This window comes from Bemisia tabaci, chromosome 4, assembly GCF_918797505.1.
Source record: "Bemisia tabaci chromosome 4, PGI_BMITA_v3".
NCBI lineage: Eukaryota > Metazoa > Arthropoda > Insecta > Hemiptera > Aleyrodidae > Bemisia > Bemisia tabaci.
Window position 1 is genome coordinate 22,561,701 of NC_092796.1, and position 72,089 is coordinate 22,633,789.

Here is a 72,089-nt window from a genome sequence, read left to right on the forward strand (position 1 = left end):
CTTCAGTTCTCACATCTGAAGTACTTCAGATGTGAGAACCGAAGTTTTTCGGATGTGAAAACCGAAGTACTTAAGATGTAAGAACTGAAGTTTCAGGTGTGTGATCCGAACCTAAACAGCTAGACCTAAAGTGTTCAGATGCTCAATCCGAAAACTTCAGAGATCCATATGACCTAAACTTCGGGTCCCACGCACGAGGTTCTTTTCTCCGTGTGAAAATTATCCGAAAGGTTTTTCCTGCGTTTCTAGAAACTTTATTTAAGATGGAAGTATCGTCTTGGGGCAGAATTTCTCTTAACCTCTTAACCAGGGCGCTGATTTTCCACACTGCCGGAGCCACGAGCTGTAGGGGACCGAGACCGCGCGATGATCGGGGACCGGGGGGTCTCCGGGGGCGGGGGGAGGGGGGCGATAGGCGAACAATTACTCCAGGAGCCGTCAATTTCCCGGTTCGAAGGTAATAGCGTGGCGTCACGCGAAGTCGAAGCCGGGTCGGGGCCCCGGACAACTGCTTCCTCTTCACTCTGACAGCCATTTTGTTTCCTCTTCGTGTCGGTAAACCTACCAATTATAAAACTTTTTAATAGTTTTTCGAAACTTTTATCCTCTCCACTTGGCAGCCGAGGTGGCCAGGGCCGGGGTTTTATAAACAAGCCTCTTCCATCCACGGTCTATGGTCGCGGCTCACTTTGCCCCCCCCCCCCCTCCTCCCCACTCCTGAGTCCTGGCTCTGATTGTTTAAATTAACCATTGGCTAACCTCGCGCCTTGCCGCGCAACCGCCCCTTTCCAGGACCCGTCTCCGATCCTCGGGCCATCAATTAGAAAAAGTGCGCTCTCTTGGTCTCCTGGTTGGAATAATTGGACATCCTGTAGGTACAAGCACGTAACTATATTTTCGCGAGGGCTCTGAATCGTATCATAGTACGGTGTCACGGAGCTTCGCGGGAAAATTCAGGTACGCTACTTACTCCATTAGCGCTGTTGGATTGGGCCCACCGCCCATGGTTGGGTTCGTGGGCGCTCGGAGCAACTTCAATTGGCGTTGCTGCTCCACTTCGAAGCCTCTTAATCGGCGGCTTAGCCAGCTAGCACATACATTCTCCATTTCGACGCTCAAGTCTAACGGAAAATAGGACACGCAGTATGGATCAGTTCGGTAAATCTTGGAATCGTGTCTCCGAGGTATAGAGTTAAATATTCGGAAAAATTACCGACATTTGTCCAGGCAACAAGTTTCTATGTCCAGTTCGTTTGTCAGTTGATATGCACCAATAAAAGCTGTGCAAATACTCGGTTCATGGGCATATGTATTCACCCCAAAAACCTTACACCACTGTTAGGATCGTATCGACTCTTAAAAAGTATCATTGACACACAAAAAAACTAAAAGCTGGAAAAATGGAGTTCAGCAGTTTTTGCACGACGCAATCCAATTAACCTTTCTAAAAAAGGATAATTGACGACAAATCACAGAGTAAATGAACAAAAAGTTTGTATTCTGAGTATCATTTAGAAAGAGATCGATTTCATGATCGATTATTTAATGTAGAGGAAAAATTCATAATTCATTAAGTGTTATAAAACACTGGGGAAAAAACACATTGTATCTAGAGTCCAGACTCTAGAAAACATTGACAAGAAAAAATACTCTTGATTCATTTAGATTTTTGCTTAATTCAAAAGAAAATCCACTCAAATTAAGAGGCTTGGTTCTTGATTTAAGCAAAAATCCGATTGAATCAAGAGTATTTTTTCTTGTCGATGTTTTGTTTCTAAGAAAAATTTGCTCCCAAATTACAATTTGTAAGCAACAAAGAGTCAGCTTAAACTTTCTTTCCACCATAAGGATCCATGTAATTTCGAAACTTGAAACAAATATTTCTCAAAGTAGCAAAAACTGCACTTATGCGCCGTGTCCTCCAAACCCCTCACACGTAAAACCAAAGTAGCCTCTGTGCGCAATTACCTCATTACTGTTCGTTTATTTGTTGTTTGTTATTCTTACCTAGTCATGATACTATATTTCTTTAAAATGTGAATTGTCACTTATGCTTTGACTTATTTTTTTTTCTTTCAGAATAACATCATGAAGCAATACGTAATCGTTAGATTTACAGGTCAAGAAGGAGGGGGGATATAGATCCTCTCAACTGGCTTGACAAATCAGAGCAAAAAGTATGGTGGCAACCAAAAAATTACTCTAACAAGGTCACCGAGCTAATCAAGAAAGGGCAGCCAACGGACAAAAATTTTGTGGCATACTCAATCCATCTATGATCCAATCAAAGATACAGTAAGTTTTTTCAATTCGTTGTAAATTCCATCATCAATTTCTTCTAATTTTTCTTTTGGCTCTAAAATTTCCCCTTCCTTTAGCGACCTGATTTTAATTGAAAATTGTGGAAGTTTTGCCCCAAAACTCCAGCCAACCATCATGTTTAGTTTCATCGGCCATCAACATATTTCCTTCCAATCAGATGTGATAGGCTTCTATCGCCGCAAGCAACAAAAGAGTTAGGTACACCAGAACATGCGATGGAAATTAAATTATTTTCTATTCAGAATGCATTGAATTAGTACATTAATCTCTGTTTCAGATTATTTTACTAAAACAGAAAAGGCATTTATTCAAAAACAAGCAGAGTTTCTGAAAGCTGCAACCGATACCGATGACGACAGTTTAATTTTAAAAAGACATTCCGAGGCAAACTATGTCCAAGAGCCTCAAACCTTGCCAATATCCTCACCTTTTATTGACAACTCCCAACTCGGTGAGAATCTATTCTGCATTTCATTCCAACAATGTCTTCAGTTTAAAGAGCCTCGCCAAAAAGGGGTATTTTTTAGCACACTGAAGCACAGTAGAGTCTGAATTCTAGAGTGGACATTGAGCACAATCACATGATGTGTGGGAAATTGTAGAACGCCCATTGGACCAGAAAGTCATCGGATCCAGATGGATATTAACAGTTAAGCGTGATAGTGATGGAAATGTTGAGAGACTGAAAGCCCGCCTTGTTGCGCAAGGTTTTAAGAAGACCCTCAACATGAATTGGGAGGAAACGTTTAGCCCTGTGGTACGAAGAAGAACGCTAAGAGTACTGATTGCTATCAGCGTTGAAAACAACTGGAAAATTCATTCGTAGATGTCACAAGTGCATATCTCAACACCCCAATATCAACAGTGCTTTTTTCCAGTGAACATAATAAAGATGGTGCTTCGATCAGAAAAAAAGACTAAACACAGTTAAATACGGAATGATTAAAATACAACAAAACGTTTGGGATAATCTTAAAATTAATAGGCAATCTGGAAGCTACAATGGCCAAAATACAAATCTGGTGAAGCAGGACAACTTCCCGATCATAAATTCAAGCCGGCGGGGGTTCAGCACAGGTACGATATTAAGGGCACCTCCATCCTATCAGCAACAACCTTGCAGCCCGCTCCATGGAACCACTTGAAAATGCACCCTCCCTGGAGCATCTCCCCGCATTACTGAAAATACGAGAGCATAACTAACATCATTAACACACGCCCAGGCGCCGAAACAGAATCTGATGAGTGGCCGCGGCGTATAGGCAATATTTCTTGCGGCGGAGCACCAGCCCATGTATAATAGATAGACTCGCATAAACGCATGCACGCTCTGCGTGTTGCGTCCGCCGAGGAGGAAGGGGTAAAATATGACAGACACGTGTTGGTAGCCAAAGGGATGGTGGCGGTGGGGCTGGATCCGGATCCCTCCCATCGTCTGACCCCACCGCCCTGAGCCCTCATTGTATCAGGGCCCGGCTGATGACTTCATTACGGTGGTCGAATGGCGAATATGCCCTCGCTCCACCCGATCCCCCGTAATGGTATTCATTTTGCACGTGCCTGGAAAATTTAGAATAATTGGCGCCATTATTCCGTCCTCGGCGATAATTCGTGTCCTTCGCAACTGTGTCCTTCCAGCCTTTCGTTAAAAATTCATTATTGCTTATTTGCATGAGGGATGAGACGGCTTTTAGTTACCCTCGCGACCTCCTCCGGCATCAACATGGATTCGTGCGTCGTTCGTCAAAGTTCAAAACCTTGTATCGTCTTGTATTGCAACTTAAACAACGGATTCTCTCGTTCCTCTGGAATGTTTCCGAGGTGTTACGACACCCTGAAAAAGTATTGAACTATTTTACTTCAGAAGAATGGCCTAGAAACATGAAATAGTTTAATACAAAGTTTTTATCAATTTACAGACCAATGCATTTCAGCATGAACGCCATCTTCGACGTTACAAATTACAAAAAACAAAAAGTGTTAACAAATCACAGTGATAAAAATAAAAGTAGTCAATCGATCTATGTTTTTATTACAATTTGTATTTTCATAATTGTGTTTTGTAAATATTTTTTTTTTTTTTTTTTTTTTTTTTTTTTTTTTTTTTTTTTTTTTTTTTTGTAATTGTTACCCTGCGGATGGCGCTCATGCCGAAATGCATTGATATGTAAATTGATGAAAACTATGTACAACCATTTCATGAATCTAGGCTAATCTTGTTAAATAAAATTTAACAGATGTAATGATGCAGAGTCACAAAAAATTATTACAATATTATTGCTTAATTATTTTCTTTTAGGGAACCGTTTCAGATCCCGACTATACGGCTCTTAATTTTCATGGGAAATGATCCCCAGACTGGTAAAAATGCGAATTTTTACAAGAGGCATTGCATTGGTATTCAAAATTGCCCAAGTGCATACCCAAAAGTTTGTCTCCATATTTTTGTCTCTAGAGTAGCAGAAATCTTACTACCGTTAGGTAAGGCTGCTGAAAAATTGAAGTACCTGAAAACTAAACTTTAGCAAACCGCAGACAGAAACAGTTCTTAGTATGACTGATTGGCTTCGGGGATGAAAAGAAAATCCGGCACTTACGCTTCACTGGAAAAAAAGCACATTGTATCTAGAGTCCAGACTCTTAAAAACATCGACAAGAAAAAGTACTCTTGATTCAATCAGATCCAACTTCAATCAAGAACCAAACCTCTTAATTTAAGCGTATTTCGTTTTGATTCAAGGAAAAATCCGATTGGATCAAGAGTATTTTTTCTTGTCGATGTTTTCAAGAGTCTGGACTCTAGATCCAATGTGTTTTTTTTTTCCAGTATTCCGTTGAAATATACTACTGAACTCGTATTGTTGTTACATAAATGCTGATGGTAAAAATACAATTCATAATTCCTACACTGGAAAAAAAAACACATTGGGTCTAGAGTCCAGACTCTTAGAAACATCGACAAGAAAAAATACTCTTGATTCAATCAGAATCTGGCTTCAATTAACAACCAAGCCTCTTAATTCAAGCAGATTTCGTTTTGATTCAAGAAAAAATCCGATTGAATCAAGAGTATTTTTTCTTGGCAATGTTTTCGAGAGTCTGGAATCTAGATCAAATGTGTTTTTTCCCCCAGTATTCTGTTGACATATACTAGGGTAAAAGCAACCCCTTAAAATGAGCGAACATACTCTGCCAAAAACTCAGTTCCTTTCGGCTAATTGCAGCCCAATTTCGCTTTTCTGGCCGGATTTAAAGCTGCGCTAGGATGAAATTTTAAGGAGACACGGGTGACGCTCACTCCGAGCGGAGTGACCGGCGCTGCGTGGAGGCGATGCATTGTTCATGACGTCGGTTAAATTGTATTTTTGAAGTTGTAAAATGCTGTCCATTAGAATGATGCATGGGCCCGACGGGGGTCTAATTTGTCCGCAGCCGCCGCCGCGCTTGAGCTAATCACTCGAACTCTCCTCTTCCGGCGAGAACCGCCCAACTCCGCCGGGACCTCCGCGTCGCTTACGCGCTTTTCGCATAGCGCGCGGAACTGCCCGGAGTGCCCGGCGGCCCGGCCTGGCTTCACACTTAACTTTAGTTTTATGCAATTTATCAACTTCACGCTGATTTATCAGACTCGCAAAGCTCGGCCAAGCCCGCCCCGCCCTCGCCCGCCTCGACCGAGCAGGGCAGCCAACCAAGGCGCGCCTCGAGCTTTTATTTATCTTCTCCTCATAGCTCATATCTCCGGCTCCGTCTCGGAATCCATCGCTCATCCGTTTCCTTTTCGGTCTCCTCCACGAGAGATCAACATCGAATCCACTCCCAAGACCCCCATTCATTTGCCAATTTATCCGCCTTCGATTTTCTTCGGTCGCCCACTTTAGTATTAAATAGAGTACCTGTAGAGGAGGAATATTTCCATGTCTATTCTGCTCTCTGATTGGTTAATTAATTTCAGGCTCTGCGTTGTGCTCTTGGGGCCAGTGCAAACAAACCCGACCATGAGGATTACATATTAAGGAAGAATGGATGGTGGTTGGTGGTGCTAACTGAAATAGTGTAACTTTCGGCAAAAATTTCTATTCAAATTTATTCGGAACTTATTTCAGATTTCTTTAGGTTCGAGAAACACATATTTTTCCAAAACCGGAGGCAAAGCTACCATGACAGCCTTAAAACTCGCCGACCAATCAAAAACGTTACACACTTTTTCTGTAGTAAAAGGATTAGTCTCTCCATTGTTTTCTGCGCTAAATTCATCGCAAAATGTACCAAAATCAACAAAAAATTTAAGTAGAAACCTTTCCACAAAATTTTTGTTTCACTTCCTATATTAACCAAAAGTATCACAAGAACTCTGGCAGGATCGCTATCAGTGGCGGTTGGGTGTCGCATAGCGCACAGAAGCGCTATAAGAGCGACCTGTTAGTTAGTTATCACAACAACACAAATATTTTAACATGCCCTGTTGTACAAATAGACATGACTTTTTGCAAAGGAGTTCTCACCTCGAGTTAAAGGCGGTGCTCAAATCCAACTTTTGCAACTTTTCTCAATGTCAGTATTAAAATCATTTTCGGTAGGAAGTAGCAAGTATAACAGTTTTTGGACGTTTCTCTGCGATGGTCGTTAAGAACACCAGGATTTCAACGCAAGCCACTTATTCAAAGACATCACGCTAAACCGAAATGTGTGATACAACTATTTGAACTCTTGAGTCGCTCAAATTGTATCCATCGAGTTGAAGGCGCACTTTATTTCTAACTCCAGTTCCCAGTTATCCATGCGTAAATGCGAGGGCTGTGCTCAATTCTAACTTTTGCAACTTTTCTCAATGTCAATATCAAAATATTTTTCGGTAGGAAGTATCGAGTAACAGTTTTTGAACGTTTCGCTACGATGGGCGTTAGGAACACGAGGACTTCAACGCAAGTCACTTATTCCTAGATATCACGCTAAACCAAAATGCGTGATACAACTATTTGAACTCCTGAGTCGCTCAAATTGTATCCATCGAGTTGAAGGCGAACTTGATTTCTAACTCCAGTTTCCAGTTATCCATGCGTGAATGCGAGGGCTGTGCTCAATTCTAACTTTTGCAACTTGATGAAAACGCTTGTAGGTAAAAAAACACGTAGGTTAAAAGGGTTGTGGATAAATATCTGAAGGTTAAAAAGTCTTGGATGGAGACGCGTGGGTGAACAGTCCTTTGGGTGGAAAGACTGTGAGTGAGTAGTCTTGGCATCATTTCCTCGGGTAATTTTTGCCTCACACGTACAATTCAACGCATGTTTTCTCAAACATTATTTTAAGGACTTTAACCGAAGAGTCAATGAGTTTTGAACGTATTGGTGCTTTAAAAATGGGTTGAACCGAAGGATAGCTTTGAGCTGCCAACGGTCGTCAGTTTCAATGGTCATGATGGGAGAGAGCCCATTTCGATGGTGTGAAGACGGCTTAATAAACGATGACACATACAAATGCAGGCGACGCAAAAGCAGCTGAAATCTGCCGAAGTTAGGCCGGTGGCCGGTGATTACAGAGAACGAAGCGCAGGCGGCGCGGCGCCACAGTGCAAATCGAAAGTTCAAAGCGGGAGATTTTGGCGAGTGGCGGTAACCAGCGATGGGGTAGCGGTTAATATTGAGCAGCTAACCGCACCGGTTAAAGTGGGTGTTATGTAATCTGTGAAGCAAAGCTTGGCAAGTTGCATACGCTCGCCGGCGAAAGATAATGTTAGTGCGACCGCGTCGCAGCGCCGCCAAAACCGCGCAACCACCGCACAGAATCCCCAAGGATGAGCGGTTTTCCCTGAGTGCGAGATTCGCACAGCGTGGGCCGAATTTCACCTGTCACCGTCGCCCCCCTCCCGGTGCCCCGCGGATTTTAATTACCTAATTTCCCGTGGATTTTTGGGGGCGAAACGTAGGGCTTCGTTAATTAAAGTTTATAATCGTTTCGGTGACATTATTTGGGGCGGCGATTAAATTGTCATCGTTTGAGCCGGCTGATAGAGCGGTTTCCCGTGAAATAAAACTGCAGGATCGTTTATTGATCAAATGACAAAACAAAGTATTTGAAAGTGGTCCTTCCAACACAATTCATTGATCTGCTTAGTTTTTTCGAAAGCGCTCAACACTGTTGGGTAACGCTTGCAATAAAGGGGAATTAGAGAGGACTTATACCCCTCCTTTATTGCAACTTTAAGCGTGACACAAAAACACTGAAAAACAAAAAGAAAACAAAAGAGGACTTTATGAAAATAGGATTTTCATCAAATCATTTTTGAATGACCAATAAAGCTTCAGATCCCTCACTGGTAAAAAAAAAAAACCTCTTGGTTCAAGAGTGCAGTTTCTTGTCGCCGGATTTAAGAGTCTGGACTCTTGTTTCAAGCGGATTTTGAATTGAATCAATGCAAAATCCGCTTGAAACAAGGGTTCAAGACTCTTAAATCCGGCGACAAGAAACTGCACTCTTAAGTCAATGCACCGCGGCATTGGTCCAAGAGGTTTTTTTTACCAGTGCTTTACTTGTTCATTAATGAATGAATGTATGAATTAATTAATTAATTGATTCAATCCTTCGTTCATTTTATGAGTAACAGCTCATTGACCAACGGAAATGTTGACGTTTTCAGTACTGTAGTCTTTCTTACGAATACGCTTCAATTTTGTAATGTCCCTTTTCCCGCCGGCAAGGGAGCAATGTGTACGTTGCCGCAACGTTGCAAGGCAATATTTTTGATGATATTGCTTTGTAAAGGTAAAGCAGCAACGTTTAAGCAATGTTCCAGCAATGTTGCCTGACATTATATTTCAGACAATGTTTTCAAAACGTCTTTAGAAATGTTTCTGAAACATTATTAAAAAACGTTTTAATAAATATTTCTTAGATATATTGTGACAACGTTGTTAAACATTATATTTTACATACGTAAAAAAATTATATTTTTACAACATTTTTAAAAACCTTTAAAAAAATTGTCGAAAATATTACTGCTAACGTTTAATGAAACATTACACAATTATCACAATGTTGTTAATTTGAAAACGTTTTAAAAGTGTCTTTTGCAGCAGATGCACCCTAAGAATGTAGGTTCAAGAGCAATGTCGTTGGAGCGTTTTTAGAGAGGCATGAGAAATATTTTACCGCATGGTGCAAATACTTTCTTGTAACTTAGGAACAAAAAATTATTTTTATTGAAGTTGTGGCTTACATCCTCTTTCTTTTGAAAAAAATTAACCCGATATTACTTATTTGAGTTAGTTTGTGTAGATCTCCATAATAATGAAATAAAACTACACTGATCAGAACGCGTGTAGACTCATATGTATAATGCCCCCAGAGAGAAAAAAAGGAGGTGTTTGCAGTTCGAGCATCTTGGAATTGTTTTGATGACGTAGGTCGGCACGGCGACTTTTATCATCGATTTTCTTGGAAATGGTGTAGTTTATGGAAAAGATACATTCTACATAAAGTGTTTGAAATTACATCATACGTTCATTTAAGCAAAAAAATCAGACGTTATGGTCCGTTTTTCATACTTCGAATTCCGGATTTTGCTGACCAGATTGTACCGACCTACGTCACAGGGTGCACAATCCTCAAGATGCAAACACGTCCATTTTTTTCTCTATGTAATGCCGTACAGTCATTGTGCAGAATACGTAAAATAATATACCTACAAATGCAATGCTTGAAGTACACCCATAGTCCTGAAGGCGCTTCTCGGTGCGCCGCGCAGTTTCTTGCTACGCGCATTTGGCATCATCGGCGGTGCAGAAGGGAAGTCTTTATTCTACTGTGCCAAAGGAAAAACGCCGTAAGAACCTTCAGACTATGCAAAATTTCTTTCGATAAAATCCGAATTTTCGAGAGAACTCTTGGGTTTTTCTCCCACAATTTCTCAGAAATTTTTTTTCCAAATTGTATCTATAGTATCTGGACATTTCCAGGAGAAATAAGCTCATAACTTATCTCAAAATTAATATTTCAACAGGAGAAGTCTGCCAACGGAGATTCATACGGAGATTCTTCTTATTTGCGATGAGGGGATAACCTCACCATAAAATAAGGAAGCGAAATTCAGTATTATCGCTGACGAAGATATGTTTTCAGAGTTTATTTGAACTTATCATCTTTTTCGGAATGCATTGATAGAGATCAGATTTGAAACTCGCGCGCTAGGTTTCAAACGGTTTCAAACTGGACGCACCGCGCTCCCTCCAATTTTAACGGGTAACTGAAATCGTCCTGTGCAAGTGTATCCTTCCATGCCTGTTGCACTCCATTGCACTCCGCGCCGGTCCTGATTTCAGTGATTGTGTTTGTTACTGTTTTCAGTACAATGTATTTTAATTGTTTCAGATGCACTAAATTTCTTTTCAAAACAACTACCAGCGGCCAAACAAGAGCAATTATGTCGAGGGCCCTCAATTTTTGGCTTTTTGAATGTGATGAGGGTAACTCATGCCTTATTAAAGAGCATCTTCATGAATACGTCGGAAAATTTCGCCCTCGAAACTTTTCAGGAATAATTTGAGATCGCGCTCACTTTCTTTAAACTCCCTCGTGGATATTTCCTCATTGAAAAATGAAAGAGCGAAATTGTGTTCAATGAGCTCAATTAATCTTTGGTGAATTTAAAATGGTGTGAATTTTGCAAAAAGAAAACACATCGCTCATTCTGGAAATCATGTATCTGACTTAAGTTACCCTGTGGATAGAAGCCTCTACGGATGAGCTAGAAATAGTAGTTCTTTACTGTAGAATGAAGTCCAAAATAATGTAACGTAACTTCTACGTTATAGTGCACGTTGTGACGTACTACCAAGATTCCATAAGATTCTGTTGTTTAGTAACTTTTATACCTTGGATCATATGTAAAAACTAAAGGACTACAGCTCCCTACCGCTTTGGGCCTTAGTCGTTATGCGTTTCTCTTCTGATTTTGAATTATAGAATAAAATAGGTTGCTTCTAAATCGACAGTTTTTGTTAAAAAAAATATCGTTAACTTGAGTTTGTTTTAAAATGTGTCTCTTTTGCGTTTTTTGCTGTTTTTTCCCAATAATAAATCTGACTGGGCCTGAGAGGAGAAAGTGTTGCACACGAAAGACAAATGAGGAGAGTTTCTTAGGTAAAATTGCGGAAAACTCATGCTTGCATCACAGATATACATGTAAAATACAATTGAAAACTGAACCATTTTACTACAATTAATTACAACATTACTACAATTAATTGGAAGCCAACCCAGACCATACTTTAATCAAAAAACAATGTGCAAGAGGATGTTGATATTTTTGTAAAAAAATTTCTGAATATACAAACATCCCCTTGCACATTGCTTTTTGATTTAAGTATGGCCTGAGTTCGTTTGTCATTGTAGTGAAAATCGGCTAATAGCTCAGTATTTGATTTTATTTCATTATGAGTAGCTGAAAATTGAATAATTTCCCTATATATACACATTTCTTTGAAAAAGACACATTGCGTAAATATACGTTTATATTTATTGTGAATATAATTATCGTGGACTATATCACGCATTTGAAGTGCGTCGCGTACGCAGGCACCTTTTTTTATTGCCGGCAATCAGATTCCAAGTGCAAGAAAACCTATCGTAAATAAACGCCGTGAACGATTGCAAACCTTTATTGCATATGATTACAATTCTTATAATGTATGCGTTAATTTTTGCGTTTCCTCTAAACCAGGTGGTAAGAACCCGGACCGCTACATATTCCGACTCCCAAAAGCGCTTCGCGCCTCAAACATTTATTTCTAAAGATTTTTTATTCTGAAGTAAAAAGGATAAAACAAGGATATGACGATAATTCAAATCACACATGAAAAATATTGACAACAGGTTGCCTGATTGCATGATAGTTCCTTCTTTTAATGTTACGTGACAAGCAAAAATTCGAAGCATAAAATTGTACATATGATTTGCAATGATGATTCCATAAACTGTCTCACGGGTTAAAAATTTTACGCGAAAAAACTAAAAAACCGATCATCAATATAATATGATATGACTCAATACATGTCATAATACGACTAAACGGAGGTTTGCTCATTTTAAAGAATAAAAGTCATAGACTCCTCGTCGGAGAGAGCATCATTTGGGCTCCACCTACTAAAATTCTGATAAATAAATTTTTCTGCTATTTCACTTTTACCTCTACAATTTTTATTTAACAAGCATACATCAAAAAGTTTCCCTCCTTCAGTCGATTTTTTCGGCACCAAGGAGAGAAAATCGTGTTACTTCTTTTGTTAACTTTATCGGCCATACTTAATCAAATTTTGTAGATACTTTTTCTTACCGATTGTTCTAAAATTGTGGGTGCTTTTTACACTACGGCCGTTTTGAGCAACCGCTCATCGTCAGGTATTTAAAAAAAATTCTAAAAAGTAAAATTGTGATGCGTTTTCGCGATCGCGAGTAGTCGTTTGGTATCCGCGCCCGCGTTCGCGGTCACACATGACGAACACGAACAGTCACGTCACGAACGCGAACGCGGATACCGAACGACCACTCGCGATCGCGAAAACGCATCATAATTTTAGTTTTTAGAATTTTTTTAAACACCTGACGATGAGCGATTGCTCTAAACGGCCGTAGTGTAAAAAGTACCCACAATTTTGGAAAAATCGGTGAGAAAAAGTTTCTGCAAAATCTGAGAAAATTGTGTGATGATCAGTCAACCCACTAGTTTAACTAAGGTTTGCTATGATGATTTAAAGGAAATTTAAAAAATAATGAAAAAAAAAAACTGATATAAAAATTAGTCGGTTGCGTTTTGGACGAATTGCATTAACTCCGGTGGATCGATGACATACATCGCTACAATTCTGAGAAATACAAGCTGGGGGCATAAGTGGACATGCGTCGAGTAGTAGCGAGGGGCCCGAAGAGCAATCAGAATCCGTAGGTAAAAACAGCGGCGAAGCAAAGTAAAACAAGAGGGCAAATTTGAAACAATTAAAAGCGGAGAGGAAGAAAGCGGACAAGTGCGAAGAGTGAATAAGCGGGGGAGGAAGGGAGGGGGAGGCGGGGGCGATAATTAAGAGGAGGACGAGGGAAGTGCAGGACGCGGACTCGGCGCCCAGATTTGTGTGTGTATTATTTTTCATAAAACGTAAAAACGTAAGAGCGTCAGTGGGCACGGAGAAAGAGGTAGGGAGCTAATGATAGGAGGGGATTGAGAGTCAGCCCTCCTGTTTTCTTTTTAATAGGGACTGGATCGGGATCGGCGCAGTGGCGGGCGGGGGGCCGCGGGGGGCGAGGCGGGCGCGGCGCGGCGAGGGGAGAAAAAGGTTTTAGTTCACCGGTTGGCCACAAAACGCGGGCGGGTGGCCACGACATAAACCGCTGGGCGCGGATTTGAAGGGGAGGGTCGAGTCGCGCTCTCTCTCCCCCGTGCGCGGCCCGGCGCCCCTCTCTCTCGCCCAACCCCGGACCCGGCCCGCATTCATGAAAAAACTGCCCACAGTAGTAAAAGTAGGGAGGGCGCAAAGAATATTGACAAAAAGAAAAAAAAGAGAGAGGGGAAAAAATCGGGGAAAGAAGGAAAAAAAGACCGTTCCCAACTTTGATGTGCCAGTTTAGTTCCCGTCTCCGACTCCGTAGCCCACACGTTCCTCTTCGACACCTCTCGCTCCACTTCTTACGTTCTTGCGTCCTTACGTGCGCCCGACCTCAACTTCTCCGCTCGCACCGCAGCAGTGTTCTCCGCTCCCATAGTTCCGTATCAACCGCGGCTTACTTCTTTGCGTCTCCGTCGGTTCTGCGTCGCCTCTCTTCGGTTGTGTTCTCCACGTCTTCCTCTCGGCCTATGGATACGTCTGTTGGTGGCTGTTGAATGTGTTTTGTGTTGTTTCCGCGGTGCGTCGATGATCGAAGCTGATCGCCAATGCATTTGCCCCGGGATCGCTCCAAGTCGAAGGCTATGAACGGGGACCTCCTGGCGGGTCTCCACGAGGCCCTGCAGGAGTACCACGGCGAGCTCGTGCAGACCGGGAGCCCGGCCATCCTCTGCTCGGCGCTGCCCACCCACTGGCGCTCCAACAAGTCCTTGCCCATCTCCTTCAAGGTCATCGCCCTCGACGATGTCGCCGACGGCACCCTCGTCTCCATCCGCGCCGGCAACGACGAGAACTACTGCGCCGAGCTCCGCAACTGCACCGCCGTCATGAAGAATCAGGTGGCCAAATTCAACGACCTCCGATTCGTCGGCAGAAGTGGCCGAGGTGAGTCCCACACTTTCGCTCAACTTTCCCTGGACTCTCTTCTTCCGATCCGGTGGTCCCTAGAGATATCACTGTACTGCCATCCTCAGCGAAAGACATTGCACTATGTTTCAGTTCTTCGTGTAATGTGTTTGGAAACGGGGAAACTAAATCGTTGGTAAAGCTACAAAGCATCTACCTCGATCCCATGTTATAGCTCATGCTCACTTTTTAAAAAACATAAATTGCACGGTTTTAATGCAGGATTCCCCGGCTTTATTCTCGGAAAAGAAAGTGTTCCCCGAACTCTCTTCTTCCGATCCAGTGGTCCCTCGAGGAATCACTATACTGCCATCCTCAGCAAAAGGCATTGCACTACGTTTGAGTTCTTCGTGTAATGTGTTTTAAAACGGGGAAACTAAATCGTTGGTAAAACTACAAAGCATATACCTCGATCCCAAGTTGTAGCTCATGCTCACTTTTTAAAAAACATAAATTGCACCGTTTTAATGCAGAATTCCCCGGCTTTATTCTTGGAAAAGGAAGTGAGAATCATGGGAGATGTATTGTGATAGCTAAGATAAGTCCCGCGTCAAGCAAGTAAGTGTGACAAAATTCTAACTTTGCAGATCAAGATACGATGTTCTGCAGTATCACCTTCAAAAAGTTGTTTTGCGTTTGTAATTCAAAGGTGAATTCAGAAGCATGAAAGACTCAATGAGTGATGCTTGGGATGGCTGTATGGAGGGTAGTATCAAAACACATTATCCTAAATTTCCTGATAATACAGGTATATGTCTTGGTGTCCTTTATAACGCCAATGCCAATCGGAAGCTTTTGAAATGGAAAGCACACCAAAATTCACTCAGTGCGATATTTGGAGTAAGGAAAGTTTCGATATTTTGAGCTAAAAGGACGTTTAATTTGGCATACCAAAAGTGACCGGTTAAAAACTTTGAGATGGATATTTTCAGTACATTCATTGCGTACCGCATGAAATGTTACGGGAAAACAGGCGTTGTTGCACAGGAGCATCAAACTCGCGAATTAATTTATTTCAATCGAGCTTGGTAATGCGCAAAATCCAGCGAGGCGGCCACTGAAAAGCATCAATTTATATTTCGAGTACAATGATAATGAGAAAATGTGCACGTGCGGCGTTATTTGGTGCACTGGAAAAATCGCCGAAATATTGATGTAAATCTGGAATGCACGCAGTAAAATTGCTGTTAAATTTACCTTCATGAGAGAAAATGGGAAAGGAGGACGGTGCTTTACAAACTATCAGAATGTTACCACGAGAGACACGGCTACAAAAACCATAATATTTATACGGTATTTGTAACTTTTACCCCAGAAATGAGTTTTACTTTTAAACTGCTTGACAAAAACTGCGTTTATCAAGGTCTCTTGGATGAAATAACTTTATCAATACTTAACAAGTATGCGTATCTTCAGGTGTTGAATAAATGAGACCGAAAAATTGGGGCCGAGCCCTAATTAAATTCAAAATGCATCGAAACGATTGAAAGATCGACTGATTTTGTTAGGGGCAAACCTTCTTGCGCTAATACGTCTATTCATTTTTTGTGGGTTAAGACAAATTATTTTTATAAAAAAAGTATAATCTTCCAACAGATTGTACTCAATCCTTCCACAAGTTTTTCTTCGCGACTCCTTGAACGCAAACCACAGGGAAGTTACATCCGAACATGCAGAGTTGCAATACACATTTCTGTAATTTGAAACCGTTGACTTTTTCTACTATGTTCTTCACATTTGAGCAAATTTTTCAGCCTTCTCTCCATAAACTCTGTTAAATAAACAATAACATTGTTTATCTTGAAAATCCCCAGGCATTAGAATTTGGTTAACTTGATAAGGGCATCTATTTTCTTGTTAGCGCCGCGCCGTGTATGATTCTAAGGATGTTAATAGTTTTTATACTACAATTCATTCCCTATCGTTATTAAAGATCGGATAGCATTAATTCAACAAATTCTATTACCAATGACAACTTCGGGTTAAAATTTTTGCTGAAAATGGATGCTTCGATTGAGTTCCATGTTCAAACTAATTTTTTCTATTGACATTTTGACTCCCATGAAGGATTGATTTGATCGGCATTATTTCAATTAGGATTCGGGCTATGAATTAATTTTATCCTTTTACAAAAGCAATGTATAGATAAATATACATATATGTTTCGTGTCCATTCATTTTTCGTAATTAATATCTGACACTTTTTAGGTGATCTGTAGCGTGTGGTTTTATGGGCTGCTAGTATTCTTACAAAATGACCTGATCCAAAGAAACTCCATTATGGGTTGATGAGTCTTGTCCGTCAATATCACGCTATGAAATTTTTGTTACCTACAAATATCACAAAATCGACAAAGGTTTTTTATGTTTTTAAGTCATTTTCGGCACTCATAAAATTATACACTATTCGGATATCATTAAAATAAAAACCTCCTCAAATTTTTGAATAGAAAGACGTATAGATTGTCGAACTAGGTGGAAATTTAATGATGGTGAGACCAGAATGCGAGCTGTTGACAATATGGTTCGATGTATGAAAAATGCGGTGGGAGAGCTTATGGGTTTCAACCTTTGACTTTAACGCTGGAGAGAAAGAAAAGACCAATTTTGCAATTATTTTATCCAGTGACGAAGACAGCTATCGTTAGTTTTCTTATTAATTTTAGTCATGGATTTACTGTATCGTGAGAAGTTGATTCATTGTAAACTGGATAAAGTTGCGAAAATGAATGATACTGTTTTGCGGAGTGATAATTGCAATGGAAATCTGCCCGATATGATTTTTTGAAACGTCTCAAGGCTGAGTACTGTGTGTGAAGTTACCAAAATAACATCCCACAAAATATAATTAAAAACTTCGTTTTCCATAAATTTTAGCTGACACGAGGGCGTTAAAATTACCTGAATGAAAAAGCTGAACTAATAATTTTGGCTCAAGTGTTTGAAACTAATAATACTGTCTAAAAAAGTGTCAACCAATCAAGTAGAAACTTTATTTTCACGACTAAGGTAATGAGCCACTTATGCATCTTTTACGAAATCATAACCTACCCTATTTTTTTTGTACCTTAAAGTTTAGTATTTGACACTTGAAATATTCCGTGTTGTACAATTTCAAGAAAAATACTTGTGAAAAAGTTTCGTAAACTTGCCGTTCCGCAGAATACATTTGCTAATAATAGTGTTCAAGTTCATTCGACTGATTTAGTTGATAACAGACAATTTTTAAGATTCAAACTATAAAAGAATTCACAGATCTGGTGGGCTTTTCCCTGCGGGTTGGAAACGAATACTGAAAACACTCCTCATTTTTTAAGATCACTTGCTAATATTCTGTTACCAGTAAAATTTTCCTCTCCCCATCCATGGCATATGTTAACATCAGAAAATGAAACATTTTCTTAACAGTGGCAACGTTCAAACGATGTTGCAGGCTTACGATGAAAAATTACAAGATAACAAATTAGGTAATAATTTAGTTCAGGGTTCAATCTGAAACTTCTTGTTCCACTTTTTGACTGCTGGATAAAACCATCTAAGTGTTGTATCGTGCAGCAGAAGCAGCATGGGAAGAAAATTCATGAGGATTATTAACTGTATCTTATACCAAAAAGAGACACTGGCTCAAAATTGGTAAGGGTTCTTAAATTTTTCATGTCAAAGAACCTTCATGAAATCGATGTTGCGTTTTGAGTGACACGCTTTGAGCGTATAGATCATTAGTTTAGAGGTACCTTTTGGCTGCTGCAAAATTATTCTCCATTCGTCACTTTTGACTACAGCGATATGAGTCAAAATTAGTAAAACAGTATTTAAAAAGTGGAGGAACGTTTCAAATTTTTGACCTTGGAACTCTCTTCCTGGGTACCGCAGCAGACGAGAGAAGGAAAATTGAACGTTTAGGCATACCTACATTTACGTTAAAGTGCAAAATCTGAACATTGAAAGAATGAAATTTAAAGAATTACGGCCTTCACGCAAAATATGCAGATGCACATTTGACTTGAAATTTTTACATTTTTTAAAATAATTGATTTCTTTAATTGACAACGATCGAATATTGCATATTCCCTAAAAAATTTAAATAATTTCGATTTAGACGGTTTAACGTTGCACTCTACCCAGAAAGAAATTTCACTTTTATTTATTGTGTCGTAATAATGTTGAGGTCGAAACTTTTTTCGAGCTTAACCGAGAATCTCCTCCCATGGAGAATATATTGTCAAGTAAATTCATGTCAGATATTCCGTTAATATCCTTGCAGTAGATAGTTTTGTCATTATCACAGGTATTTCCTGTACTTTATAGCGCTTGGAGAAAAGAACACTTATCGTGAGCTCAAACTAGCTTATTTTTAAATAAAATTAACAGTCCACGATGAAGGAAAGTAGACGTAAGACTTACTAAAGCACGCGAATGGGATTTCTTTCAGGTGATTTCAGTGGGAAATGAAGGGGGCTGAAAAAGGTTGGTGTAGGGTTAATGGGACCGCCCCCACAATTAACAGGCCTTTAATCTGCGTTTGCCTAAGACGACGTCAAGGAGGTCGGAGGGGGCGCAAGGTGTTTCCTTGATGGGGTTATGTGTCGAGCTAATTAAGTTTAAAGTATTCTCTTCAGCCTCAGCCAGAGCACTTTTTCAGCCATCCCCTTTGCACCTCCTTCTCACCCCTCTGTCGTTCCCCCACCGGCTCTCTTCTTGCGCGGTTTTCTTTGAGAATTTTGTCTTTCCCTACGCCTTCATCAACATTTGTTTAATTATAGCTTTCGCTTTGTCATTTTGAGTCGGTCTTTAATGCTAATTTGCGTTGCCACGTCTATTGGTTTTAAGATGGAAGGTTTTGTAGGAGAAGTTGATAACGGGAATATAAGCACATCCTCATGATCCGATGAAAATGTTCGTAAGTAGAATAGAATCTGGGTAATGCTGTGAAAAATTTACGTATTTTTCACCGATGTATTACACGAAGTTGATGGCGTCTCAAGATGAGACTGCAGGTCATGATACTTCATCTCTGATATGTGCTTTAATATGCCGCACTGGAAAAAAAAAAAAAAAAAAAAAAAAAAAAAAAAAAAAACACATTGGATCTAGAGTCAAAATTCTTGAAAACATTGACAAGAAAAAGGATTCTTGATTCAATCAGATTTAGGCTTAAATCAAGAACCAAGCCTCTTAATTTGAGCGGATTTCCTTTTGATTTAAACTTAAATCTGATTGAATCGAGAGTCCTTTTTCTTGTCAAAGTTTTCAAGAGTTTGGACTCTAGATCCAATTTGTTGTTTTTTTTCCAGGGCGCATATTAAAACAAAATAAATCGTGTTGTAAAATCTGCTGGTGTCCATTTTTCCAGCTTCGAGTTTTTTTTATGTTAATGATACTTCCCACGATTTGTTACAATCATGAAATTGGTGCGAACACTAACTTCGAAATTAAAATAATCCGGAAACGAGTAGAAACACGAGCATCACTTTCATGGTCGCATCAAACTTCGCGAAACAGTATTAACCAATAAAAAAACTCAATGCTGGAAAAATGGGCAATAGTGGGTATCGCGCGACACGATTCAGATGCCTTTAAATCTTGATGGGTCCTCCCTTGTCGCAGCGATGGCAACCCCGTGATCGTCTGAACCCCGACAGGCTGCTTGTGTTAATTAGGTGTCTTTGATTTTGTAAGTGGTTAAAAATGACTCGGCGCTCCGAAAGCCACGTTGGTTTGCCGCACAGCGCTGAAAGATGAAGACGAACGAGTGTGTGGAGCTTAAATTGTTTTTCATCTTAAATCGAGACACGAGAATTTCGTGAAGAATTTATAGGAAATAATTATTAAGAAAGAGTCGACGGAATTCGTTGGTGTTGGCATTATGGGCTGGACAGCCTCTTGAGGCAGCGACCAATACTGTGCGATGGCAATTACAGTTAATGAGTGAAAAATCACTCAAATTGATGCATTTTTAGAGTCATATTGGTAATTCAAACCAATCGAATCAATTTTCAATAACGCAACGTAACGAAGCGTCGGACTCGAAATTAGTTGAGTATGCCTTATTCGGACATAATTCGCTATATGTGTAAGTGTACGTATTGAAAATACGCTTTTTAAACTGCTTTACCGTAATCCGAAAATCTCACGTTTTTCTTATTTTTTTCTGTTTCAGGAAAAAGTTTTTCTTTAAACATTGTGATAAGTTCTTCGCCATTCCAAATAGCATCGTACAATAAAGCAATTAAAGTTACGGTTGATGGACCTAGGGAGCCTCGCTCTAAATCAAGTGAGTATTCATCCATTCTTACGTCTCTCTTCTTTGTGATTCTTCTCCCATAGGAATGTGCAATTCGGCCATGGAAAATGAAGACTTGCACAATGGACCACGAGACAAGGCACGAATTCAAGCATTCTGATACATGTTTCTCAATCAGAATTTCACGTAGAACACAATTCGCGCAACGAAAATTACTGAAACTGACTCCTGAAGAAGATATTAACCTTTTTATTTCACATTGGTTACGCGGATTTTGAACTGCCCGCTCACAAGAAACTCAAAGCTCTACGTGAGTCAAAACGCGCACAACAACAGTTTCAGCAAGCCTCTCAAATCGAGCATTGTTCATTTCCCACCATGTGTTGTTCAAATGATAAGCAATTTGCTATAGCCGAGCCAAAGCGTCAACACTGTGGTTGCCAGATCTTCATATCGCAGAGACTGTCACGATAATATTCAACGCGCGATGTGAATCACGTAGAGCATTGAGTTTTATTGAGCGGGTGGTTTGAATTCACGCATCAGGAATCATTAAATATCTTCGTAAGGAGTTGATTTCGGTAGTTTTTGTTGTGCGCATCGTGTCCTACGTGAAATTTTGGTTAAAAAACATGTATCAGAATGCTTAAATTCGTACCTTGTCTAGTGGTCCATTATGAAGTTCACGCATTACGGACTATCTAACCCATGTTTGCTAGACATAATTATTTAGACTCGTTGATAGTTTACCTTAATTCCTTGATCGATAAACGATATTGCACTTTGGCTTAATTGCACTTTGGCTTAATCAAATGGAATAATTAATTCTAATACGAAATTGCATAATCTTAATCCAACGTTTTATTGTCTAGCGGAGAGGCAAACCTGGAAAAACAAAAAAAGCCATATCAATACAAACAAAAACGAATTCAAAGCGCGGGCTCCTTGGCATGTTCCGGAAGCAAAACACCACCAAAATCAAACTTTCAAGCCACGCGGTTTTAAAAGCTCTCTGATCCTGGGATGATCGTCTGGTGCGTTATCATGTGAAACTCCCACGGAGGCCGCAGGTCAGAGCCTGAGAAATTGAGGTGAAATGAAGAGCTAAAAATATCGACCATTTAATTAGAACGAAAGGCGGAAACAGGAAAGCTCCGGAAAGGGGGGGGGGCAGGTCGAGAAAAGCTGAAATTCGATCATAAAGACAAAGGTTAACAACTGGAGTGGTCCTGCACACAAAAGTATTTTTAGGCGTGTGGTGTGTGCTGAATAATTAGAAGAGATGGGGGAGGGGGAGGGGGAGGGGGAGGGAGGAGGAGAAAGAGAGGAAAGCGGGAGCGGATGGACCGAGGGTGGAAAAGTCGGGGCGAAATCAAAATGTAAAAAATCCGTCCAAACAGAGATAAAAAAAAAGAGTACTTATCGAGAGTAAATCTGTAGGTGTATATGTACATTTTTAACACGTGAAGAGGAAAAAGGTGGAAGTGTTGGGCACGATAATAAGACCGGGTCGCCATGGCAACGGGCAAGCACAAGCACAGTGGCCGTCCTCTGAATCCCGCGAACGCAGCGTCCGCTGATTACAGTTGGACCCGTTTAGGCTGAAAGGAACTAAGTGCATAGGGTTAGCGTGGAGGATAGTCGCTTATAGCACGAATGCGTCCAGTTAGCCGCTTTTGATAAAAACACTATTCAGATCCCATAGACTTTTACAGAGCTAATGTCGACCAAGGGTCGGGCGCGGCCACCCGCGATGGGGGGACGGGAGGACGGGGGGCCTCTTTAGACCCTCCGACGAATAATACAGCTTTTTATTCTCCCGGCTTAGTACGAACTTTTTACGGTATTTATTTTCTTTTTGCTCTTAATTAAAAATGAATCAGTCGGAAAATAAAAACTGCGTCCGCGTTTCGGATCCGTCCGCTGTGTTTGCCTACTCGAGTACCCCCTCGTCCCCCCCCCCCCCCCCGCTCGGACCTGACCCTCTTGAGCATCTTGCGAGCGGTGTTGGATCGCCATTCCGAAAGATTTAACGGACACAAAATAACGAGTGCCCCCACTTTCCCCGGCTAAAGCTCTCGCGCTAAATCCTCCAGATTCCGCCGATTAGCTCGGCCGCTTATATTGTGGAAGGGCTTGGTTTAAGGAGAGTTTAATTGGATGGGTTTAAACTGACGTTGCGTGCACATGCTGGGAAAGCCTATGACCACTCTTCTCTGAGCGCTCCGAAGAAAAAATAAAGTTCAGGGATAAAATAACATTTACAAGGCCTGACGCTTTCCGATGGCTAAAACTTATGAACGGCACATTCTTCCTGAATTTGTATGGCGTGGCAGGGTATCTCACGGTCAATTCTTCCCGATAAAATTTCATTACGATCGATATTTTAAGAGCAAAAACCACCGTCAACTCCCACGTGAGTACTTTTAGCCTCCGGTGTCAAACCCGTGATCAACTGAGTTTACGGCTTCTATGTATGAATCATTCTCCGTTGATACTGTGGGCGTAAGTAGAGGAGGAGGAGGATGGCTGAGTTTATTCTTTCTTTAAATTCTCTAACTTCCGTTGTAACCCACGAACAAAGAATTTATAGGTGTTGTCTGGTTTTATGGAATTCGCTCATTTTCTTCGCGTTCAGTTTGAAGACTTTCAAAGCTCGATTTCTGAAGCAGCACTTAAATATCATTTTAAGGTGCTTCAGTTATTTCATGTCAGGAGAGACAAAACAACGTACATGCAAAACAACTGGATGTAATACGATATAAGTACCATCATATGCATGCTTTTAAACGTCGAGGACGCACATCAAATAAATGTACACTGAAAAAAAAATCTCGGTCTATTTACTAAGAAAAGGGTAAAATTACCAAGAATTCTGGGTTCTATTTGATCGTAGTTTTTTCTTGGTAAAATTATTGAACTTTTTCGGTAATTTTACTGGACCTTGGTAAAAACGCCAATATTTTTTATCGACTGTGGTAGAATTACCGAGATAAAATGGCAAAGTTACCGGGAAGTGATTACCAATAAAAGTGGTATTCTTACCTGATAAAAACAGTAAAAATACCGGTTTTTAGGTAAGCTTACCAGTCTCTCTTGGTAAAATTACCAATAATTGGTAAAAAAAAAGTGTGATGGTAAAGGTACCAACGGACCTTGGTAAAAACGCTGAGAATTTTTTGTCAGTGTAAAGGTCAGAAATTTTTGCGGGAACTTGTCATGAGTGTCACTGTTCCTTTCGGTGACAAGGCAGTACGGTGTTCTTAAGGAATCGGAATATTGACAACGCTGGGCCCTAGGGCCATATCCACCCCGCGGTAGACATCCCGTGTTTACGCGGGCGAGGTCGGTTTGACGCTTGAGCCGTAAACAGGGCGCGCGGGGTCTCCGGCCGCGGGCCGACGCGTAAACAGTCGGATTTTCAAAAGCTCGGCCCGGTTCATCTTGGGTCGTCGCTGTCGTCAGACGCCGAATTCGGACTCCGGATCGGACCCCAACGTATATAGCGCCCCGCAACTCTATCGTGATGCTAAGAAAAAGCATGAGCCTTCAGACGTTGCATTGTTTCCTTCATTAAAAGCGAATTTACTTGGAAAATTTTGAATATTTTTCGTCGAATTTTTTACTCAATTTCTCACGCAATTTAACGTAAAATATCGGAAATTTTCAAGGGAAAAAATGCATACCTTCCTTCAAACATACGTGTTTTCATCCGGGTAAATTTGGCAAATATCGAATGTTCATGCGGCGTTTTTCCTGAGAACGGCAGAATTGGCGGCAGGCTGGCCACGCCGAGTAGAAGAGTTGCGACCCACACTAAGTCATCGACCAACATTGCCGGATTTCAACCGGCCTAAACCAAAAGGTGACTCAGAGATTAGGATGGTATTATGGGCATTTGTAGTTTTTCGTTAGGAGCAATTAGGCATTTGAATGCTCATACGCGGCATTTGGACGCGTTTAGTACGCAGAATCCAAGTCACAGCACCTATTTTAAATTTTAACTGAGCATTTTCATTTTTTTACGAGAGAACGTTAGGGCGGTTTTTGTTTAAAATTTTAAAAAATTAGCCTCGTACTTTGCAGAAAATTCACGGAGTTTGCAAAAAGATCTTTACGACCGTTTTCATGAAAAAAATAATAAATTGCACGATTAAATTTGGCAACATCGGATGTAGCTTGGTTCCTTTGAGCTTAACGCGGTCCATTTTTCCTTAGCACAGCAGAATGAAAACCAATCATCAAAGTTCTTCATCCACTCTCCGCTTTTGAATGGCAACAACGTCGTATGATATAACAATACGCGAGCATTAAAAAGTTATGCTCGAGCAGTGGAGGAGGGAAAGTTTGTTTACGTTTCGGAGATTCCATGGCCGGGTGTCGGCATTCCTTTGGAAATGCGTGGGATGTAAACACGCGTGTTTTACGGTTACAGTGCGCCGTTCAACACTTGTCTCAAACCATACCACCTCTTAAAATTATGACGGTTTTACGAGACCACCCACCCGCGACCCTGCGTGCTCCCCGGGATTTTTCACATTTTTGCGTTTTCGGAAGCTCGCAGCGACGTCGGAGGTGCGGCAATTACGACGTAAACTTCCCGTCAATCAAAATACCGAAACGCTGAATGCTCCGGTATTACCTAAATAATTGGCTAGCAGTTTGGCTACTGCCATTCCAACGGTAAAAGCGCCAGCTTGTACCTCAAATTACTATGAAACAAATTTCCTGTCACATCGTTAGAACTCGTGAGCGAAAGTTAGGCGTTAGTATTTCGGGAAAATATGTTTAGAAATTACTTTCCTCTCTTGTTCGTGGCATTTTTTAATTTTAATTGCATTAAATGATATTGATTCCTCGCAGAAGGTGAAATACGAATACAATGTCGGGAGACAGAAACATCGAAATGGGTTTGTTTTCTGGAGAGAGAATGCTTACACTGAAAAAAAAACACGCTGTATCTAGAGACCAGACTCTTAAAAACATCTACAAGAAAAAATACTGTTGACTCAATTAGATTTAGCTTAAATCAAGAACCAAGCCTCTTAATTTGAGCGGATTTCCTTTTTTAAGCTTAAATCTGATTGAATCAACGGTCTTTTTTCTTGCCAATATTTTCGAGAGTCTAGACTTTTTTCCAGTGTACGTTTTATTGAACTTAGAGCCTTATGAACTGAATTACTGCAGTCGCGACAACAAAAAACTAAAAATATATCGTTTGCAGGTCGGAAACCACTAAAGTAGTAAGTGAAAGAACCATCTTCGAAGGTTCAGACGGAAAGTAAAAGAGATTTCATTCACCTGTATTAATTTTACCAACATTTTGAAAAGTGGCGAAGCTCTAACAAAGTATCCAACATTTTTCTAGGGGAGAAAACTGTGCTCGAATAAGCTTTATCTCTCTTAAATGAGATTTTCAGTTTCATGCTGAATTTTAAAATGCGTCGGCGAAATCACTAACTCTATAAAAACGACTCGTGCGTCGTAGCGCTATCTGTTTTGTTGAATCAACTAGCTTTCGAGTACTTAAAAGGCGTCTTTAAATCAAAAGGAGCTGTGTCCACTGAGACCTGGCAAGTAAGACAAACGAACCCAACATAACATGGAGATAGAACGAAGGAAATGATGACGGCGCTGAGATACAACTATTCGTGCTTAACGGATGTCCGTGTTGCGTTTGCAAAATTGAAGGCGCGATTGCGTGAGGCGTGAACTCGCAACGCTCCGCTCGAAGCTGCATATGAGGTGCCGCTCGGATTTGGCCCTGAGACTCATGAAAAAACATGCACGACAGGGTCCAAGTTACGATTGAGGCAGTTCCTTTTGCATTAAATACGTCCAATTCTGAACGAAATTGTGCCATTAAAAATCTCTGTTTCGGATTCTTCCGTAAAATCACCTATCTTCGTGAGGAAAATAGGGGCAAATACACCGGAAAAGTCACTTGGATCTAGAGTTCAGACTCTTAAAAAATTGTACAAGACACAGTACTCTTGATTCCATCCGATTTTTGCTTGAATCGAGAGCCAAGCATCTTAATCGAAGCGGATTTCCTCTTATTCAAGCAAAAGTCCGATTGAATCAACGGTATTTTTCTCGTCAAATCCATTCTAAAGTTACAAAATTGACTCAATCAATCCGATTTTTTACCGAAATAAATCTGCATTATTTTCATCGAAAAGTCTGATTTTTGCATGAGATTAGAGGCACCTTTATTAAATTTCTTAGTTAGACATTCTGAAAATTCCCCTGGTAAAAATGCAATTTGCTCGGGAAAAGCTGGCAACATTAGAATGAAGTTACGTTCTTTCGTGAAAAAAAACGACGACATTTCTTTAAGAGTCTTGACTTCTGGATCCAAGATACTCTTTTTTCCAGTGTATTGTTTCTAAAATAAGCCCGAGTTAGTAATTCCTCTGCGCAAAATATATTTCCTTCGACATGGGCGCATATAGTGAATCGCGATCTCGAGGGGGTGAGTCTGAATGGCTCTCACCGCGAGTTCATTGGCGACCGAATTTCGGTCACCTCTTTTTCTCAGCTCCTTTGAGAGTCAGCCAAGCGACAACGACGTCGGGCACTGGGGTATGGAAATGATTTCGGGTTGACCAAAAAATACAAGTCAAAAGCTTGAGGTCGGCTCCCCTCAACCGGTTCCGACCCGGGGGGCTGGTGCCGGAGGTAAACCAAGGCGCTAAACATCATGGTGAGTGCTCCTCTCTTAAGGCCAAAACCGCAGAAGTCCAGTCGAAACCCGATAGACATAGGTGGTTTACACCTAGCCAACTCGCGGGGCTTTCTTTTAATGCGCAATGACAATTATTCAATTCGGCGATCGTTCCAAAGGGTTAGCATGTGTTCAAATCCCCCCTTTTGATTTATAAGACACGACTCGTCGCTCGCTGGCGAAAGGACGTAACTCCACTTCTGCGCGAACCGTAAATAGCGTGCGTTAGGACTCATCTTGATTTCCAGTTACGTCTTTTTGCCGGGCCGAGGTGGAACCACTCTTATTCAATGCCATTCAATTCAGCGCAAAGATGGATGCCCCAATGCGTAGTTGTCAGCTGATCTGATTTTACAACTTTATCTGGTTTGAGTATTGATGTAGCTCGTTAGTTTGTGCGCAATTAACGGCAACCGCCTCTGTTCGACTAGTGAATAAATCTTCTGCCATGAATTCATGCTCATCCGTCCGGCACTGTTGCAGTTGAGGGGATTTTTGTAGACGGGCGTATGTGCCCTGGGGATTCTTCATCACATATGTCTTTTTTTGAATGAGCAACGTGCAGTAACAGGGTAACCAGCCCCACCAGTGATATTAGCTTACGCGTCACAGAATTCAGCTGTGATTTGTATCGCCTCGCTTAAAATTTATGCAATTTTTAAGAGGCACGGAAACAGATTGTTTTTAAAATTTTCATCAGTATTTTTTAGATTGATAAGCTAACAAAAAAAAGTAACTGAAATAGTTGTGAAGCATCAAATCAGGTTTTGGGGGATTATTGAAAATAACGCTGGACATCATGAATTGGAATACTTCTTTTGATACAGTGAATGTAGCTGATATGTTTCGGAGATGGTTTTGGATAATGGTGCCTCTAACCAAATTGTTTGTTTGCTTTGTTTCAGATTTTCAATATTTACCTGGACAGCATCCAGGTTTTAGTCCTTTTTCAATGTTACCTAGTCAATGGTTAGATGCAGCTTACATGAGTTACTGGCCTGAATATTTTAGACAACCTTCATCTCAACAATTGTGCAAACTTGCTGCTTTATGTCCTAAAGGTGAGTCAATCATATAGATTTTTAGAGCTCCATCAAAATTTTTAATGTACATATTCATTGCAAAGATATTAAACTAAGGGTAGTACATTGAATGCGGGACAGCGTGATCAATTCCCAGAACAAGTGATGCAGTTAAATCACTGATCTGTGGAAAGAGTAAATTATCAACGTTGATTGGATAATCCTTCTTTGGATTATATCTTCCTTTTTGGGCTTGTCTTTTCATGAAATATCTTTGATTTCACCTATAGATAATAAATGATTGTGTAACGTAGCTAAATAATAATTAAGGATAAACAAATTCTAAAAAATAAAAAGTAGAGAGGTAAAAAGAAGTAAAAGGGATGAATACAAATAACTTATGGTATAAAAGATAAAAATCGAGTAAAAGTGCAATTATTGGTTAGCGTACCTCTTTTAAGTGTTTCTCGACTTCGAATTTGCAGTTTTTAATTTCCAAATCGTCATTTCAAACGATGGTTCATCTATTCAAATATTAAAAGAAGAGACTTTAACCATGCACTTAGGCAACTTTCAACTTTATCTTTTTCTTCCTTCTTTTTTCGTACAAAAATAAACCTTACACCTACCAAAATACGAAAGAGATAATTTCCCAGTCATCTCTTTTAATCTTTAATAATTATATCTTGATTCATTATTGCGAGGTAATTGTTAATTTTGATACAAAATGTTTTCATTCATCAAAAAAATAAAAAAAAAAAAAAATTAAACAAAAACTAATCTCCAACTACATCCATACTATCCTGCTGCATGATTCGACAGTGTCACTCATCCATTTTTCGAATGTGAGTGAACTGCGATGAGCGTATCATAAAAAAGTCGCTACGCTGTGCAAGTCACATATTCCATAGGCCATGCGCCGCCCAGGAAACTTGCGCTCATTATACTGCCAACGCCAGCACCGCAGTTCCAAGATGGGGAAGCTTGAGAAGAATCGAAACGGGGTGGGCCCATGACGATAACCCGCGGGACTCAGCATCTGCCCTGTTGTAAAAGCTCACTAAATTAACAATCCCCCTCACTGTCCGTATAAAAGGGATTTTTCACTCATGATCTTGCAACGTTGCTCAAACACACCACGCGACGGCAGGCCTCTAATCGCAAATTGAATAAAGCTCAACCAGCTTTGCCAAATCGTCTGGAGGGGCATTTGATCACACGAAAATGGTCGGTGCTGATAACTGAACTTTCTGTTCCTGTTCACAAAGCTCGCGAGCTTTCATTACTATGGTTACAGAATATTTCTATTGTGAGAACGTGATCTCGGTCCAGATCAATAGAAACGACGGTCCACAGGAAAAACGATTTATTTTTGATACTAGCAGAAACTTCTGTCATTGTCACAAATGAAGTTCGGAAGCTCTTAATGGAGTACGTTATCGGGACCAACTATTTTTTCAATTGAGCTTTAATGTGTCGGTAGTGGATAGGTAAATAAGAAATCCAGCACATTAGAGAACGACTCGATGGTCAATTTTAGTAAAGACCAGGCAGGAAGGCAACTGACGCCTTGTAGGTACTTTTGAATCCTTAATATAAAAAAGGAGGGAGCTTTTTCCGCACAAGTCAGTCACGTTGTTAAAATGTTTTGAAACAAATTATTGAACCACTTGCGACGAAATTTTCTTTTGGCGCACACAAGTTTCGAGCTAAGTGCGGCTCATCAAAGGCTCAAAATTCATCGCAAGTGAGTCAGTAATTTGTTTTAAAACATCTTAACTATTGAATCCTTGGATTGGAAACTAGGATGATGCACTAGAAAAAAACACATTGGATCTAGAGTCCAGACTCTTAAAAACATCGACAAGAAAAAAAACTCTTGATTCAATCGAATTTTTGCTTAAATCAAGATCCAAGCCTCTTAATTTAATCGGATTTCTTTTTGATTTAAGCTTAAATCTGATTGAATCAAGAGTTCTTTTTCTTGTCGATGTTTTCAAGAGTCTGGACTCTAGATCCAATGTGCTTTTTTTTCCAGTGTGGAATGAGTTAGGAGCGAAAATGTTTTCAATCTCACGGATCATGGTAGAAAGAATCGCGGTAATATTCGGCGATGTGGCAAGGAGGGGCGCCACCCCGGAGCGGGCGCGGTGGCGACGGCGGCGGATCCCGGCTCACCACGACGAGGCCAAGAATCCCCCAAAGTGAGGGCACCGTAGGGTTGACCGCCATCTTTACTCCCATTGTATGAGTCAGCACTAATTGGCACCCCTTGCTTTGCCGAGGGTAGCCACCCCTCCCGGCGGCGCGTCCCAACCCCTCGGCGGCGCGGCATTTATTCATACAGCCGGGAATCATGCTTCGTGCGAGCCCCTCGACTCGGAACTAGGTATCTAGGTGAAATGATACGCCGCGCCCGGAGCGGCAGGAACCGCGCAAAGGCTCCGGGGTTTCGATTGGAGATGCGCGGTTTTGCCCCGGCGAGGGTGCGCGTCTTGCATGAGTGCATCCCTGGCCGCGTAATGGCCTCGCTTCCATTTGCACTCCCGTTGGCGTCGGGGCGTGGAGACCCGGCCCGGCCCCTTTCCATCAGTCGCCGCGGATTACATTATACTTATTAAAATTCGAGCCGAGCCTTTGAGTGCCAACAAATTACGCGCCGAGGCCAGGCAACTTTTGAAAGCAGCTGGTCACGGATCAGGTGGAAACTTTCTTCCTTGCTCCGCCCTTGGTTTCGGCGAATGATGTGAGCTGTAGATTCTGCTCTGATGCACGTGCAGTAAAGCCTAGGGGATTTCGGCAGTTATCATTATCCCAGGGTCCTCTCTGCGAAAGCGCTTTTCTTTTGAAAGTCCCGAGTGGTTGAAATTATGAGTCGGACATATTTAAATTGCCCCTCGACGAAGTGACAGTTCTATTTGGAGCGCAATTCATTCAACCAATGTAAAGATCGTAGTGTTTTGCCAACACAAAACCTAAGAATCGGCAAGGAAACAGCATTTAAGATTTAAAACATTGCGCTTTATACGGCTAGAATCTGAATGTTTGTATCTGGTGTATTTTAGTTTTTGGAATGACGTATTATCGCCGAATTTAGTTTCGCGCAGAGTCTCTGGTGACTATTTAGCGACGGCGCGGCGCGTTGCCTGATGACGCCTCATGAAGACGCCTCGTTCCACTGTGAGAGTCGCAGTTACATTGATTTGACGGCTATGCGCAAAAATTCGCGATAGTACATATCAGTCTAAAAACCCTTAAAAGTTTCGTTGATTTACAGTAGTTTTTCAAATGCGAGTCTATGTCAAGAGCTCTTTAAAGTGTCATTGATCTACGGTCCAGAAAATCCAACACGAAAAAAGTACGATGAAATTAACTATAGCTGGGTGGTTCTGCAAAGCAAGAAAAAGAACCAGAATTTTGTGTTAATTTAGGAAGTAAAACTCGACGTAACACAAGCTGTTTGTTGACTTTGTTTGTGTCAGTTTTCCTGTGTCAAATCGACTAATCTTTGGGATAAGGGACCAATCTGTGTGTTGAAAATCTTTCACCTCGTTAAAAATAATCGCGCCTTCATGATCAAACCTGGATCACATTGGTGATAGTCCAGTGCGCTAAACATTCGGAGGTAGAGACCTTTGATTACGGGGTGGAAAACAAGAGAAAATAAGTTCGGCAGGACACTTCCGCCATGATCCGATGTCTCGGAGTACCTAATCTACGGTTTGAGTCGGTGTGTTGAGCAACCAAGTCCTTTAGATGGACCGACACACAAAAAAGGTAACTCAAAGTAACACAGAGTGACATTAAACACGGAATGTTTAACTGTGTGGCGCTAGCTACAAGTGTAGTTGCACTAGCCAGAGATATGGTTGATTCGAACAGAATTCTGGCTGACCCAACTATACACCTTTGGCTGGAACGGCTACACTTCTAGATGGCGCCATAATCAGCCCGGATTACAGCTGAAATTCCTTCTCTTTTTTCCGTGGAAATATCCTGCACCGAGAAGGTGTCATTCGTCACCCCCATGACGAGTTAGAGATCTCTCCCTTCTTGCCGATTCAGCCTTTCGATATTCCAGCATGACGCTTTCAGGACACACGAAGACGATCGAATGAACGATGCACTTGAAATCAATACCGAAACATTAGTGTTGAAGGATCCTCACTCTTGCTTCCCCCGACACTTGATTAAATTTCATCATGTATTTTCGGGGCTGGTGTCAAAACACAGGAGTGGAACGCGGAGTAGGCGCGGGGTCGTGTTTAGACGGGGTGCGTCAACAACTCGCTTGATTTGAATCCGCCACATGGAGAGGCGCGAGCGGCGAGGAGTTGATTGTCACAACACGGAAATATGAGTGGCACCCGACGAAGTGGTTCGCGAACGGAAAACACGCCGTTAAGACCGGGATCAGGGTGTTTGGCCCCGAAACACCGAAACGGGAGAATTAGGCCCGCGCGAGGGCAGGAGCCCCCGAGATAATCCGATTTTAAGAGCCCACCCTCGACAATGCGCCGCGCGGGAAGTTTCAATTGATCCGCGATCCACCCTCCAGGCCTCTGTCTTTTTCTATCAAAGTGTACCTTTTTAAATCTCCCGGCAGCCCTTCATCTTCAACCCCCCGTGTTTATCGTGACGTTTCAGCCCCGCTTCCCAACCTACCTCATTTATGCCCTCGCCCCCTCCTCTCCGCCCTCCCCTGCCGGGAGCGCGCGGATCAGCGTTTCCGCAAACTGGGCCCACCAAACCCAAATCTCTAGCTTTTAACAACTTCAATATTAACACATGCATAAATAACTCCACTCCGAGGGGTGGCTGTATCTCCCGCTTGCGCGCAACCTCCGCAGAGTCGCCGAATTTCGGGGGGTTAAACTTGGGACGCCTTCGTGTCGTGCGGCTCGACGGGTTTCGGAAGCGTTGACACTCGCTGGAAAGATAATTTTGAAAATGATCATGCCTGGATAAAACTAAGGGAGGAAATATTAATTTTGCAACTTTGACTTTTCGCATGGCAACCCCTGTGACATGGATCCTGGAGAATTTCGCAAAAATGTGACAACTTTTGGCGCGGGCAAAAGTGGGGGATCTGCTCACCACCGTTATCTCGATAAAAACATAAATTACAAAATTCAAATTAGGTGTTTCGCTTCATCGCTGTGCATTCAATTAAAACCGACGAAAAGGCGTTCATTGGATTCACTTAAAAGATCGTCCTTATGACATTTTGACGCATGGTTATTTTTGTTACGAGTTTTTGGCCTCCTCTCGGAAAAATCCGAAAGAATGTTAGCAGCATTTATAAGGTCTTCTATGCATTTCACAGAATTCTGGTTTAATTGTTCAACACTGGAAAAAAAAAACACATTGGATCTCGAGTCCAGACTCTTAAAAACATCGACAAGAAAAAGTACTCTTAATTCAATCAGAATCTAGCTTAAATCAAGAACCAAGCCTCTTAATTTAAGCGGATTTCGTTTTGATTCAAGCAAAAATCCGATTGAATCAAGAGTAATTTTTCTTATCAATGTTTTCAAGAGTCTGGACTCTAGATACCAAGTGTTTTTTTTTTTTTTCTTTTTTTTTTTTTTGTTGTTTTTTTTTAATTTCCAGTGTAATGTGTGAGCTTAGAGGCGGCGTCCAAAAATAATGTCATAAGACACTTTTTCCGATTGACGGACCTTATGACTTCGACCGATACATAGTAGGCACATTCTGGGCGTCTATAGACCTGTTTAACTCCGTCCTCTTTTCCCACCTCTTCATTTCCTTCTTCCTCTTTCCACCCACCTTCTAGCAGTTAACGGTGCCTGACCTCATTCACGGATGGTCCCGTACACAAAATCTTCACGCTCCCTGCGAAAGCTCAAATTTTCCTTAGAGACAGTTAACATCCAAAGACGTATAGACTAACAGGAAACCTCATTTGTGTTTCAGGCGGAGCGATGACAGCCGGTGCTCTGACGAACCCAGCGGACATGTACATGGCCCCGCACGGGTTCCTGGCGGGCGGCGGGTACCCGACGAGCCTCCTCCACTTCCCCTCGCACCCGGCCGACCTCATCAACAGGACGACGTTACCCCACCACAACCTCATGCTCAACAAATCCCCGCACGAGCTGGACAAGCTCTCGCGGCCGCTCTTGGGGCACTACCCCGACCTGAGCAAGACTTCGCCGCGGATCACGGAGCTGAGCGTGTCCCCGCACGACATCAGTCAGAGGCATCGCAGCGTCTCCCCCAAGACGGCGTCGGTCAGCGACGAGGACGCCGTCCGCAGCGAGGAGGACAGGTCGCAGAGTCCGCCCGGTGACCAGGTCAAGTCGGCCTTCCAGCAGGTCCGCGCGCTCAAGAAGTCGAGGAGTCCTCCCCCGATACCCTCCGGGTCGCCGCCGGCCAACACCACCGACACCCTCCTACCTTCCTCCGCCGGAAAAATCACCTCCAAAACGAATCATAGTAAAGTCTCCGTCTGGAGGCCCTATTAGTGTTTAACTTATTCCTCGTCTTGTCATGCATCAGTCACGCGCGTCGTAGAACCTCTGTCAACGCACACTTCAGCAGCCTGATTGTTGAAATTTTGTGTTCATCGGGTGGAAATGGATAACACATGTAAAATAGCGAAGCGCGATTGGTCGGCTATGTCTTATCGCTGCTTTGTCGATTGGAATGGACGACAAACTAAAGCACCTCTTGAGTTTCCGAAAGTATGTCGTCTATTCATATCGACAAAGCAGCGATAAGACAAAGCCGACCAATCTCGCTTCGCCATATAACCTATGTCATCCATGTTCACCCGACGAACACATATCCAAAAATCAGGCTGCTAATACAAGAACTAAACTTCCGTTCACATGGCACACAAAAATTTCCGGTTCACGTAACTGTAGTTCTTGGTCATAGTAATCGTGAACTGGCTCAGCTGAGCCAAGTCCGAGGTAAAATGATAAGTTCTGTTATGGCTAAGACTAACAACATTACTGGTCACATGAACCCAAGTTTGCTTTTTACAATGGCACAAAAACTTCGGTTACCTGAGCGGATTACTTTCCTGTGCCATATGGACTGATGTTTTGATATTGATTTCCATCGATTTTTCAATCAAAAATCACAAACAGGGCAAGCCTAGAGAGTATGGAAGGTACTACCTTCTATACTCTCTGGGCAAGCCCTACGCATCCATAACCTGCATTAATCGTTTCTTAATAAGCAGCATGTGTGACACAATTTGCGAAGTTATAGTGTTTAGCATGGTTCTTTTACATTGACCACAGCATCTATCGATGAATGAAATTTACACTAGTTACTCTACACGCTTCACTCATGAAATATGTTTAAGAAATGATGCTTTATAGGATGTTGAAAATGAAACCTGATACCATATTTTACGGCTGAGTTTTTCGTTAATGATAGACGTAGAAACTCAATGCTTAGGCAGATAATTGGGAAGTAACACTGATGAAGTTATCACAAGTTTAATATGTAAAAAATAATAATTATAGGGCTCCCTTGCACTTTTTATTTTATTAAAATTGAACGCGTTTAAATTTAATAAAATCGAACGCGTTTAAATTTAATAAAATCGAAAGTGCAAGTGAGCCCTATACATTAGTATTTTTTTTTAAGATGATTTGGCGTTTGGCTGAATTGTGAGATATTATCATAAAGACAAGATTCTGCGGCGTGCGGGACTGACCGATTCTCATTCTGGAGATTTTATGTGCAATTCTTTTTAAAAGAAACGTTACTTTGTGATCGTGTACAGTATAACCTTGTTTAGTTTAAAAATGTGTACATTTCTGAAGATTTCTTGGATTCTCTTTGTTTCTGTTTAATTTGGTTTCCTCCTATTTATTTTGGGTTGATCTCGATAATCTTTTCAGAGTTTTGAATGTAAAACTAAAGGTATGACTGAGAGAGGTTATTTATCCGGAAAAAGAGTGGAATAAAAGAAAAAGTTAAATTTCCAAGCCTTTGAGGGAACAATGTCAAGAAGGTTAGATTTTTCATCACTTCTTTTTTCCACTTTTGAAAATATACAAAAATAAAGAAATTGAAATAAATTGAAATACAACAAAAAAACTCTTAAAAGAAAGCTGGATTACAATGTTTTCAAAATACGTCATCTTCATCTAAAAAACAAAGGCCTTGAATGGCAATTAGTGTATGTTTTTCTACTAAAAAATAGTCAATTTTAAAGGAAAATGATCATGTGGATTCCATTGCTTTGCATGTTTTTAGTATTTTTTAAAGCAAAGAAGAAGTTGTAAAACTTTAAAAACATCATAGTCCAGCTGGTTTTCTTCCGTTGAATCGATTCATTTGAAGCTGTAATTTATTGTCATTCATTTAAGTTAGTCAATGTTTTAAAATTTTGTCCCCTTCATAAATTGCTTCATGTTCTGCCTCGGTTAATTTTCAACTACTCTCCGTAGCACCATTTCAAGGGATTATTTTCAATGTGAATATAATGTACACTGATTGTAAATAAATCGACAAAGTAGATCAAATTTTCATGAATGTAGTATCAAGACTTCATCATAACATCGTTGTCTTTGAAATTAAGAGGAATTCCCAACAGTGATCGATTTCTGCAACCTGCGTGGCTAATGCGTATGTATAAGAATTCTCCTATGGTCTCAAAAGTGTGCACAGGTAGTATTTTGAACTACGTTGATTTAAGGCGGTTAAACTTGTACATCATGAATTTTTTACTTTGTTTAGCGTAAAGTCTCTGCACCTGACATTCTTCTTACATTGTTCAAAGTAACATTCGATTGAAATAATTTTTCTGTGTTACCAAAGACAGAAGTACATCATGTAAAATGAAAACAATGAATTCTCACATTCTCTGATTGAAACGTAAATTTAGGCGAAGAATTTACAACACGCGTGGTGGCAATTCAAGACAATCGACTTAATTTTTCAATGAGGAACTATGATTTCCAGCTCATACATAAGATACATTTGCAGAGAAATTAATACCACGTAAAATTTTTCCAAAATTAGCCGGGAATGGTTGTTCTTCATTGCAAAATGTAGTTTAATTAGTGATGAACTGGATTAACGGTCGCTTAATCTTTCCTTTTAGAGTTGCCCTCTCCCGCCTTCGATGTTATTTCTGTAAAGAGTAAAACGATTCAAACGACTTTAATTCCAATAAAATGTCTACAATTTCCCTTCGTGAATGTCCTTGTTTATGTTTCAATCAAATAAAACGTTACGACTGATTCATACGATACCAAAAAATAAATTAAGTCAGTGGGGAATTTTGTCACCTCTCTCATCCTTTTGCGTGTAAATTTACTGTAAATTCCTTGTATAAAAGATAAAAAGACTCTGCAAAAATATGTAAATACTCACTCATCTATGTAATGCAGAAATTGTGTAGATTTCAGTTGTTCACTAATTTTATAAGCCATTGATGAAGCAATCATTGTTGAAATTTATTGAATCTTTTATAGTTTAAAATTCATGTCAAATTTATATTAAAGCAATTCAAAATTTGAAACATTGGCATCTTCAGTCATTCATCAACCAAATTTTTCTCCCCGTATCAAACTTTTTTTTCATTTATAAGTCGGTTAACGGTGAAGATATTGTTTTAAAAACTTTATCAAGTGTCCGGAATTACATGGAGTCCTTTCTAAACCATACCAAATTCCAAATAATTTCTCTTTCGAAAAAGTGAAACTTCTTTGCAAATCATGACTCATAAGTTATACAAAGTTTTGAATCTCCAAAACCCCGAAGTTCCCCGGAAATTAGAATCATAGGACTACTTGCAAAAATAAACTACTAGTTTAGACTCATTTCGGTGACAACGTATTGCGCCATTATATTCCCTGTTCTGATGGGTGCCTTCATGAATGAACATGTTCCTAATTGAAAAATGCAGTCACTTGTTTTAGCAATCTGATTAATGACAACAAAGGGACTGAGAGAGAAAGAAAAAATGCATTTTATTTTGTAGATATCTTTTTGATTTCAGTAACTACTTGCACTTCCATTGTCTCATTTTCCATGATAAAATATGGCTACCACTTTTATTTCCTTAAAAAAGGGGAATGATAGAGAACCAATATGCCACTGTTCATGACAGCGACAAAACTAAGTATCCGTCGATTTGAAATCATAGGGCGAAACTGAGCAATTTTGCGATGATGGAAAATTTGAAGTACATAAAATTTTCACAAGTTGATGCGGTAATGTAGCATCGCGTCGATGATATTGAACTCCATGCTCAGCTATACATGGACTACATTTTGCAATTTGGAACTATAAACTCTTGCCCGGTTTAAAAACAACGTATGTGCCATTAGTTTCCCTATGCACATAAGTGTTTTTCTAGAAGAGGCAGAATTTATAGTTCCAAACTGCAAAATGCAGTCTATATGTTCGGTTGCTCATCACGTCCAAGATCTTGGACTTCATGCTCACTTTAACTAGGGATGATTTTTTCGAAAATCGAAGTGAGCATAGCGTCCAAAATTGTGAGATGCAGGTATTCTCTGACAATACACGAGCAAGGGGTCCAATAATGTATGAGGACAATTTTTGTGAAATAAAGGCGAAAAAATGTGTCCTCGAAAAAAATTGTGCGTTGCTTAGGTTAGGTTAGGTAAGGTTAGCCCGCTCATGCGATTACACTAATCGAATGTGAAATCGGTCGCCGGGTCACCACCTCGCCTAATTACGTACTCTCTGCTGCTCTCCATGCTGGTAATATTATCTATGTCACTATCATGAAGAATAACTTGTTTCTACACAGCTAAGTTAAGTTGGTTCAAGTTAGATTAGATAAGATAGTTGTTACTCGCATAAACTATCACAAAGCGTCCATGAATTATTTAGAAAGTTCAAATTTTCATTTCTTGCAAAATTAACGCTTGGTTAAATGCGGCTGTCCTTAGTTATGCATGATTTTTATTGCTCCTGGGATGAACTCAGGAAATAAAGTTTCAGTAGGGGTCATCGAAGGCAAATTTTTAACCGGAAAAAGTGGGCAAAAAACGGAAGCTCATGGAAATGTAATCAATTAAAAAGTCTGATGGGACTCATGATTATAATATTTCATGGTATCGCTGACAAAACCATGGAGTGGGGTTTTTTCTCTTCTTTTTATACTCTGTAAGGCAATATAACAAAGCAGCACTGGACCTTAAATGTACCGTGAACATTTTTAAAGGATACTTTTGCCACCTACAAAATATCCTCGAAGAGAACTTTTTGCTTAACATCCATGTAAAAACGTCAATTGTGAAGAACGTTATCAAGCGGTGAACGTATGATAATATGATCACTCACCTGAGACTAGATGTCAGTGTCAACTCTCAAGATTCGTACTGAATCGATTACTCAATTTAAGCTAGAATATGATTAGGCAATGAGTGGTTTAAACAAACTTTATTAAAGCTTCTCCTTGGGTGGGAGGGGAGAATTTTTTTTGTAACACTTAAGTACTTGAAGTATTACTCAAACTTCATTTTATTTGAACTGCAAACATCAAAATATTCAAGACGAATGGCACTTTGAAGTTTACCGTAATTTTCAGACAAGCAAGTGGTGTCAACGACACATGACAAATTCTTGGAACGAAAAATTATTACGGTGCATAGGCGTTGGGTACACCTCCACGAAACAACTACTTTTTGCCCATTGAAAGGTACGTCAAAACAAATTATATGTATACATATGCAAGAGGAAGAGAGGTTAGGAATGGTAGCCCGAAACGTACACGACAAAAACATAAAAAATCAGTGGGGAAACAAGGCTAAAATCAATTGAAGTGGCTTTGATTTTAGCCTTGTTTCCCACTGATTTTTTGTGTTGTTGTTGTTGTACACATATGGCTGTATGGAACTTAACAACTCAGAGTATGAACTTGGAGTTTTACACGTCATCCCTCAACACGGAAATAATACAATATGCAGTCAATTTCTTTGGAGAACTGCGTAGCATTGGTGCCTCTCTGTTAACTCGGGTGAAATCACATAGCTTTTCGCATTTTTTGAAAAAGCTTGATAATGGGTTGCTATGAATTTAACGCGAACTAATATTCGGTCACTAGCAACAGACCTTGAGCCGACGAACTGAACACGCGACATGGAAGAGTAAAACCTGGAGGAGTCGACCATTGGCCGCATTCTTTCGGAATACCAGGCGCATATCTCCCATCCACGAATCTTTTTCATCGGAGCCCGGTGACAATTTTTTTCCAGCATCCAATTGCAAAGTTTCAATCATCGTTCATTTGCAATCGTCCATATTCTTCGCCGGGGCGCGCTCCAGTCGTAATGAAGGACCGCCCCGCAACAATCGTCCGCGAAATTCATTTCCTCTTCAAAGGCCCGGCAAAGCTTTGGGGAGATGCAGATCGGCCGCCAAAGAAGAAAAAAATCCGCGGATATATTTGGGGGGATGAAAAGCAATCGTTCAAACAAGGGCTGCAAATAAAATAAAATAAAAAAAAAAATCGGTCGGAATTGCGATGCGCTTGTTGACAAAGCCAGGAAATTAACTAGGAAAAAAATAAATAAACGGGAGGAAAAATCGTAGGATTTTGTGCCATAAATATCGCCAAAAAGTAACAAGCGACGCAATAATTGAATCGTTGCAACGAATCGCGTGGACAGGGCCGCCGAAGAAAGGGACAGATGTTTTGTCGTCCGCGGATCGAGGGACGGTAGCGGCCAGGGAGCAGGGACGCGGAGCGTGGTGCAGCGGCGAATAAGGGAAAGGGATCTATTCACAAAGGGCCCACTGACGCGCTTAATACGATGAAATGTACTGCTTTACCTCCGGCTTCGATACCTCGCATCAATCTCAGTCCGGCGTCGATACTTCAAACATTTGTAAATTGCTCAGCTCTCCTCCAAGTCTCGTCCTCATTTGTCTTGTCCAGCCTCGATTTTGTTTTTGTTGTTTCGTCATTAACCCTACCTTCGGCCGGCTCATCAACCTCCCTGCCCACCCGCCATACGCTGCGTGAATTTACTATATAAAAGCCTTGTGTCTGCATGTCGCAATCTCTATATGTATGCACATAAAATGGAGGCAAAATTTGACGCAGCGTGAATTAAATGTAAGAGGAAGACACGACCTTGCCGAAGAAAGGTTGAAAAATGTGACCCTAGACGGTTTGCCCCAAATATTGAGTTTTTTCAATCGAGGAATGAAAAACACTGCGGGCCGATTATTGAAATTGATAGACAAAGCGATAGACAAAGAAGGCATACGGAGTATGGAGCGATCCCATTGGTTGAAACTGGTGGTCTTAACAGACTAAGAGGGAAAATGATAGAGTAACTGTTGGGTCTCTTGTCGGTTGCCGTTAGTTAATCTATTACCTACCTCCTTTGTCCATTGCAAACACCCGCTTTCACTAATAGGATCCGGATCCCTTCATATCCCTTTTATATTTTTTGTCTATAGCTTTGTCTATCGATTTGAATAATCGGCCGGCTGGAATGTATACAGCCAACTCTCATCAGAGTAGTGAGCCACTGGCGATTAAGTAACATAGGACCGGTAAACAGACCAAAAGAGAGGTTCCTGAGATGTGCTCTTAGTTGGATTTCGTAATTTATTTGGTGTTCCTTTATCATAAAAAATGGGACACCCTAGTGTACATGGAAGTACCGTTATGTGACAGTGAATTAAATCATCAGGAATCTCGATACAATTGATTGCGTTAATAAATTGAAAGGAGTCGATAACGTGAAATTCTGATTTTCAAATATATGAAAAAATCACTGCGTATTACTTGCAGAGGCAAGAATTTCAAAAACGGTGGAACAGTGCTGAAGTGAGGTAACTGATTTTCAACAATGTTTACAAACTGCTCGGGTTCGTTGACCATGATATATTATATGAGAAATATTGGACCAACAACAAAGATATTAATGCCATTTTTCACCGCGTCATGCATCGATGTAACGGATAAATTTATTTTTGAGCACACCAAGAAGGACTTAATGCTATACATTCGCCCTCGTGTCAATCTCTTGCACCAGACTCTCCTGCTAGCACAAATGGCAATGACCCTAACGAAAACACGCAATCTAACAGTCGCCGGCAATTCGCAAGCCAAGGGTGAATAGTTAGAAAATCATAAAATTCAGAAATTAAGGAACAAGATTAGAGAACTGATTATTTTGCCTTGAATTTGAATAGACACTTTTTCCTGCACAAAAATGGTAGTAACACACACTGAAGAGGGCGCAAGGTGAAATCCGTTGTCTGATTGTTAGTCAGGTCTAGATCAGACAGGCAACTAAACTAACTCCATGACAAAGCGTAGAGTATCGCAAAAAAAGAAGGCGCTCCAAGCCGAGATCATGATTTTGGAGGCTCCTTGATTACTCCTTGAGGCGCAATGTGCGCATTATGGAAAACGTTTTTCAAATTATCTTCTCACATCCGGGGGCAGTTTCCAGTCACCTAATCGGAAAACTAGCAATCACGACTCGCGGCAACTTGTTGTCAACGACATCTGACATTTTTAAACAGCCTACTAAGTATTAAAATGCTAAGGCTATCTACACTAAAAGCAGATTTTCGTGGTGATCGACGAAGCCTCAACATGTTGAGAAAATTAGGTCCGAGGACTAGTTTCGGGCAACGCCATTACACCCTCGCCGGCTCATATCCGATTCTAGCAGGACCTCCATCGCGGCGAGGTTACTCTGTCAGCTATCCGTGATGATTTGAAACGGTTCGTCAATCTTAATAAAACGTCCAAATGATCCAAAATCTCTCGCTCTTCACTTTACAACTTTGGAGTTTAAAATTGCCTCTCCTATTTTATTTCTTGGAATAAAAACAAGCAAACTTGAAGTATAGCTTGAATAGTACCTAGAATATTCTGCCAAATATTACAATACTATTATGGGAAGAAAAACGATTCCTCTTTGAAAGAATGGTCGGGGTTGGAGGAAAGGAGAACCTGCCGACCTGTTTTCAAAAAAACCTGCGGCGCGGGAACAAACTCGAATAATTCAGGAATGAAAGCATCGAATGAAACGAAATCCGAGATTGATACCCGATGGAGAGCGGGTGTCATCGGGTCATCGCTCGAAACGCAGTGTGACGCGATGGAAGGAATAACAAATCAGACTGAAAACAAAGCCGAAAAAGATTTGTCAATAAAATCCGGCTACTCAAAGCGCGCCACTGCATTAGCGCGAGGCACAGATTGAGCTGTTGGCGGAATATGATGAATGGTTTGTTAATATCTTAACACCCCATTGTTGTGTGTAAACCCCTCGTGAAAAATAGGGATCCCGGCGGCCGGAGGGTGGAAGCAGAGCTCAGGGTGAGGGGGGAGGGTTCGGAGCCAGGAACGAGGGTGCACGCTGCCGCCATGAGCAAAAACCGCGTAAGCGGATCGAAAGTACTCGATTTATTAGCTGTTTCTACCCCCGATGAGCTACGGTGTACGTAATGACGTAACATACTAACAATGCCACATCTGTGTGCTTATGTGCTAGTTGAACTTCATTCACTCATCGACGGGACACGTCTGGAATTGCTGTTGTTTTGACCCCTGTTGCCTGTTCTCCCGCACTAAGGAAACATAAGCCCCTAGATGGGACCGAATTTTTCTCGATTAAAAATTAATTTTTTGAAGAAGTTAAGAATCATCTCCCGTGGATTTTATCAGAGAATTTGATATGCAATTTAATCTACTGAAAATTGAAAATCGCGAGCCAGAATACTCGTAATTATCTTCGGAGTTGGGTGGTTAATCTGGAAACGTTTGGCAACATTTGAATGCACAAATGACGTTTCTCTTTAGGACGGCGGTGTTACGGCTCCCAGCCGCTGCCACCGCACGCCGCGCCGCCGCTGCTACAGCCCCGAGCCTCAAATTATTAGTTTTATTATTTTCCCGATAAAGAGCTGCAACATCTTGCCGGCAGATTTAGATAAATAAGTGCAGCACTCCTTCTTTGCATCCCCTCTGTCGATCCGCCCTGTGCGCCTCGACGAATTGATTTTTCTTGCCTTGTTTTCGGCGTCGCCTCGAGGAATACGTCACTTGCGCTTTTTGACTTCGTGGGAGTTCCGACAAACGTCGAGGGTTTTGTACTTGGACGAGTGATTGTTTGGAAATTTTACGGCACCATAATCCATTGCTTCCGTCTGAATCAGCTCCAAAAGTCAATGAAAGCTTTTGTCGCAGTCTAGAAGTGCGTAAACTTATTTAGCGTGGACTCACAGAGAGAAATAACACAACAGTTTGGTTGATATGGGAGGGAAAAAACAAAATAACCATAGCCTTCGGTAAACAATTACAAAAGCAAATGCCACCTTAGTTTTTAGCGAAGGAGTTTAATAAAAGAGTGGTGAACGCCAACGTCACAATCGAAGGAATGCACTATGCCAGTCTCTTCATTGTTTTCTGCGCAGGATTCACCGCAAACTCCACCAAATTCAACACAAAATTTGTGTTGCTTTGTGTTTCACTTCCTACACTAACCAAAACTAACACGAGAACACATGTATTTTTTATCAGTATGCGGCCATGATGGAGATGCAGATCCGTCGCAATCGATTTCCATGTAGGATGTTGATTTCTCTCTTTTTTCTACATGTTGAAACCAGAGCACCTTCGAACAGCTTTAGCGACAGGTGATCATTTTTGTTGCATTAAATAGTAAATACACCCCAAAACTCAAGTTTCAGTCCCAAATTTCAGTCAGTTGCTTTTTGTTAATTGCTGGGTCGGATACTGAAATTTGTTGTAATTTAATGGAGGAAGAGGACACTTTTCACTTTATTGCAAAATGTCCGATATTGTCGCCTTTCAGACGCTTGTATTGGAAAAAGGAAAGGCTGGATGAACAAGAGTTTTTTAGAGTTATTTAAAAAGGAGAATTTAAGAAAGCTGGCATTCTATTGCAAATATGCGTGGGATTATCGTTACAGGCTGGTGCAAGAATTTAATTATTAAAGCGGTTAAGAGCACTTGTATACATTAAATGAAATCTTTTTAGAAATAATTTTAGAAACATTTTTAAGTATTGTATTTTCAGAGAAATTTAAAAAAAAGTGTGTTTTTATTGAAAACTAGCTTTTAAAAGGGAGGAAATTTTATTGAAAACTATTTTAATAGAAGGAGGTATTAAAGATGGAAATTTAATTAAGAACATAACCTCACCCAGACGGTGGTCCTTCCACCAAGGGATTAGCCATCAGGAATTTACATGTAACTTAATATTTAAGAATTTTTTAATACATTTTTTTTCTTTTGTTTTTTAAATTTTTTTGTTTATTATTATTCATTACTGAAATTTGTGAAAAATCCAAACGGTTAGTTTAATCAATGTCTGCAGACCTCATTTCTGCAATCTCCAATGGAAGATTTAAGCCATCGAAACACATTATGCTAGGTTTGAGCATGACAGGGTCGACTAGAAACAGGAAAGTTGTCAACATTCTTAATCGCTACGGTCATTGTTTGAGCTACTCGGCTTTAAAGGAATTAGAAACTGAACTTTGCTATTCTGATGTTACTCTAAGTGATTCATTTTTATCCCCTCCTGCGTTAAAGAAGGCGGATAATTTGGCAACCGGTGTTGCATTTGACAATTTTGATCGGTACGTCGAAACGAAGAATGTCGAGAGACACTCTGCATGACACTGTTGGTCTTGCTTATCAAATTAATCCCCCGGTAAGTGATACGATTAGCATTTCTGCACAATCTTCTGATAAAATCATCTCCTCGATGCCACCTGGGAAAAGACGTAGGATGTTTCAAAATGATGGACAAGTAATTGAGCCATACAGAAAAAAACCTAAGTTCAAGGGAACATTAACATCTGTAGAGGACCCAAGAAGATTGATCATCCCCGCATCTTAATGCTTTATGCCGCGATTTCGATTGGATGTTATCTAAAGCTATGGGAAAAAAAGTTGCGTAATGAATTATTTTAAGTATTTTTTCTTTTCAGAATTTCATTCCGTCGATTTACTTCATGACATCTTAAAGTATGTGCTTTAATGGTTTTTAAGTCTTTCGTTAATGTACATAAAACAATTTCTGTTTATGGACTGAATAAGAAGATTTAAGCCTATAATTATGGATTAATTGAAGCAAAAAATAAACCAGGTCCGGAAACCAAGGCAAGGCCTCTAAAAAAATATCGGTCAAAAAGGTGCACAGATGTACTGTCCTGGTAGGTATTTGCCCCTTATAATAGGAGATATGATTACTGAAGATTGCCTTTACGAAAAAGGGCAGTTTCTCACCGAAAATAAGCATTGGAATGAATCACCAATTACTAGTTGAAAGTTTCCGAACATTAATTAAAAACTTTTGTTTATTTATTTATTTATTTATTTATTTTTTTTTTTTTTGGAAAGTTACTTTTTTGGATAAAGATTTGTTTTAATAAGGTACTTTACCTTACAAATTAGATGAGGCTTAAAGCTCACCGCATTAACGTACTTGAAACCACTTTATTGCAACGGGGAAGAGTGGGTATAGGATGTATCGATTTCAATTGGAAGCCTCTCTCCTACACAGACGAAATTATCAGTAATCTCATAAGATAATAAGAGAAAAATCGCATTCTGGCTTTCTACAGAGTGAGAATAAGAAAGAGGAGATAATACGTATCTAAATATTCTTCAATCGCTCTTGATTCGGCTCAGTGTAAGCCGGGGAGGAATAATGTTCCTTTAAATCCGGTAAATTGTCTTCGAGTGAAAAAAAAAGTCTCGACGGGGGATAAAAAAAGTTAACATCTGCCACCCCTCATAATTCAACAAATTGGTACTTTTCAGGAGCGACCCTCTACCTCAGGAAGAGCATCAACGCTAAAATGGTACACTGTAAACGACCAACAAGGTTTCCCGACGACATCAGCGCTATTATCCCGGTCGTAAGAGGACGTAATCCTCAATCTCCGGGAAAGATTTTTAAATGGCGGTGAAACAAGCTGGATACATTTGCGGCTTGTGTAAATCTTTTTTGTCCGTAGCTCGTGCTGCTACCACCGCCGCAGGCTTGATTTTTTCGACCGCGTTAAAATACACCGGGAAGGCTGTGTAAACTTTGTAATCCTGTAAGCAGGATTTGTTGAAAATGGGACTCTTCTACCTACATGAGGCCTCATAGGTCTGATAATTTTACCTAATTTTTCATGGCCTTTCACGCGGTAACTGATGTACCTCAATCTGAGAACTTTAAAGGACACCCATTATTTACGTCAAGCTAAAAAACGAAATTTAGAAACATCGCCTTCTTCACCGTCAATTTACTTTTTACCCTCTCTTCCACTCGTCACTTTCTTTTTGGACGTAGAAATGTTCGGAAAAATTCATACTTCATGACGGAATTTATATGGACAAATGCCGAGAAATAAAAATAGAAAACATATTCTAAGTATTACTTCAAACGCTGTAATACTTCATAAACAAAAGAGTAATGAAATGCATTGCGGCGGCATGCATGATTTATGGTGAATGCAGTTCAAAATTGAGAACAAAGTGAGGAAAAACCCTTTCACCCATGACGTCACTCAGTGTTGGCCTCCTCATCAACCTTGTCACGCGAACTTAGACCCCTCCTCTTAAAATTCGTACTGCGCAATGGAAAAGCGAACCACATGATGCTTTTGAAGAAAATGTGTAAACCTTGGAGCGTCGGTAGAAACGTATTGTCTTTAGCTAACAGGGGTGTATGCAAAATCGACAAAAATTCCCCCCTCATGGATTTTAACCAAATTTCAGTATGTCATTCCTCACTATGGAATACGCCTTTTCCCAAAATTTCAAGGCCTGAAACGAATTTCTCTCCGCGTAGAAGCATTGCCAAGTTGAAAACCGTCGAGTTCCATATCTTCTGAACAAAAAGAGATATTGAGGTGCGGTTTAGGCTAATATTCTCCAAAAATTGCATTCTTTTGATAAGTGTACTCAAGTTGATCGTTTAGGTAATTTAAGATTGCAATGCTGCCATTTTTCACACTTTCTTAAGGGTCAATTTTTTTTTCAAACATGTAAACAGACGACGAAGAAAGTCATACTCAAACGATGGCGATGGGCTCAAAAGTGAAGGAAGCATCCTCGGTGACAGTGGGATGGACGTGAATGCAAACGTATCAGCGGGGGATGAAGCAGAGAAAAAAGTTAAGTTATCGTTGAAAATCACTCTTCGAAGTCACTCTAAGTGTATTTTTAATTGTAAACATAGTGAAATCCTAACAGGTATCAAAAAAGAAGTTAGAATTGAAATGCTCGTAAAGCATAAACTGGTAATCCCCGAGAAATGTTGTAGTTGTGCGTGTCATTTAGTCGACGGAACTTTCGATGACGAATTTATCTGTTCGTTTCTGGAAGATTGCAGTGATACTTCTTTCGCTGGCTCAGAAATTGACGCAATCATCAATTTATTATTAGCTGACCGCGAAAAAATTGTTTCCCGTGAAACGAGTTGCCAAATTAAGTCTAGAAAAGACTATTTTATAACTTTATCCGACGCAAATCTGCAGGTATGGACTGGTTTGGAAAGAAATCAATTCAATGAAATGTGCGGGTATTTAAAGCATGGTGAAAAAGATAGTTCTGCGCTCGGAATGTACTTGATGCATATGCATGTATGCCGGTCTCTCGCAAAAACGTATTGGTGCCATTTTAGATGTACACCAAGGTACAGTTAGTCGCTCCACTGCCGATACTAGAACTTCACTCACACAAAATTTTGTCCCGATTAATGTAGGCCATTTCTCTCGTGACAAGATTATAGAGGAAACCTCGGAATCATCCAAAATTCTCAACTCCATTCAAGACGGGTCGTCTACAGTCATTACAATTTGGGATGGAACTTATTTGTTTATTAATAAAAGTATAAACTTTAGATTTCAACGCAGCACGTACAGTGGGCACAAGAAGCGAAATTATCTGAAACCTATGGTTGTCGCAACATCTAATGGATATTATAGTGGATATTTTTGGGCCGGACAAATTGTGGGCGGGGAGCGTGTCTGACGCCGACATCATGAAAGCCATTATGAAGGAAACTTCTTTCGAAAATTTTTTCTTACCTAAAGACGTCTTCATTTCAGATAGAGGCTTTGAAAGGATCAAGCCCGAACTGGAATCAAAAGAATTTGTTGTCTCAATCCCATGCCTGCAGAGGGACAACGGGACAACCGTCAACTAACGACAGAGGATGCTAACAAATCTCGTATTTGTACAAGGCAGCGATGGGTTATAGAGGCAGTTAATAGTAGCCTCAAACGTTTTAAACATCTTAAAAACGTCGTTACTGCAGAGGCAATTCCACATCTCTACACTGATTTACGCATTGCTGCCTCTATGCACAATGCTTTTTTTGCTCGACATTACAGCGACGGTGACGACAAATCAATTGCGTTGAGAATGCTAGCAAATGTAAACTCTCCGAACATCATGCAAGGAATCGTCGCGATTTGCGCTTAAATCTTTCTGTGTTATTTTAAATTGTGTTGCGCGGTTTGCTCTGCACATTCTGGTGACCGAACTATGAGTTGCCATGCCGCAAATGAGGAAGGCTGAGTTTTCAGCCGAAACGTTTTGGTAGTATTTTACGTGAAAATTAGCCTTGTCACCCGCTGTGTAATTTGTTTTATTAAATGCTTTCTCTAGAGGTCACTGCTAAGCCTGGCAACAGAGGAAAGAATCCTCAAGTGGGTGAATGCAGTTAGCAACCGGAGGGGTCTCCAGTATGTCTCGTAATGAAAACAACCTGAAATAATTCTCCGAGCTAAATTAAAAGGAAAGTTTAATGAATAGGGCAGAAAAAAAGCGAATTCTTCACGTCACCGCGCGAGTCTTGGGCCGCGAGGGCGGGGGAGCGGGAGGGGGTTGTGGGTGATTTCCGCTCCGTCTAAGGAGACACCTGTTGCGCCGCCACTAATAAGGGTCTTTTCTTCGGGGGCGGAGTCGCGCTGGGAAAGCTCTCAAAGCCGGGAGCTTCGTCGAGTTTGCTTAAAAATTACTCCCAAGCTCCGCGTTCGCCCATCTCTCGCTTCCGTTTGTGTTCGGTTACATCTCTCCCCCGACTCGTCGAGTTCACTCGCCGAAGTTGGGCTGATCTCTGTTCATCGTGGAATCGACAGTCTAACCTTTAAATTAAAACGTCCTGAAGGTGAGATGGTAAGAAGGGTACACGTAAAAGAAGTATCACAACCCCAAAACTATACTCCTAGCTGATTTTGGCGCCGGGTATTAGAGTAGTTGCACAAATCAGACGTATGGTTAAGTCAGCTGAAAATGTGGTTGGATCAACTATACCTCTGGCTAAAGTAACTACTCTTGCATCTGGCGCCAAAATCAGCCAGAAGTAATGCGTGTATAGTTGGGAATATGATCCCTTTTTTCAGTGTAAGGAGTAAAAACTCATAGATCGACGCCTACGGAACATCACCGCGTAACTGACAATGGACCACTAGACACGATACGACGACGACGACGGTCGTAGACTCGGGGTTCCTCTATTTCAGGGGATGTCAAAATTTTAGCGTAATGGAACTGTACCGTGTATCAGGATTTTCAATGATTTTCTGTCTCTTGGTTTGAACGGATCGCCATTTTGAATTATTGTCTGTCTATTGGTTTGAACAGATCGCCATCTAGCAACCCTCCGTCTGCCTATGTTCGTGAAAGTGTAACTTACTGCGACGTCTTTGAATTTCTGAGAATTTTTGTTTCTTTAAAACCTTAATTGAATTTAACATGTCTTCGACATGACCGGCATGGGGCCTATCCCCCCATGGGGCATGGGACGGTCACGATGGACGTAGAACACGATGCGCACATCAAAAATTACCGAAATTAACACCTTACGAAGATATTTAATGATTCTTGATGCATGAATTCAAACCACCCGCTCATGAAAACTCAATGGTCTACGTGATTCACATCGCGCGCCAAACGTTATCATGACAGTCTCAGCGATAGAAAAATTTGGCAACCTCAATCTTGACGCTTTGGCTCAGCTATAGCAAATTGCTAATGGTTTAGACAATACATGGTGGGAAATGAACATTGCTTGATTGAGAAGATTGCTGAAACCGTTTTAGTTCACGATTTGACTCACGTAGAGCTTTGAGTTTCTTGTGAGCGGGCAGTTCAAATTCCTCGTAACCAATGTGAAATAAAAACGTTAATATCTTCGTTAGGAGTTGGTTTCAGTCATTTTCGTTGCGCGAATCGTGTTCTGCGTGAAATTTTGGTTAAGGAAACATCTATCAGAATCCTTTAATTTGTACCTCGTCTAGTGGTCCATTCCTGAAATGGTTAGGAAATTTTGGGCCTCAAGAGAACAAGCTACCCTGATTTGTATGATCCTGGCGATCCTTAAAGGCTGAAGATCAGAAACATGTGTAACACAAAAGTAAATAAACAGAAAGTCAGCCTTATTGTTTGAGAAGATTGCTGGAAAATTTTGATGGATACGTATTGTTTGTTGAAGTTAGGAGTACTAGATAGAACTCACGTACACAACTTATTTCCTCGCTTTCATGCTTCAGATTTTAAAAATTAAGTTTCCTATCTTTTTTCAGCAGTCAGGAATACAAGAGTCATGGATGAGGCGCAACAAGCGTTAAGAGTACGTATTTTCTCCTATTCAAATCATTTTCCCTTTTCGATTCCTGATTTGATCGTCGAAGTGAAAATTAAGTTTTGATGTTATGAAAAGTATTAAAGAATTTGAAGGTGTCATTACTTCAATGCATCGGAGAATAAAAAAAAGCTTTGCGGAGAGTGTTCATGGTGGGGTGTTGGTAAGGATGTGTTTAGTGTTTCTTAAATCGGTATTTTGAGTCATACCTGCACGCATATCTCCATACCACAAGCGGAAAAAAATAGGTCTTTCAATCGAATTCACAGTAGTTGAAATAGACAAAACTTGAATATGCCTCTCTCATTCGACCGTTTACAAACATCAGTCGCTTCAAGATTTTCACCACGCGCGCCCTAAACTAAAAAAAAACCCTTTCTGAAGATGTTTATCATTGTATTTATTTTATTGGGGTCACATAGGAGATTATTGTGACATTGCTACAAATAGTCAAAACTGATGAGAAAAAAGAAGCAAAGGGAAGTTTTCCTCTTTATTCCACCCCGGACCTTGACTCTCCGTCCATTAGGAGACGAAGGCTACCCAGCTAAATTAAAGACCCCGTGACTGGAGTGGAAACTGGATGCAGGTCCGGAGTTTTGACATGGCATGGGAGAGGGACCCGCAAAGGGAGGCTAAATGAGCAGCGGAGCGGGCTGGTGCGGCATGGCGGCGGCGGCGACCAGCGTAAAATGGCGATCGCATCGGGTCAGGATCTGGACATCACAAATATGGGCCGAAGGAGAGCCAGGCGCTGGCAAATAAAAGAGAGCGACGGACTAAGTGACTTCCTGGCGTTTCCTATGAAGAACAAATAGACGGACTCGGCGCTAATTAGATTCAGGCAAATGTTTGAGGAGCGAAAACCCATGCATAAATACAGACAAAAAATAATAATAAAAAAAAAGAGATGGCACTGGAGATGAGAAATTCCCGCACGCTGGAGTGTATGTAATCATCTAATCCCGTTTGCCTTTGGCCAGCCAGCTACTGGTTCATTACCCGGCGGAAGTCAGACCCAGGCTTATAATTCGCTCTCTGTGTCCATCTCCGTGCCGGTGCCCCCCCCCCCTTTCCGCCCCTCCCGCGCACCGCCCTCCCCTTCGCGCCCCTATACCCCGCGCACTCTATCGGCTGTTCAATTAGGCAAATGAGTCTGGGCCAGCAATAAAGCTCTGTGTTGACCCTTTGCGTATTCTCTCTTAGCACCTTTCTCTATCCCGAATTTGACCCTTTAGCCAAATGTAATATTCCCGGCGAAAACTTTCCAACTTGAGCGCTGCCTCGTAAATTTCCGGCCATGAAAAATGTCGCAGATTCTTTTTTCCCCGCTCCTCTTTTTCGCGCTCTCTCTCTCTCGCTCTCTTTGCCTCTCCTTTAATTTGTTTAATTCTATTAAGGCTAGCCCCTATCTCCCTTTCGGTTGAAAAGCCCGTCCGTGTGATAAGATAAAAGACAAACTGACAATGCAATTATCCAACTTTAATGCCCCGATACTGCATTTTGATTCTAAAATCATCAGCTAGCGGGCCTCTCCTCTCTCGCTCCTGCTAACGCGATTAATAGCTTCCTAGCAGCTATTGCTCGAGGATGTCGCTGTAAAAATTGCGCCCACTTCCCTTCCGCGACAAATTAGATTGTCACTTTTCCAGAGTTACCCTTAACTAATTCATTTCCGATAACATCAGTCGCGATCAACGCTACTAAAGGCACGTCTGTTCAAAATGTCTCTAGGCAGAATAGCGAAAAAAGGAACAACACTATTTTTGCTGCTTTGCTTAGGAACACGCACGAAATTTGACTGGCCGAAGAGGCGTAAAATATCATGATAATCGAGTAAGGCGGAATAGATTTTCAGGTTGCCTGATGGAGAGGGGGGAACAACGCTTCCCACAAGAAAACAGTAATTTTTTCCCAACGCAAGCTTGAGTATTACTTAACAGCTGCACCCGTGCGAAAGAATCTCAAGTAGCTGTTGGCTCATCATAAAAATTATATTCGTACACTTGATCTATAGAATAGCCTAATCACAATCACCTAATTGATCCATCACAATTGCTCTTCGAAGAAATGTGCCGTTTTTATGCAACACCAGTTATGATCATAATCAGGAAGGCAACTGCATACGCGTCTCAAGTTCCATCATCAATGCAACACAGCCCTCATGATCCTCTGCTTTCAAGATTCTGCGTAATGACGATTCCAGTTTCATACTGAATTTTAACGAATGTTGACAAAATTACCAACACTCTGTCTAAACGACTTGTACATTAAACAGCAATCTGTTTGCAGGTTTTGTTATTTTCCTCTCTTTATCACAAACTAAATCACTTGCTCGTCTAAAAAGTTTAGCTTGTTTCGCTGACTCATATATTTTTTTGTTTCGTAGAGTTCTGTAAATATCGATGAAGGTGGAGAGATATTGAGTTCGAGTTTAGTTAACGACTGCATTCATCCCGAAGAACATTCCGCACAGGTACCTTAAACGCTATTATACCATATTTTTCTTCTAGTTTTTCATTGCACCTAATTTTTAAATGAATTTTAATTTGAGTGAAAATGAGGCTCAAATGGGTCAGAATTCTCCTCCGATTTTGAAAAGCGTCGAACCGACATCGACCCAAGACGGATTGCGGTTTCTTTCACCGCTCCAAATGCAGGTCAAATCACCGACACAAAACCGTCCCTCCGTCCCAAATTAGGAAAGATACGTTAAATGCAATAAAACCACGAATTTCACACAATTCAATATTTCCAAACAAACGAGGGGACGCTTTGACAGGGACCCAAACATAATGCCACGAGGCTGCCCAAGGTTAAAGGCAGAGAAAACACAGAGAGGCAAAAGAAAATCAATCAGGTCAGTTTCCTGATTGTTTCCGAGCATATTATTTACAACCACGGCTCTTCGAGCGCTTTATAAGCACCGGCGTGACTAAACGTTGCTCTCCTTCAAACCTCAAATCGCCCGAATGCATTTAAACCCGAAAATTGTGTCCGTCTCGGGACAAAGTCAGTCGGTACTTTCTCTGACCATAAAACTCGGTTTTGAGGTCTGGTTTTTCATTTTCTCCGCGATAGGGATAGAGACAAAGACGGATTTTCAGGAGAAAGCAATGATGCCAATCGTCTTCGGATCGGACTCAATTCAACACCATGCGCCTTGCTACTTCGGGGAGAAATTGAATCAATCACTGATCATCTTGCATCAAGAACATTCGCTCCTTTGGTGCAAGGAGTACATTAAGTCATACAGAAAATGATGCTTGTCGTGGACCATGGATGCCTGTTAAAATTCCAAAACAAAACTCTGGACGACATTACTCTTGAAGGTACTTACATCATGATATTTTATCTATTATCACCATAACTCAATCAGCTTAATTTAACTAACAAGAATTGAAATCTGTGAATTGCAATGTCTAAACCCTAGTTGAAGAGAGGAGTTAGTGACAGGAACATCAACTTTCTCATCTATTTGGTGCATTACCACTCGTTTCAGTTTCTACTATACAAAAAGCGCAATTAAACTTCGGGGAGAAATTGAATCAATCACTGATCATCTTGCATCAAGAATATTTGCTCCTTTGCTGCAAGGAGTACATTAAGTCAATGTCAAAGTTTTCAATAAACACACATCTTTTATAAATTGGTGATAATTTTCATTGTGGCACTTAAGCGCACGTTACGTCCTGATTGCAAAATTGCTTAGTTCGTGAACTGGGCAGCCAGATCGTGGACTGGCTGGTCTAGAGTTTGAAAATCACGCCAACATCATTAATTTTACCTGAAAGCCAACGAAAGATCGCCACTGACCGATTTCTGACGAATTTTCTGTGACATGTTTAATATAACCGAGGTATCAAAATGAAAACCACATGGCAATGGGCATGGGCATGTTACAAATTTTGCGGGAGCAAGAATAAGAGTTTTTTCCATCAGTAAATGTCTCAAAAATTACGATGAGCACATTGGCAAAGTTCGTAATGCACTCTTAACTCCACAATCTGCGTAAGAAATTTAATTTTTTTTTTAGCTTCCCGCGTCAAAACTGATACTACGGCACAGGTTAACATTTGGTTAGAGGTCTTTGCTCCAGCAAAAGTTTGCAAAATGCCCATTTATAAAAATTAGCAGGTTACGTAAATGAAGATCATATATCATTTTTTTCATTTTGACTTGGGGGTTTTTAATGAAAATATAGAAGAGCTTCAACAAACTCAGTATCCGAGTACACAAAAATGATCAATAGAAATTAGTTTCATCGAGGAAGAGATAGATGAACCCGACAGAAGGATTTCTCGGGAAAAATATCCATGAAATGTGGTTCAGAAATTATTTCGAAAGTTAGGCATCAGAAAAGCCATAAACGCCTGAAAGTTGACCAATCACAGACCGGAACTTCTTTTAAAAGTTAAAGGATTGAGGTGGCAATAGCTTCTCAGCATAGGAACTCTGTTACTCGGGTGCTACGACTATAACAACTCTCAAGCATTTCTGGCGAGGTTTGAGAAGTGAGAGTGCCTTAAATTCTGAACATGCAACACGCAAAACCACGGAACATGAATAATTGCATAGAGGCACTATAGTCAACCCAGTCTAGCTCTCGGCGATCATCGAAAACTGGACTGGACGAGGGTAATAATTCCGTCAATACTTCAAGTTTGCAACAGCGGTGAATGTCGGTTTATTAGCCGGGGCATCGGACACCCTGACTGAGGAAAAACCGTTTCACCTCACCCCTCTTTCGACCCTTCCTCTTTCCATCTTGGAGGTCGGGGGTCCCAAGTCTCTGACCCGTATAAGTTCATTATTTTAAAATACAAACGAGGCGAAAACTTCAGCAGAAGCCGCTGTAAAAGTGGTGGGATTTTTTTCCTCCTCCTTTCACACCCTCGCTTTCCGCCGAGGTTGAAAAATATATCGGCTTGTGCTCAGCAGTGGATCTAGGAATTTTCCTGTCCCTTGCGACCCCTTCCCTTCAACGTATCTCCGATGCGATTCAGATGCTGAGCCATTTATACGAGTACTGCCGCTTCTGCTCTTGAATATTAGTTCAGACCCACAGATATTGAGGAGCTTTCCGGAAAAAGGGCACATAACAAAAAATAGCGTTTGAGAGAAATGCATTTTAAGTTTCCATCATTAATTTCTGGCCATTGATGGTACCTTTCATCGCATTTTGGACTCCCGATTTCGAACGGAAGTCACTTTCGGTGACCATGAAGTAATGACCAAAACTTCAAATGCATTTCTCTCAAACGCAATTTTTTGCCATGTGCCCTTTTTCCGGAAAGCTCCTCAATTGCGTGAAACAGTTCTATCTAAATGCGACGGGGCACCGCTCCTGGAAACGAAAGCAGGAGTCTAATCAAGTGCAAGAATTGTTGATACGTTAGCTTCCTTATTTCATGGTTATACTAATATTGAGTTTTCATTACCTCCCACCAGTGAACGGTGGTGGCAAAATCCGTCCGTGGATCAGCCACCGGTCGTGACGTCAGCGCCTACTCGTCGCTTTGAGAACCCAATAATAAGTAAGGTCATTCTACCCCTGATGTAGACAAACATCAATATATCAAACAAACTTGATTAAACGAAGGTTTTTACCTTAAAATTATACATTAATTTTTTTTAAAATCAAAAAGTATAATAAATTATGTTCTTGAAGGTGTTACGAGGCCTTTAAAATGCTTTTCAAAGATACTTATCCACAATTTCAACACTCCCTCCTCTCCTGAATTGACAGGATTTTACCTAAAAAACGGTCATATTTCAATATATTTTTCGTTCATTTGCCGTCATTTGGTAAAGTTAAAGAAATTACCAATAACATGAAAATGTCAAAGGTAAGTAGCAGAAGACGTAAAAGGATTCCCCCCCCCCCCCCGAAATTCCACTGACACGTGCATAGTGTTCTGCACTGGGATAGAAAGATAATGAAACGAAATTCCACCCGATTAGCCGTGTTGATTTCCGGAGGACCAGATTACATGGAGGGAAAATTATTGGGTGTACCAAAAATTGCACATAGCACTGGATTGAACCAAGGTAGCCGTAAGTACCATCGTGCTTTTAGAAAAATAGAATGCTTGTGACAATATTGACGGTTTGTCGTTCGACACAACTGCGGCAAATTCTGGTTGGAAAAACGGCGCTTGCGTTAAAATTGAAGAGTTTCTCCTGAGAAAACTTTTCTATCTTGCTTGTAGACATCATTATTTGAAACGAATAGTGTGCAGCATGGCAATCACTTTTTGGGCATACTTCAAGTCCGGACAACCCATTGTCTAAAGAGTTTCCGCAAAAACGGGACTCGATCGATGGAGGCCACGTAAAAACTCTTCAAATGAAGAATCGAAAAATGGTGTCACTACGCGACTATGATAGTCTTTTCTTAAAATCGCCTTTAAATAAAGATGCGTCGAGGACTTTTTTCAGAGACGATTATCGGGAAGTAGCTGAAATTACAATAACATTGTTAGGTGGAACTCCTCCTCGAGGTATTCATTTTTTAAAACCCGGAGCGTATCATCATGCCAGATGGATGAGATAAATTTTCTATGCATAAAAAAGTTAAATGTTTAGTGAGCAAGTTGGTTACGATATAGATGGAGCTCTTAATAAAACTTAAAAAATGAGTTATTTTAATGCACTTATTCACGTCAAGCATCCGGTTAACCGCATCACACGGTGCTGATGCACCCATCAACGATCTTTGTCTTTTTACCGAACTCAGAGATTACAGTGATGTGAAGTGTCAAATGACTGCCGCAGTGTCCACTTGATTTGTAGGTTTTGGTTGTAAGTCACGTGAACGTATCCGAATTATTATCATTATCATAGTCATTTCGTAGTACCACTGAAAGTCCGACAAAAATTTCCGGAAAAGTACATTTGTTGATCATTTGCCGATAAACCGGACGCGAGTTATTATCGTTTTTACTTTAATTTGGAGAGAAGATTGCCGAACTTTGACAGAGAAATCGGATGCAGACTTACTAATTATTACGGAAACACTGACGCAAGCATGAGAGAGCAATGTCATCATAATTGGAAAAGATACAGGTTTACTGGTATTAGCAATATTTTATTTGACCCGGTATCCATACAAAACGTACTGAGTACAACAGTTTGCACTGATTCCTACCTCGGTCAGTTGCATGCTCATTTTCTCGTTTTAATTTTTACATTTTTTAGCTTCTGTTCCAGTTGAGAATGGGCATGTAATTGGCCCGAAACGTCCTGGTTGTTCTATGTCTCCTCTAGCCTTGTATACCCATTTGTTTTTTGTATTTTAGTGTGTTTTTATTGTTATCCATACAAATTTTTATATTAATAATGAGGACGTTTCTAAAGAAAAAATCGGCAACAAAAAGAAATTTAGATCAAATCAGCGTTAGGATCTGAAATTTGTGACCTAATTTTGTTCCGTCATGCTTTTTTAGGATGTGACACCATTTCGCACCTGCACAATTTGAACAAGGGCAAAATTCTATCCCTATTAATTGAAGATGAGTCCACTAGAAAAGATGCTGTTGTTCCAATGACAGTAAAAGATCAAAGACCACATTGGCCGCGGCCGGAGAACGGATCCTGGTGCGACTTCACAAAGGCGCGACACATGAGTCTTCGGATTCATTGCTGTTGAAATTATTCTACCATAAAATTTCTTCCAGCACATCGTTTGTTCAACCGGGAGCCTTGCTTCCGAAGAGTGATGCAGCAGAAGATAATTTTTTTCGCGTTTTTCACCAAGTGATGCAGTGGATGGGCGTTGACTTGCAACCGGAACTCTGGGGCTGGGAAAAAAGAAATAACTTTTAGGTACCAAAAACAACTGATAACCCCCCAGCACCAAAGAGTTTATTAAAAGTGATGAGGTGCTCCTGCAAAGAAGATGGGTGTTCGAGTCTACGATGCAGTTGTAAAAAATATGGCATCCCATGCACCTTTGCGTGCAAAAACTGTGAAGGATCTTCGTGCCATAACAGTTAACCATCGCAGCCGGATCATGAGGAATTCGACTCTTATGTTGAGTTCTCTTGATTATTACTTGAGACAATCAATGAAATAAGAAATGGATGAATGAGATGGAGAAAATAAAAAAGAAGAGGAAGAAGCTTATATAGAACAACTCGTGCGGGCAAACAGTTTTCGAAGCATGGTTTTATGTTGTTTGCCTCAACCCTAACGGGGAATCCGTAGACGCCATTTTGGAACACTTATACATTTCAGCTGTCTATGTACATTAAACGTACACTAAAAGCACGATCTTTCCATTTTTTCCATACTTTTTACGTTTTGTACTACTTTAACTCAAAACCAAAGAATCCATAAAGGGCCGAAAGCGAGGTGTTTCCTTCAAGCCTAACGGTGAATCTCTAGCAAATATTTTTAAAGATTCATATATTTCAGCTGTCTATTTCTGAATTCCCTAAACGTATACTGAAAGCATGCCCTTTCCATTTTAAAATTTTATACCACTATATTTTTATTTTGTTTGTTTCGAAGAAGAGACTTCTTATTTTTTTGTTTTTGTCTTATTTTTCCATTATCGCTTGGGAAAACCAAAGGTTTCCAGCTCTGAAACTTCTTGAAACTACCCGTGATAAAAAAAAACCAAGGCTTTCTCAGCGCTCTACAATGCCGAATGGATGGATAAAATTTCCAGCAAAGCCCATAACTTTCGAAAAAAAATGTCATAGAAGCGCTGCCGTTGACTGAAGATTTGAAAGCCTTCGCTGAATTTTCAGACAAGCATCTCCCAATTCGCATCGAAAATTTAAAAACAAAACCAACGGTGGATACCTACAAGACCTTAATTCATGTTACCTCGGCAAAGATAATCGCTTTTAACAACAGCGAAGTGGCATAGCCGGAAGGTTATTAATCGAAGAATATTTACAGAGACCGAAAAAATTCAAACCAACGGAGGAATTCAAACCAAACCCTTAGTTCACTCGAAAAAAAGCTAGCAATTAAAAGCGAACGAAGTTGTAGAAATTTGGAACAAAAGGAAAGGTTTTGTTTGGCTTATATTCACACCAACAGTTGTAAAAGCTATTGACACATTATTAGAATTTCGGAAGCACCCAAATATCAGGCTCTCCATTCAAGAGGAAAACAATTTGTCTTCCCTGTTGTGTCAAACAGGATTTAATCCCTGAAAAGCATCAGAGGAGACAAGTGTGTCTCCGAATGTGTGGACTTGGCCAACTTGAAACGTCCAGAATTGCTGTCGAGCTGCAAAATGGGAAAGTACACTGCCACCGTAATTCAATATGGCTCTACCCGAAAACCAGATGTCCTGGGTGACAAAGCATCTGGGACATAGTCTTGGAGCACATCTCCAGCATTACAGGCAGCATGAGACTGCGTTAGAAATAACCAAGATTTCGAAAATGATGCTCGCCATGGACCACGGATGCCTGTTAAAATTCCAAAACAAATAGCTGATCTAATTAAATCCATGCCACATTGGTGCCCCAAAGAAATAACCATCGGAACCACATCCTTTGGGGATAACGACGACGTCCGTACGTCATCAGGAAATGATCGTGTGTATCTAGCTTATCTGTTGTGGAGATAAGGCCGCCAGGCTCGTGGCTCCCCGTGGTTTTTCTTCTAAGTTGTTATTTTTAAAGTGGTGTTGGAGTGCTTTTGTTTGTTCATGTGTTACCAAAATTCTTTTTGGCGCAATAATCCTGAAAGCTACACGACGATTCTTGTGTCTTTTTTGTGTCCTTTTGAGGTTAGATTAGGTGCAAAGCATGAATCAAAAATCTGAACACAATTCTTAAATCAGCGCAACAGACCCATACATCGAGCGCCACGACTGCGATTCCTGGCAGCAGAATAAGCATCCGTTGGGGAGTTGGGAAAACGTCGTGGCCTTGAGTCGAGGTTGATTTTGGGGCCGCGGCCGAGTGGCCCTTTCGGCCGCCACCCTCGTTCCGGGGATCGCGGCGCGTGGCCCCAACTCGGAGATGCGTGGCCCGGGCCGAGACAATGCCACCTCCGATGAAACGTCTCTGATAAACGTAACGATTTTTTAGGTTTTGTTCTGGAAACCATGCGACCATGAGCGCCTCGGCTCAATTTCACCGCGACAATAGGCCGCGGTCCCTTTGAAACCCCTCGACATGGCCCGCGAATGTCAATCATGCTAATTGTCACTGCCCCGACTGCAGTTTCACTCCCAGTAAAGTAAAAACTCCCGAGTGGTTTTTGTCGTCGTTCCCCGGACGAAGAACCGTGACTCCCTCCGAGATTACAAAATGCACTCGGATATTCTGTATTTTTGAGTAAATATGACACGCAATTCAGTCATTATTTGTAGAAACGACGTACACGTTTTGCTGTACTGCTCAGATTGTGCAACGGTTTTCATGATCTGTAGCGAACTAAACGAACAAAAACGTAAAAAATATTTGTAGGATGAAATCGGGAAGAATATGGAAGAGTTTTGGAGGCAGAATGCCAGTCTGGATTTTAGATAGGTCATCTGCAAATGATACACCGAGTTGTGTACTTCGTTAAAAAAATGCAGCTTAATTAAAATATATATCCACTTAAGTAAGAACTTGTAACTAAGAATGAACAAAAGTAAGTTGTATAATGGAATTGACAACCTTACCATGACGAAGTATGCAATATGTATATAATGTATATTGATCGATTAAAGTATAAGATCAAAGAGAAAATCAAAACGAATGAACATTTGCAGCTCGCAAAATTCTCGCGTTCATTTTTCAGCGAAACTTGCTGGAAAATACGGACGAAAAGCTGCGCCGTGGGTGACCGATGACGGAAGTAATTTTATAAAGGCATAATGAACATTCGGCATTTGCCACAAAACGTTGATACAGCGTCCCTTAATGATGACGACGTAAGTTCGTCTGAGATGATGATACAGATAATGCTGATGATGCGCCAGAGTCACTTGAGGCCCCAGCCACAATCCGCGTCGTCAAATTTGCAGTAATGCATTCTTTTAATTGTCCTTACGTGATACTTATTATATGTTGTTCTCCATTTTCATTGTGTTTTATCTACAGATAATAATATTGCTGTTATACGAGGATTTATTTATTGATATCCCATGGTCCAAGAAAGGGGGTTGGATATCAAGAAAGGCCGCGAAGGCACAGAAGAGATCGCTAAAACGTGCAATTAATCATCACCTGAAGCACCCAATCTGATGTATTTAATATGTTCTTTCTCTTTGTTTGTTTGATCTCTACTTTTGATCCATACTTTTTTTCCATGGGTGTTCTTTCAAATAATTTTAAGGTCTTTCCTAAGTTTCATGATATGTTTATGAGGGTGATTTTAACATTTTTAGGGATAAAGCTGCAGAGCCATCGCAGATGCGGATGCCACACACTGAGTTTGTACGCTTTTGCGGGTTTGAGCAAGAACTTGAGAACCAGTAAGAGAATGTATACGTGGGGAAATGCGGGGTGAGCCATTAAAGCTGATGTCGAATATAAAAAGCCGGCGATATCTCTTTGGATCCTCTTTATGTCCTTGACTCCCTCCTAGATTGTCTTACGGATTTCTTGAACAACTATCTGATAGAGGATTCCGTTGTCAGGATTCATAAGGACTATTTTCTTAAACTTTCCTCGACTGATTCCCAAAAGGTTAGCTTTCATTGCGTCCCGGCACACAACTTGCCAGGAAGCGGCTCATTACGGAACCATTAAGTGAGACATCAAAACAGGGCCGTGGAGCGGACGATACAAGGGCCGGGTGGGGGTGAAGATAGGGGTGGGGGTCGGATCCCTGTTTATGCGAGTAAATAGAGCGATTGTCGAGTGGAGCAACTGAGACGGATCAGAATCACACGACGGCGCACAGTGGAAGGAGGTAGTAGAAGAGGTCAGACTTGGAATTTTTAGCTAAAATTTCGAATTTTGATGTTTATTTCGTCACAAATTCAGTTTCAAGGGGTGTTTCTGAAAGGAAATTTTACAAAAAAACCTAAGAAAGCCACTCTTGGGCTTTGTTTTATTTATAATATCTAAGATAAAAGCTTTGAAAGTTTTCAGATTTTGTCCGACTGCTCCCATTGACTGGGTCCGTTGTGCGGCGATCGGGCCGAGGAACGAGGAGCGAGGGCCGGGCAGTGGACACGGCCGCGGATGAATCAGCCAACGACGACGACAAAAGGTGTGATAAATTAAGACCTGGGCACACCCCACCCTCACCGCAGACGCGGCGAGGACCCACCGAAAGCATAGTTGCCGCATCCCTCGAAAATATGGTTTGATGCCAGGCAGTATCAAAAATGATGTTAAGAATTTAGAGGAGAGATTTTTAGTTCGAGTTGAACGCAAGTCTTTAGGTTGATCGTTAGCGAATGTACCTATAAATATGTCGACGAGGTGTCTACTAAAACGGGCTGGCCAAAAATCAGTACTTTCCCAAGAAATTCAGTACCTCCTAAAAAAAAAAAAATTCAGTACTTTTCCAGTACCTCCATTTGACAAAATTCGAAAAATTTCAAAAATTTGAATTTCTCGCTCAAAAATGAAAAAAATTCCGGACCTTCTTCGAAAATGCCACACTTTTTCAGGAATTCCAAACCGCCCTTAAGAAATCAGAACTATTTACGGACTTTCCGACTCTCCATGTCATAAACTACAAAAAGAGACTTAGCTATCCGTTATAGGAAAAAAGAAAGTAATTAAAGCGGGAGAAATCTTTTTCGCAATATTTGAATTCCACCATACGAATCAGTCAGTGGTAGCATTGAGATATCGATGATACGCTTGAATACCACTATTCTAACCTGTGCGTCGCCGTTTTGCCTACACGCATGATTGAAGGCGAATCCGTTTCTCCGGCTGCTCTTTCTTCAAAAGCCCATCGATCGGTTCCCTAATTGAAAAACACACATATCCTCTCTCTCCTCTCTGTTCTTCCCATATTCTTCTTCTTTTCTGACATGAACGTCGAATGGCAAAGTGGTAGCGCACTCGTCTTTCATCGCGGCGACTCGAGTTCGAATCCATGCTGCGGCAGTTCCGTTTTACGTTTGCCTGTCAGATTTTCACTCCCGCCAGAGCGCGAAATTCACCCCGAGCTTATTTCGCGCCGGATTGCACTCAGAGTAACAGGTGGTCAAAATAGCATCTGAGTAAGCGTGAATTTCGCGCCGGGATTTTTAACAGTGTACTCTAAAGTTATCGATAGTGAAATATCGGAGGAGTGGCAACGGCGCAAGGTGGAGGCATTTACAAATGAGGTTTCAAGAAGAGGCCGGAGGCAAGCTAGGACCTTTCAAGTAGCCTAAACGGGCATTCAACACGCGGTTATTTGGGTAAACTGGAGTTAAAGGGAACCTGACAATTAAGACGAGTGCAAACATTTCAATTCTACTCCGGCGGAGCCGTGGGGGGTGCCGGGTTCTTCCCGCTCCTGGACCCGGGGCCGGACGGGGGCCCAATTCCACGCGGCAGGTATCCGCGCTCCGAGGGCCGCATTCGCCGCCGCCGCCGCCGGACGCAACGACCGATCCAGCGCAGCGTGCAGTTGGGCTTTCACTCGGCCCATCGCTCAGTGATCGTCATGAAACTTACTTCAAGAAAAAAAAGAAGAAAAAAAAAGGCCCGCAAATATTTCCGACTTATCAGTATACTGGAAAAAAACACATTGGATCTAGATTCCAGACTCTTGAAGAATTGACAAGAAAAAATACTCTTGATTCAATCGGATTTTTGCTTGAATCAAAACGAATTCCGCTTAAATTAAGAGGCTTGGTTCTTGATTTAAGCTAGATTCTGATTGAATCATGAGTACTTTTTCTTGTCGATATTTTTAAGAGTCTGGACTCGAGATCCAATGTGTTTTTTTCCAGTGCATTGCCCATGTAGAAGAGTTTTCAAAAATAGGAATTCGATAGTGATAAATGGCAATGACTAAGTTTTCAAAAATTGGGTGGTAAAAAGAGTCAAATTTAGCGATACATTGCCATTAAAAAGCTATGTCATACTCAAAGATCACACTGAAAAACAAAAACTGCGGCCGCGGAAGCTGTACTTACGGACTTTATTGACATACCGTCCACGTTCCGGGCTCAGAGGCCGAAAGTTCTGGGTGTAGCATCCAGAGCAGACGAAGCTACGGCTCCAGTACCCGGAACTTTCGGCCTCTGCGCCTGGAACGGACGGTATGCCTGCAGAGCCCGTAACTTTGTTCCAGTGCATAAATATTTAAAACAAGTTTGTATTTCATACGAAGTCTACAATTGCTATTTAGTAGAAGTTTCACGGCAATAATTGACTATGAATAGCCTATATATCATTATAAATCTTGAAATTCTGCTACATAGAAATCGGATACCACGACCCTCTGGAAACCAACCTTAGTTGGTCGTTGTAGCCGATTGTCATTATAGCCGGTGCAAAAGTATGTTAAATCAATGTGATTTCAGCCTCGGGCCCGACCAGAGATCACGTCGTTGTTCCCGATATGTCGTTACATACAATTTCCTCTGTACTGCCAATCGACGGAATGCGAAAAGGCGTAATTCAAAATTCAAAGTTTCAAATTCACCGACTAAGTTTTTTTTTCTTAAAAGAAAACGAACCTAAACATTTTCTTGGAATTTTGGGTGATTTCTATAGAATAAGCAAAGAAAATTCACATGAAATCACAATAGAATAAATGGATAGTTATCCTTGGGAAAAATAAAACCTAAAAGGCGATTTACGATGCAGCAAACTCAGATACTATTTTTCTCCCCCGAAAAAATGGTAGAAAATTATGCAATGGCTGATGTCGTAAGGACAGTGTGGTGAATATTGTCGAAATGCTAAGCGAGCATTTGGACGAAATTTTGCCTTCAATTCGTAGGTTATGTAACAATATACACCACAGCTATAAATGTTGTATATCAAATTTCACGAGTCACTATCATAATCGCTTATTGAATATGTCTTCATACAATACGAAACAGTTTTATCTCACTTCAATTCACCTGATTTTTATCGATTCTAATTGCACTAAAAAGATATTACATTGAAACAGAGGAGTTTTTCTACTATGGGAGTTTCGAAAAAATTCGAGGGTACATACTGTAGAGCACTCTATTGAACGTCATGTAATTCTTAGAAAAGCATTTCGTAAGTAGATAATTTCATCTTGCTGAATTACGGGCAAATACACCAAAGTTAAAATAATTCCGCGGAAAAACACGTCCAGTAATACTGCTGTCACAATGCTCACTTTAATTTTCAATATTTGTGCTTCCATTCCTTTTATTTCGCACGGAGCCCTTTTTCTCTCTCGAGAAACTTTAAATAAATCAAGTTAGAATTCGGGTAATATTTTGGACGAATTTGCTCTGTAGCGAAGTAAGTCTCATTGTGCGGCGCGCGGCTCGGAGTGGCGGCCGACTTGCACCCCCTGGTCTTCACACCTGATCATGCTGGACGCAAGTACCGACAACAGGCAGAAACCTCGGATTCAAGACTGGTTTTCAACTGCAGTTAAGCGGTTCTTGCCAGGTGGGTTGGATCCCTGCTGACTTTTCAACTCCTGTTGCCGGTTGTGCTTATCTGCCTCGCGACATGGCTTTCTAAGAGAGTTGTCTCGGTGATTAATTGCCTCCAATGATGAAGTGGGAGGGAAGTTTGCACAGAAACGTCAAGTAATTTCTGCAAACTTGGTTTCATATTATCGCACCCTCAATAGTCCGATCGTCTGGTGATAAAAGGGCCGACCCCCTTTTGCGTGGCTTGAGCAGGTCGAACGTCTTGGACTACGGTTGGCCTTCAATATTTTACCGACAAATTGGATGGGGCAAGGCTGGTGTCAATATTTATTGCATTCACTGGAAAAAAAACAAATAAGAAAGAAGAAAAATCAAAAAAAAAGAAAAGAAAACACAACACATTGGATCTAGAGTCCGACTCTTGAAAACATTGACAAGAAAAAATACTCTTGATTCTGACTCTGAAATTAAGAGGCTGGTTCTTGATTTAAGCTAGATTCTGATTGAATCAAGAGTACTTTTTCTAGTCGATGTTTTTAAGAGTCTGGACTCAGATCCAATGTGGTTTTTTTCCCCAGTGTTCGTTAAGTAATCGAGTCATGATGGTCGAATTTCCAAATCAGCGTGAGCGATGTCAGTGCAGTGCCAAGAGTTGGCGACCTTTGACAGGAAATAAAAGAAAACAGGATTTAGACAGATCTAATTTTTTGTTAAAACATGATGTTTTAACACACGAAGTCAACTAAATGAAATACACGTTTTACGAGTTTAACCATCCATACCTCCAAAAAACGTAACGTGCAAAGCCAAATAGGAAGGCTGGAAATTGGGGAAATTTTTATCGAGAGGCCTCCGTGATAAATACCTCAGTCAAGTCGTGTTTCCATTGAGACACCTTTTTGTCACAATATTTTATACAGGAACTTTCTGGGCCATTAATTCCGAAGCAGTCCCCGAATGCGCCGCGAAGACGACCGAGGAACGGTTCGCGTCGGGGAGAGAAGAATGAAAGAAAGGAGGAACTCCTTCTGTTTACACCATTCACTCCTGACACTCACTCTCTCCGCTCAAATCGACCCACTTATTTATAGCTTGTTTTCGGTACTTTTACAAGACATTAAGCATTTGCAGGGGGCTCCGCTCCGTTTAAATTACCGCTCATATCAGTTCTCCATTCATGCTCCCCCCGCATTTCGAAATGACGCGCGCGGCGATGATAGATCGTGAAATTGAGGTCTATCAAAAGACCCCAAATCCTACGACGGTTTTCTTAGGAGGTTTTTCAGGCCGATTCCATTCCAGACAATTTTTGAGCGTTCCGATCCATCATCCCGTAAAATGCATCCTAAAAAACACGAGAAAATGAGGGTAAGAGGTTTGATTGCAACCTTTCTACTGGTTCAATTCTTCGAGAAAAAAATGTGGGCGGAGGAGGAGATATGTGTGATGAAGTGATTTTTTAGTTCCTCTTTGTACTCGGCTAACAATTTTAGGTCTACCCAAAGGATAATCAAGAGTGATAATGCCTGTGGGGACCTGGGCCTGCAAGAAAATAAAGGCAGTTTTACTGTTTGTGGTGAGACACTTAGCTTTTTTGCAAATTTAACAGTTTTAGCAATGAATGGCTATGCTGGAAACTTATGTTTAACAAAATTCAGAGTTTTCTGCCATAGAAATAGCTGAAAAAGCACAATGAGTACATCGGGAACTATAAAATTCATTTCTGACTACACAATCTGCGAGACCAATCTGCTCATCTTTGAACTTTTGGGTACAAAAAAAAAAAAAAAATGGTAAAGACCACGGTTTCACCTAACTCCAATCAGGCAAAACTTGAAATGCGTTGATATGTGTCACAGTTGTTGGATTAAAACAAAACCACTTGAGAATCGCTTTTCAATGAAATGTAAGAAGAAAAAATACTCATGTTGCTTGTATTTATTTGAAGAACCGTGCCATATGACAGTCAAAAAATGTTTCATACGTGTTCGTGAATTATCAATTTATAAGGTACACGGAAAAAACTATATAGTGCTGAGCACTAACTGTTTATATCAAATGAAGCCAGCTAGTATGGCAGTAGCGCTGAGCCCTAAAACTTTACGGTCCAGCCCTACAGACTGTAAGGTCTCAGCAGTACTGCCATATCAGCTGGCTCCATTTGATCTTAACAGATAGTGCTCAGCCCTATATCGTTTTTTCCGTGTGGCTAATTCACCTAGATCTTAAATGCATTTCACGACGTGTATTAAACAATATAGGAAAAAGTTAGACCTTTAAACGAATTTCACCTCTTTAAGCGATAATCATAATGTATTCCATCGACGAAGTATCAGAGAAACATCTTCTTACTTGTTTTCTAGGTCCACCAATGAGGGACATGAGTCAAGGGCTATTTTCTAATGCGGTTTGATAGAAAATAGCTTCCTCTTCTTTAGAAATTTCGTTAAATTCTTCTTATCCGTTTATTTGCGCTGGAGGGTTTGTGGTATTTTTTTCTTTTCAAGAAGCTCCCTGCAGATGCATCATTTTCTCCGTTTATAATTATCTCTGACAGGAGTAGCTTTACACAACTGAATCCTCCAATCATACATAACGCGAGTAATGAGGTTCGTTCTGAAAACCTCTGAGTAGGTGACCATGAAAGCAACATTGAACACAAGAAATTTGTACCATTTACAGCCTCCTCGCGAGCTGTTCTAAAAACAGGCAAAAGCAATAAAGCCTGGATTTAACATACTTTAATGCCTGAAACCTTTACCTTTTTTTATCTAAACCAAAATTTCCTCTTGTCTTCCTACAGATTTTTTCTCTTTTCATTCTAATCTTTTTAAGGCCTGATTCTATCACCTCTTGTTCCGGATAAATGTCGTGGTAGTTTTGGTGTAAACCTGATTCCGCTCGCGTTAAAGCGTAATTTCAACGGAATAGTCATCTTCCGACATCAAGTAGAAGCGATAGCGTTAAGGTGCTCTGAGCAACTATTTCGCCACTGAAGTGTTGCATAGTATCAGACGGAAATGAAGGCGTATTGCCGCATGTAAATTGACTGGTATCGTTCATCACTGTGGGGAATATTAGTAAGTAAGGTAATACGTATATCGATTACAGACATCCTCTGGGAGTTAAAACATATGTAGGAACTTACCGCTTAGCTAAATAACTTTTTACTAATCCAATATTAAAACCAGAACTACACGAGTTTAGGACTGTAAGGACTTTTTGAGAGTTTTACAGGTGGTTCCACCTTACATTTTATTAAAAAAAAGTGGCTTCACAAAAAAATCACTATCACAGCACATCTGCTCGCGATTAAGGTAGATCAAAACTTAAAGTGGCCTCTTAATTTAAATCGGTAACATTCAACAGCTGCTATGACCCATTTTGATGTGGACACCTTGACAATCACCTGAAAGCATGGAAAATATTACGTAAGGAATGTACCTTTATTTGTCTTATTGGTGTCTCTCATGAAAATGCGGAGGTGATGTTCAAAAAATTGTAATTTGCACAAGAAAATATTTCGCGCTGTTTTTTTTTTTTTTTTATTTTTTACGCTTAAAATAAACCTTCGAATGATCGACTATACCCCCTGGCCACTGGTCCTGAAATATTTGCCCCCAAGAGGTGATGTTCAGTGGCGTGGCGTGCTATGCGATGTATCGATTGTTATGCCATTTAAACCTATGAAGAAAGATCGATTATCAGGGTATTCGCAGCGAACACCTTAGTAATCGATTCTTTACCATAGTTTCAAATGGCGAGATATCGATAATCGATTATTCACGCCACGCCACTGGTGATGTTCCTTTTTCACAACGGCGTTGACAGTAATAAAACATCGCAAGATCGTAGTTTGTTATTCTGCCAGCACAGGGTCGTGCGAAATTATAACACGGAACATCGAAGCAAGTCCTACCAAAAAAAAGTAAAAAAGCAGTACTGACAATAATGACATGAAATAAAGAAATAACACTGAAGGGAGGAAGGGCGGGTTTCAGGCGTCTATTGATTATGGCACGATAATTCAATATATTTGACAGAGGGCGTTCTCCTCGGATCAGTGGGAAAAAAACGCCTCCTCGCAGCGTTCTGAATGAGACTAGATCTGAATGAATCGGATCCGCAGAACCCAGAGACTACCTCAAATCGAACATGCTCCAAAAAGGACATATGTTCCGCAATATTCTCGTAGCATTTACGTCCTCTCACGAATCAGTCGTTCAATTATGCGGTATAAAGATATGTGTGGACACAAGGGATAAAATATTGTGGTTTCCTGCAAAGGGATACTATAAATCCTCGCTCCAACACTTGCCGGGGATTTTTTGCCTCCGACACCGGTATCAGTCGGTTTACATTTTTCACTTTTCATAATC

The 72,089-nt window shown here is 40.8% G+C and overlaps 1 protein-coding gene across 1 annotated transcript; it reads left to right on the plus strand.

Moving 5' to 3' along the window:
• The first annotated feature begins 13,111 nt into the window (after positions 1-13,111).
• On the plus strand, positions 13,112-38,101 carry run (segmentation protein runt). Its single transcript, XM_019051575.2, has 4 exons — positions 13,112-14,576; positions 20,758-20,871; positions 28,474-28,629; positions 34,528-38,101. Exons 1-4 carry the CDS (start codon positions 14,240-14,242, stop codon positions 35,076-35,078), a joined length of 1,158 nt encoding a protein of 385 aa, XP_018907120.2. The 5' UTR covers positions 13,112-14,239; the 3' UTR covers positions 35,079-38,101.
• Positions 38,102-72,089: the final 33,988 nt, after the last annotated feature.

Excerpts from the sequence above, each read along its gene's own strand:
- run (XM_019051575.2), top strand. The coding sequence starts at position 14,240 with ATGCATTTGCCCCGGGATCGCTCCAAGTCGAAGGCTATGAACGGGGAC. Across the intron at positions 20,872-28,473 it reads GGAGCCTCGCTCTAAATCAA|ATTTTCAATATTTACCTGGA; the intron begins GTGAGTATTCAT and ends GCTTTGTTTCAG. Across the intron at positions 28,630-34,527 it reads TGCTGCTTTATGTCCTAAAG|GCGGAGCGATGACAGCCGGT; the intron begins GTGAGTCAATCA and ends TTTGTGTTTCAG.